This window comes from Dromaius novaehollandiae, chromosome 1 (assembly GCF_036370855.1).
Source record: "Dromaius novaehollandiae isolate bDroNov1 chromosome 1, bDroNov1.hap1, whole genome shotgun sequence".
Classification (NCBI taxonomy): Eukaryota; Metazoa; Chordata; class Aves; order Casuariiformes; family Dromaiidae; genus Dromaius; species Dromaius novaehollandiae.
In genome coordinates this window covers 75,274,147-75,331,915 of record NC_088098.1, presented here as the reverse complement: position 1 = coordinate 75,331,915, position 57,769 = coordinate 75,274,147, and the positions used below count along the sequence as shown (strand labels likewise).

General features: G+C 39.2%; 1 long non-coding RNA gene across 2 annotated transcripts; it reads right to left on the bottom strand.

Moving 5' to 3' along the window:
- Positions 1 to 31,376: 31,376 nt before the first annotated feature.
- LOC135329187 (uncharacterized) lies at positions 31,377 to 53,498 on the bottom strand. 2 transcript variants are annotated; one of them, XR_010390540.1, is made up of 8 exons: positions 52,710 to 53,498; positions 51,850 to 51,916; positions 47,705 to 47,909; positions 45,868 to 46,061; positions 44,939 to 45,049; positions 43,543 to 43,688; positions 35,263 to 35,394; positions 31,377 to 32,921 (listed from the first exon to the last, which is right to left on the bottom strand). It is a non-coding gene; the product is annotated as an uncharacterized LOC135329187 (long non-coding RNA). The 2 variants fall into 2 exon arrangements; XR_010390538.1 differs by having other exon boundaries at positions 45,897 to 46,061.
- Between the last annotated feature and the right edge of the window lie 4,271 nt (positions 53,499 to 57,769).

Here is a 57,769-nt window from a genome sequence, read left to right as displayed (position 1 = left end):
TCTCAACTAGAATATAGCATTAACAATCTATTTCATGTGACTGTGTCATATAATTGGCACTATGCGTTCTATGCTTACCGCATTTCAAAAGGTCAAAGGAGACGATGGATTTCCTTTAACCTCGTGTTTAAATAGCATCTTATTTTTATTAGAAGAGAGTTTTTTTTTTTTTTTTAAGATTGTCATGGCAGACAGCCCTATCCCAATACATCCTTACATAAACAGTGACTGAACAGCCAAAAAACAAATTGCAACTTAAATTCTACATGGAGAACCTCAGATGAGTTTTCTTCCCATATTTCAGAACAGAATACTTGAAAGACTGGTACATTTCAAAATGGATTGGGAGCAGTATTTTTGATTTTATTTAAATGGCATAAAATCAGTGGATTATTCAAAAATAATGAAGCACGGTTTGGTGAGACATTAACATTTTCAACATATTATTGCATTCTGGCAATGAAGGAGATGGTAAAAGTCCCTCTGTGTTATACAAAACGGCTTGACAGTTGCATACATACTTACCACAGGTGGGGGGTTCTTCTTAAATTGGTATCTATCATGTGATGCTTCATAAGCAAAGAATAGCAGGCCATGCTGCTTCATTCAATTGGGTTATGCTTTTACTCTTTCTTCCTGCATGTGAAAAGCATAACAGAGAACTAGCAGAGCAGAAGTAAGATGTGTTTTGTTAGTTGTCTGAAGCCCTGGGGCCCGGAACCGGATAAGTCCTGATATTATACCCTGGATTGAGCAGAATAAATCCATTTTGTTTCCTACAAACATTTAGCCATTAAAAAATATGAGATAAAAAAACAGACTTTGCTGTCTGCATGCCTTCTTGTAAAGCTTGTATTGTGGAAATGTCAGAATCATTAGCTCACTGGCATATATTTTGCAAGCTAATGCTTCTACTTTAATTCTCACTGGGGACTGCATGTCTGCTTTTCAAATAAAACCCAGACTGAAGAAGGTGAAGAGAGTTTAAAATGATGCTGTTAACACTCTATGACGGCTGATAACACTTCCAGATATGATTAATTATGAACTATCAGCCAAGGTTGATAAAACCATAGCTTTTTAAGTACCTACTCTAATATCAAGCCCCAGAAAAATAATTGGAAAGTGTTAAAATTGCCTCAAAAATATTTGTGGTTCCTTTTAAATGCACACAAAGAAGTGTGACTGAATACAGTTTTAAAATATATGTAGCCCAAGAAACAAATTTAAAATGTAAAATTTTGTACACGGTAAAAGAAGTGTGGATGATCATATTTCCAAGATAACAAGTGAATGAATTTACACCTGAAAGAGAGACAGAAGAAACGGTCACAGAAACGTAAGCCCCATACCAAAACATTTACTCCTCTCTCATATACATAAATTGCTGATTTTGCTGAATTGCTGAAATTGCTGAATTTGGCATGTGCTGAAGTAAGAGGTTAACAGTAACAGCGATCATAATATAAGTAGAAACATTCTCAACTCACAACTCTATAAATTAAAGTCTTGAACTTGCAGCAATTGAACACCTATTCCCCAGATCAGCTTTCCAGATCTCTCTCTTACAGAGACACACGTCCTTACTTCAGCGCTGAACAACAGTTGTTCTTCACTTCTATACTCCTATAAGAAAGATGGATTTCTTCACTCGTAATCAGGCCTTTGCAGAAGCTGACCTGTCACATCTATGAGGTTCCGGTAGCACTACCATAGGCTCCTCTTTAGGAAGAGGAATGGGGCAAGCCTGCCCCATTCCCCTGACTTCAGTTTTTAGTTTGGGGCTCTATTAAACTCAAAATATCCAGTCAAAACCCTGCCAAAACCACTGAGTGCTACCTGGTTTACTAGCATAGCCAGTTTATGAAACCGCAAGTTTAGTGTGATTTTGATACTGCTTTATAAATCAACCTGGGTTTATTTGAAAATGAATTTAGAGGCAGTAGACAAGTTAGTGAACTTGAGGCGAAACCTTAAGGCGAATGCAGTTTTTATTCTGAACTTCTAAACAAATCCTCAAGCTAAACAAATCTTGTGCCGTTTCTGTTTTCATTGTGGACATCCTGCACAGCTCTAACTATTTGCAGATTTCTGGGTCTGTTTTTACATTTCTGATCCATATTTCGTGGTTGCATGCTCCATAAGAATCCTACCGGATATATCCTGACTGACTTTCACCGGAACTTCATGTACTGTGACACACTGGCTTAAAGTTAAATAGCTCCAAAACATAGGGAAATCAACTGTGAACATTGAAAGGTGCCATTTCACCTGGCCTTCTTCAAGCTTTTATCTTCCAAGTACTTCTGAATTCTCTATAGGATTGGTAGCATTGGCAGCATGCTCACTAATCTTTTAATAAATCAAAACTTTTCTGTAAATTTCTTTAAAGACAAGATGGGAGACCCAAACAGATCACTAACAATGCATAAGAATAGTTCTGTAGCACCAGAGCTCAGATATATTTTAAAACCCAAACCATGTTCCCAACCAGAAAACTTCTTAAGGTTTTGCTGATCTCTTTCCTCAACTCTGTTCTCATTTCTATTTATTTTACTTAAAATCAGTCTCGCTCTACAATCTATGCTGTGTATTGCACACAAGAATATGTAAATTGTTTTGTGCCATTCTTCTGGAACTAGAGAAATGACAGCTGCATTTTCCCTCTGCCACTTCTGCTCTGCAAGTAGTAGCTGAGATTATCAGCAAATAACTCATTAGAAATGGAAAATTTAGTTTTATTTAATTCCATTTGTGAATTATCTTTGTTCTTGTTCAGCTAAAACTTGAGCAGTTCAAGGCTTACTAGGAAAAAGTGATTTCCCAAAAGCTTGAATACTAAAATAAAACAATTGTCAAAATGTATGCCTAAGGAATATTCCAGATATATGTTGTGCCATGTGAATAATCCTGTCAAAACAGCAGTTTATGACTAACAACAGAACATCAGTCTTAAGTATCAGTACTTCCAGTGAAATGTCTGTGGACTATTCAGAGAGGAATATGGTTCACCTAGAAAACCGTGAATAATCCAAATTAACTCGGTTTCTTTGAAATCCTGTGGAAGTTTGGAAATAGTTTCAAAAAACAAATACATATTTCATAGTTAGCTTTGCAAATTATCTCTGATTATTGGCTTAGTGGTATACCTATTTTTAAAGATTTTTAAAAAAAGTTTGCTAAGTACTAGCCTTCTGTATTTCCTTTCTAGCTCAAGCATGAGAGTAACTGAAACACGATTAAAAAGAAGAGCATATTATTGCTTCTGAGAGAAAGATGGTTTTTTGTGGACTAGAGCAAAAGATGACACGTGCTGGAAGAAAACTAGCCCTTTGAAAGAAATGAAACATTTGGATTTTATCCTGTTCTTAGAGTTGGTTGACTTAGCACAGGGTCCCCTCTGCCTCTGTTTCTCATAAATTCTTTCTTCTAATAGGTTATTAGTTTGCTTATTCTATGAAACAATTGCTATAGTTTGTAAGTTCCAGTGCAAACTTCTCACCACAGTGATGCTCAGTCATGAGCTTCACCTGTGCCATAAATTTGGACAGAAAAGCAATGGAGTGAAGATGGAGAAAAGCAAACCAGTTGTCATCCAAAATTACAGATACTACAGTGATACAGTTTTAGGAAGAATGAAGCTACTGGGATACAAGTTTCCTGTAAGAGCTAAAAAGATGGACAGACTTTTGAGGCATTTATAACAAGTTTTTGCACACTGAGTCAAACATGCTCATTTGAGGACTGTGAATCCTTAAATTTATAATCAGATTTTAATGTGGATCACAGACCCAAAACTGAAAAGAGGAAGACTGATTTGATTTTGACATAAAAAGGAGGCCCACAGAAGGTGGAAGCAGGGTCGGGCTACCCAGGAGGAATACAGAGATGCTGCTCGAGCACGCAGGGATGGAGTTAGGAAAGCCAAAACTCAGCTGGAGCTGGAACTAGCAAAGGATGCTAAAGACAACAAGAAAGGTTTCTACAAGTACATTGGCAGCAAAAGGAAGGCTAGGGAGAGTGAAGGCCCCATTGCTCAGTAGGGACCTAGTGGCAAGCGATAGGGAAAAGGCTGAGGTACTTGATGCCTTTTGTGCTAGGGTTTGCACTCAGGTCTCCCCAGTCCCTGAGCCTCCTAGCAGAGTCTGTGGGCCTGAAGCAGTACCCACAGTAGAGGAGGATGAAGTTAGGCATCACTTAACCCAGCTGGACATACACAACTCCATGAACCAGAGTGGATACATCCAAAGGGATGCTGAGGGAGCTGGCTGATGACATTGTGAGGCCACTCTCTATCATCTTCAAGAGGTCATGGCAGTTGGGGAGGTTCCTGATGACTGGAAAAAGACAAACGTCACACCCATCTTCAAAAAGGGCAACTAGGATCCAGGTCAGTCAGCTTCCCCTTGGTCCCTGGGAAGGCTGTGGAGCAAATCCTCCTGAAAGCCATTTCCAAGCACATGAAGGAAAAGAAGGTGATGGGGAGCAGCCAGCATGGATTTACTAAGGGCAAAGCACATCTGACCAACCTCCTTTCTTTCTGTGACAAGGTGACTTCTGTTATGGGCAAGGGGAAGGCCGTGGATGATGTGCACCTTGGCGTTAGTGAGGCCACTGACATGGTCAAACCAGAGAAGAAGCTGTAGCTAAAAAGAAACAAAGTAAACATACCCATAGGGTGAGGTAAAAGAGCAAAAAACTTTGTGAGGCTCTTAAAAAGACAGCTACAACCAGTAACTGAAATACCATGTTTTTTATAGGTTAGATTTTGGAGCACAAGTTACTCTCATACCCAGACACTGCATACAGGTTACCAGCTAGCTGAAGTTAAAATGAAGGATTTGAAGAGAAAACCTATTTATGATGAAAATAGGTTAACAAAAAGCTTTCTTTGATCACACTAGAGTGAAATCAAACCATGATGTGTGGATATGAACTCCACGTGAAATAGAACAAAATCTTGAAGAAATAATATTTATAATTGTTTTCTTATAAAACGCTTTCAGGAAAGGGAATACTTACTCAAGGGGTGAAAATGCTAGATATTAGGTTGTTAAGAAAGTGAATACAGTGGAAGGACAGAAGCCACTAAAAAGTAGAAAATATATTCTCAAATGTTTTTAATGGCATAGAAAAGCTATCAACAGAATATAAAATGCAGTTAACAGAACTCAATTTCCCGGTTAGACACGTGCCAACACATACCTAGAAGTGTACTTAGACAAAAACTTAAGGGACAAATTAGACATCTTACTCTGAATATAGCAGAGAATACTCAAGCACCTTTAGAAGGAGTCTCCTTTCTAGCAGCTCCGGAAGAGAAGGGAGAAACTCTTTTCCTACGCCTCCAGCCTAAATAGCAAAGCACATGCATATGTACACAATTCCACATACCTACTAGGGAAGATATTACTTAACAAAAGGTTTGTCCCAGATACCTGTCTGCCCCTCATCCCACACTAGGTATTTTACCTGGGTTGTAGAAAGTTTCTTTAAAAAGAGAGTTGATGTCTGTGATATTTTAACTTTCCCCCTGTGAATACACTGCTTTACTGTAAATGTATTTTACTATACATTTTAGGCTATGCTCTGCACCTGTATTATTTCGCAAAAAGATATCGAAGTATTTGAAGATACTGTAGGCAACAGAGTTTACAGATGATATTTTGCTATGAGTATAAACAATAGAGCAGTATCATCAGACACAGAGCTTATGGTGCAAGCTTGAAACTTGACAGCCAGAAATGTAAATTTAGGGGTAAATAATTAACCAAGCTCAGAAAAATATGGCTGATCTAGGGGCCCTACTAGACCTTGGTGGGTTATAGATAATTATCAATATTTCTCTACTTACACAGAAGGAAAGCATAAAAGAAGGAGAAACCTGGCTGAAAAATTTATATCCAATTCAGCTGCCAAAAGTATTGATTTAAAAACTTTAACCTGTAAAAATGGGTAGGCAAGATGCTAATCATAGCAGGTATCATTAAAACAGTTTATAAAGAAGGCATTGATTCTCTAATGGTAATTGTTATACCAAATTGTCAACCAATCCTTCTATGCAAGGCCTTGCAACAACACTTTTTTGCAAAGATGGGAACAACTGGAAACTGCAGTTAATGCTGCAGAAAATCTAATTTAAGCTGAATGCCAGCAAACATGAGCAGAAAAACAAAAAGGCTTCTGTGCTTACGCATGCATGAAAAATAAGGTTCCTCTATGGAATGACAGTACTAGCAGAAGCAGACTGCAAACCATTATGACAATGGGGGGAAAAACACAACTTAGATAGAAGAGGTTATTCTTTCAATTGCAGTTGGATGATTTATAGCTAGAATATAAACCTGGAAAAGACCTTATGTTAGCAGACACTCTGTCTGAGCCTTCAATAAAAGAAGGGTAGTACAAACACCAGAGTCTCATGTTGTCCATGTAAATATGTTCAGGAAAATTTTCTCAGTCTTAGACAGGATGCGGTCTGTCACTGCAAGAGACCATAATGCAAAATGAGACTTTGCCAAAGGTAGTAAGAGTGATTAAGGCTGGCTGGCCTTCAGAATATAAACCTACTCCTTTTAACAATTTTGGAGGAGAAATTTATTTTGTAGATGGTACTTAAAGGGTCTAGATTGGTTGTGTGAAAAATTTTAAAATAGGAAATAAAATATTGGATATATGAAAGATACCTGTGTATCAGGAGAATAGAAGACTGGTTAAAAACATATTATTTGCCCCCAGGTTTGTGCAGATGTAGGGAAAAAAACACCACCACAAATCTGAAAAATAGAAATGTTCAGAAATTGTGTGTGTGGGGAAAAACAATCTGTGACTGTAATTTTAAACAAGGTTAGACCTATAGTCCACATTTGGCATAGATATGTTTACATATGCAGTTGGAAAACTATCCATGTTTTGGTTTTGGATTATCACTCTTAATTTCCAGAACAGCACCATTACAGAATGGAAGCACTAAAGATGTAATATCATGTATAAAATTTGCCTTTGCATGAAACACATTACCCACCCTGGAGAACAAATGATGGTATGAATGCATTTCTGTCAATTTTTATAACTACATTGAAAAAAATTAAAGCAGGAAACATACTGTGATAGTACATCACATGCCTTAATGTTTCTAGTCACAAAATAGCGCACACAAAGTATTTGACAGCAAATACAGGTATAAACCCCACTTGTTTCCTGTAAAACAAGTTTCTTCATTTCTCTGAGATTACTAAGAAAGGCCATGCAAATAGTGGCCACCTTAAGCTTGCACAAAAGGAATAGGAAAGACAAATATCTTGAGGCTCCAAGCTCCAAAACAGAGCAGATCAGAAAGGAGATGACAAATTTGACAACACCAGTGGAAAGGATTGAACAAAACATACTGGAGAGCTACAAGGAAAGGAGCACCAGCTCAGAGCCTGACTGAGCACTATGGAGGATTTGCTGTATCATCACTTAATTTTTTCCCCCTCCTTTATGGAGAAACCAAAGGATAACAGGTCCTCAATGAGGTCTGACACCTTGGTCTGACTACTTAATTTACGGCTGTTAATGAGAGCAACCTGGCTTTGAACACAGGGATTCATCTCCCTTTCTTCCAAGCTCTCCCTTTCAGTTGTCATTAGCTTACATTGAAAACCATCTAATTTAGTGATCACCACCTAAAGACATAACACTAGCCTCACAGAATTTACAGTTCAAGTAGACAACCATGACGATGACAGATGGGAAAAGGGAATCAATGGAAGCTGCATATTAAGAGATTAGCACACGGCAAACAAACATACTGATTCCTCTGCTATGTTAGTAAGAGCTTGTCTCCCTTACCTAACCCCTCCAGTCTCTTCTTTCAGTTTAAAGAAACAGGCCATCTTCTGGGCAAAGTGAATTTTCGAAACGGAGGGTAAAGGACAGAGAAGATTCATAATACATATACTAATTTTTCCCATGCAATCCAGACTAAAGGGTGCAGTCATCCCAAAAGGTCCGCTACCTCTCAGTGGTATCACTCAGCCAGAATTGATCAATGGTAGTAGTCCAAGATCTCCAAAATGAATTTCTGGATTTGCAAGCAGAGACTTTCTAATTTATTACAGCCATTTGGCCTGTCCTGACTCCTCCCTGGATCTCTGCCCCGTTTTATGCATTTAGACCTCAATTGGGGAAAAGCACTTATGAATGTATTTAACTTTAAAGAGGTGATTGAAACCTACAGACATCAACTGCAGATAAGCACATAATTACTTATGTCTAGAATAAAGATGAGATTTGTATACTTTGAGTGCATTCCTAAAAGGATTTATTATGAGAGAATTCTTCATCCTGTTTTGCTCACCTGTAAAGAGACTAGTACAAAGATTCCTATAAATAAATAAAAGCAGAAACATTTCCTTGGGCAGGTGTATTTAAGAATGAACCTGTACATTTCGACTTACTTGGAACATTATACATTTTAACACATACGAATTTATTCAGGCATTTGTAGTATGTGTATGAAGGGTTTTTCTAAGACAGTGTAATCTACCTTTTGATTTTTCAAGTATAACAACTAGACTTCCACTTTTGAATCAGCCTCTAATGGTCATTCAGCCACAGTACATGAGAATGCTTCCTTCTCCTTTTTGTGAGTCCTGTTTGATGCTGTTTCTTAATCTTGGATTAGTTGTTGACTCATATCAAATGCAAATCAAGCTCTTTTACAGTGTGAATCATAGCTGCTCTCGGTCAAAGGGGTAAGAACAGATGAGAAAGGAAACATTACATTTCTGGACAATACTGATGACTGAGGGTTGGTATGACTCATACTTTAAGAGGGCTGATATGCACTTTCAAGTCAACTCATAAGATTAAGAAGTGACTTCAAACAGGGCTTTCAAAAGGAGAAGAAAATAGGGATTGAAATAAGCCAACAGAGAAACGCACAAGGCCACATCCTGGAGTCCTCACTGATGCAAGATTCCCATTGACATTAACTTTATGGTTTGTAAGCAGTAAGATGAGAATTCATGGCTTAAGAGTGACTGTTAGTTAGCTGTGAGTTTCAAATAGCCGAAAGTCCACTCAGTAGAGTTTTAAAGTAATTATTTCTTGGTCAGGTTTTGTAAAAAAAAAAACAGGAAGCCAGAGGGCTGTATGTTATTTTCCACAAAAAAAAAAAGTTTGCTTCTCACATATGGCATTGTTAGGAAAACAGTGGACATGTCTGTGGTTACAAGGAAGAGGATATGGAGGGAGGTATTTCTATTTGCTGAGATTTAGATTTGGAAGATAATTCAAAAAGAAGTATCCAAAACATTATTTTTGTGTCCCAGGTAATTTTACTTCATATGGGAAATTACTACAGAATTAGGAAAATGTACATGCATGAAGCAAAGCATTTCTCTGCTGATGAGAAAGACTGACAGAAACAATACATTAGAAAAATCAGCAAGCCAGAAACGCACCCACTTTTGCTATTTACCTTGGATAGGAATAGCCACTTCTTCACAAATATAAGTGAAAAATATTTTTTCTTTAGTTGCCTAAAAATCAAAAGAGAAACTTTTAGCTATTTCTTTGTAGACTGTTTTAGCTATTTCTTTAGAGACTGTTTTGGGGGCAGGGGTTGTTTGTTTTTTAATCAAAGCTTGCTCAGCGCATTACCATCATACCTACCACATACATTACTGCACATCTGTGCCTTTTGTATTTAGGTACACCAGATTTTATTGCAGAGCCTCTATTACTCTCTCCGAAGGACCAGGAATCAACATGTCTTTTGTGTACCAGCAAGATTCTGTCTTAATCCTATAATAATTTTCTAATTCCTTTCATATTCCTGTCACTAGAGCTTAAGACAAAAACTTGGCAAAAGGGCTTTAAAACAAAGTTGAGGTATTGCTCAACCGGTTAAAAAAAGAGCAAGAAAGAAGAGATTTACCTATTTTTAGAGTTGCAATGAAATAAATACTTCTTTTTACTTTTAAAGAGCTTCGATGGCTTACATTTAAGAACATTTTGGACTAAAGAACAAACGCAATTAGGATTACTTGGGAATTACACTGGGGTAATTCTGTACAGAGATGCCCTACTTCTATCACTTTTACCAGAAAGAGGGCATTGTATTGAGTACCAATGACCCAACAAGCATCTGCTATCAGCAGGCAGCCATCCATCAACCCTCGTCCTCCAAAATCTCCGCAGAAAGCCATCTCTGCCTGCCCCCTCCTGCCAAACATTCCAGCGGGTGGGTACTGACGGGGACTTGCTCTCCAGCTATGCGCTGGGCTCCCTAGGACCTGAATGGTGTATTGGCTCCATATTCTCTCCTTCCTGTTACTCTAGACCATACCGACCAGCTGTATTAAACCACAGTTTCTGATATGACAGATTAAACACCAAGAATGAGGAAATCAAACAGCAGCTGAAATCCGCATGGCAAGTTCACTGGACAAATATTTCCAATTAAGTCTGCAGTAGGGGCCAAGTTCACTCTGAAACTGGCTCTGTAATCAGAAACCTAGCAGTCAGCCAGACGGGTTTAATGTGGTTGTGCTGCACTGTGTTCAGTCTGGCACGGGAGAAGCTAGCACTGTGGAAAAGACGTGATGGGAGGATCATAAAACTGATACGCGTGCTTCAGTGCTGGCACTCATGTTATTGGTTGCCATCTGAGCAGTCAAGGGAATGGGATTCAGGTGCTGAGCAACCTTGGGCACCTCTGGAAAGCCAGGCCACACTCAAGTGCCACAATACAGAGATGTCTCAGTTATTTCCTACTCTAAGCAGATGTTCTTCCTTAGCCCAGCCCTTTCAGAAAAGCAAATTTGTGACAGGTTTATGTTCATTCAGCATGAACACAGAGGCATTAAACTATCTATCTATCTACTTCACTGATAATGTTAATAACCCTAAAACCTTTTGTCTGTCAGAACTGTTCCTAAATCTAAGTCAAGCACATGCAACATATTGCTTCCTTAAATGCCGTTAGATTTCTATCCTGCCAGAACTTCAGTAACTGCAGATTTAAAGTTTAGGCTAGTACTGAAACAGTTCCTGTAAAATACACCACACATAGCTTCTAATTTGAAAATATTAGCATCAATAACAATGTGTTTGATACGCCTTCAGCAAGTTATGTTCTTGGTTAAAAGATTAAAACAAATGTCTGATAGAGTCTGTCCACAGAAGGGACTAGTATGCATTTGTGGTGTCTATTTTTGTCTGTTGAAATTAAAAAAATAAAATTAGGTTGCCTAGGATTTCCATCTTTACTTAGCTTCCTAGTATCATCTGATGTTGCTAATTACACACAGGTGGTATAATATTCAAGTGATGAAAGTTTGAGGTTTGTGGCACAGAATACTTACAGTTTTGCATGGACTGTAACATTCACCAGTGAGCAATGCTCCACAGGATTTACAAAATAGAGCCATTAAAATTAAGACCCCGAATTCCTACTTGCAAAGAAACAGCATAAACAGAGACAACTCCGACTACCCAGCAGTATCTCTTATGCATCTCAGATGAGCCTCTAATGGAACTGATGTGTGCTCATCATTCATTTTGGCAAACATATGTATCAGGTTTTCTGTTTCAAATTCCTCTTTTTAAAACATTGGTTCAAATATCTTAACATGGACCCAGAAATGCTGGAGGAATTAAGTCCCTGGCAATAATTAGGCTTTGTTTTTTTTTTAAGTTTCATCATGCTTTACATATGAGTGCTTTCTAACTCCTCAGCCAAAATGAGACAAAAAATCTGCAATGCTCATAGTCCCACCTGCATGATTTCTACCTTTCTTTATATCACAACTGGAAATAGCTTTACCAAAGGCTACTAATGGCTTTCCTGTCTCCTTCCTGCCTCCGCTAGCACAGGCGACTACAGCGTACTGCTCTGGTCTCTGAACTGCAGCCTGGCCAGAGCAGAGCATTAGATCTGACTGGGTGCTAGGCTGCTGCAAGGCCTGACCTGTGCTCTGCAAGCAGGTCTGACACATCCGCGACGTGCGCACTCACTGATGGACCCCTGTACTTCCACTCTCACATTACATGGCCCCGGTCTGCAGATGCATATTGCCTCTCTTGAACGTTAAACAGGGCTGCACCCAGCCCTGCATACACCAATTTATTTAGGCCACCAAAGGTAACTGATTAACAGAAAACAACACTTAATATAAACATCCCCTGGTCAGGTAATTCCAGCCTAGATTTCAGATTCATTCACAGTAAACTCTCATTCTGTCCTGCATTTGGCTGCCAGAGATACTATTACTATTTGTTGAGACCAAGATCCCACCGTGTTAGGCCAAACGCACATGCACAGAAACAACAGCAAAAAGCAGTGCTCCAAAGAGCTTACAGTCTGAACAAGCGAAAAAAGAAAAGGTGGGAAGATAGACAGATAATAAAGACACAGAATAGTGTTCTGAATGGCTGTAGTGCCTGAGAAGCCAAAGCCTCACTTACTTTGAACAGTACTTTCGAAACTGCATCCAAAATGACTTCTCCAAGGTCATGTAGGAAGTCAGTAGTAAAGCCGAGGATATGAGTAGCAGTCCAGTACCCACAGGACCCCAGAACTTCTCCAAGAAGGCTGGATGCAAACTTCAAACACTACAGATAACCAAACTGTGAGATTAGATCTGAGTCAGGAAGAATTAAATAGTCCAGCAGTGCTGCTGAAAACAAGCAATATGGCACTGGCGCTAATGCTAGCCTCAGCATCCAAACCACTGAAACGAAAACCATGGCAGCAAGGCGCATAGAAGAAAAGGACTCAAAACCTCACGAGCAGTTATGAGAGAGGAGGAAAAAGGATCTGAAAACTCTGCAATCATCTATGCATCAAGAAGATGTACTGGTAGCAAGCTTCTCATAGTGTGATGAACAACCCCTGGCTTGTGATTTAGTGCAGGCTCAAGATGAGAGAACTATGACTGGAAAAGAAAATGAGGATAACTAGAAGAAATCAGAAAATAGAAGAACGGCTGAGGGGGAGGGAACAGACCCAAGTCCCTCATTTTCTCTCATGCAAGCAACAGAAACTTGCAAATTTAACGAACAACTTTGAACTCTATTTTTTTTAATCTAGCTATTTTTTTTTTAATTCTAATATGATGCCAGCAATAGCAAACCTTATACTATGAGAGTTGGCTGTCTAGGGAAGTAATGAACTGGTAAATGCTTGATAATAGTCCTTAATGCCTCAGACCCCTGCCCTGCCAAAGGCTCCAAAGTGCTGAAGGACAAACCAGCACTGGGGCTACTCAGTTCTAGCCTTCATCAATCAGTGAGTTAAGCACAGTCAAATGAAACTACTAGGATTTTTTTCAAGACTTTCCATAGATCCACTTAAAAAGAGCAAGTAAGAGAAACACACACACACACACACTGTGTTTGGAGGGGTGACCCAGGGCTGTTGGCAAGACCCAGTTTGCTGCTCAGACACATCGCACATCTACAAATTTGCAGCCCTATGCTTGTGCCCTCTGTGACAAACGGGACCCCATATACCTAAGTGAGCAAAGTGGCTCGATACGCTGCCACGTACAACTGGAAAGGCTATCCTGGAGGGAAGCGCACCAGAGCATATTACACTCCACACAACCAGCACAAAAACTTGTTTTTAACCTTTATCTCATCAACAAAGCCAATTACCTATTCATGTTCTGGGCCTAGTCTACCACAAAGGCTCTTTGTGCATGTCTCCAAGGCAGTTCCTTTTCACTCCAGAGGTGATCTCAGAGTTTGGTCTGCTCAACTCCTGGCAGCAGTCTCGCTGCAAGGAGCTCAGCGTGGGCTAATCTACCCTCCTGGAAAGCACTCCAGTGGAAACATAGATATCTTCAGGCTTTCAGAATCAGGCCTATGAGAGACTTACCATAAACAGACTTTACAGGAACTCTTTATACAAATGAACATATACAAATCAGCCCTTTTCACTTAATTTTTTTTTAAGCAGCTATTCTAGATGCCTTCTGTCTGTAAACTGAGGCTCTGTACTGGCTGTTACACTTTTCACTAATAAGACTTTGGTAATATCAGCTACACACAACGTCACAAGTTTTAAAATTCTAGTGATGCAAGAAACCTCAGAAGTGGAGTCAAATATCAAGGCATTAAACAGAGGAGCCTGACACTGAGATGGGTCTGCCCAGGCTCTTATCCTAAGCACCCTAAAAATGCTTAGAAGGCTTATAATCTCAAAGGCCACATTCATTTTCCCCTCATTTTTTAGAATAATGAAAATTCAAAGTGAGACAGAACAGAATACAAAGATTAAAAGCAATTATTTCCCTACCTGACTGCGATGTCATTGCAAGGTGCATCCTTTTGGGCTTGCTTGCTTTTCCTGGTAAAATTCTGCATGCAGCCTGGCAGGACCTACCTGGCCTGCAGCAGTCTCAGCACAACTCAGAGTCCCTAAGGACTGTCTTTCTGCCTCTCACCTCTGAAGACTTGCAACGTGTATCTGCCCCTTCCTCTTCCCAGAAGCTGATGGGCTCCCTGCCTCGTGCCTTGGCTGGCACTTGGGAGTTTGCCTGGGGAGCAGGCTCAGTGACTCCTGAGGTGGGTTCGATCCTCCTGTGGTTTCAGTAGGCTCCCTCTCAACCAGTGGGCGTCTGTTGGGACACTAGAAACAGAAGCCTCTTGCCTTGCCTTCCTCTGTGCAATACAATATTACTATGAACAGAGCAGCAAAACACAGGCCATCTCTCCTGGGGAGTTTGTGGGGAGGATACAAGAAGGAAAAAACCCTGCTATATTGTTGTAAAAGATGATTCACAACTCTTGGACATAATACAGTGCAGAATAATCGTTATGTAATGATCAATAATAATCAATCCTCATTAAAATTTAAAGGTGAATTAGCACCTTTTTAGGAATAAATAAAAAGTACAATGTAGCCATTTTCCTAATGGAATAAATACAAATAAATACATCCCCCCTTTACTCAGAATTTTATGGAGTGAAGTTCTCCCTGCATACCTCCATACGTAGCATGCATGTAAATGTATAGAGGGCGGGTATTAGAAAGGAAAAGTGAGTGGACAACAAAGATGTAAACATGGACATTGCCCTGCACAGACCTGAGCCAGAGCTCTTGGAAAACAGAATGCGCAGGAAGGGGAATGATGATGGTGGCACGGTTCTTCACCTGGGAAAAAGGGCTTCACACACAGTCTCTGCAAATAAACAGCCTTGCACTAGAGAATATTCCTGGCTTACATCACCAGTTTCTTCTCCTAGTATAAAATATTCAGATGATTACGCTAACTACTCCATTATGCTACAAATACACTCACAAGACTAGCATTCTTCTGTAAATTATCCTATTAAATAGATTCAAAGCTAGTAATTTTATTCATTACATTTCCAACTATGTTACAATCTGTTAGTCCTGCTCTCTCTTGTTCAGTCATCTACCTGATGGCAGGGTTCAATGGAAAAATTTCTTTTCTTTTAAATAATAGCAGGTATGTTCCTTTGAAAAACACAGTCCTGTAATTTGCTTTTCCTTCATGTGTACTGACTCTCAGGAACAGATTCTAGAGGACAACTCTTGAACCTTACTGTGGGAAATAGAGGTTGCTTTTTTTGAGAGATATCTAGAGCCTAAGGAAAGTGCATTTGCTGAGCATGTAGAAGCATGCAATCAGCAGGGAAAATCATTCAAAATGAGGGAGCATTTCAAAATCCCTTCTTTGCCTAACACTGGCAGTAAATGTCTCACTTGAAATATTGCAAGGAAATTCAGCTAGTCTGCTTAGGAGAACTGTGAAATTAAATCCAGTAATTAACAGAGAGATTTTCACTCTTAGAATGTAAAATACAGCACTGCGCATGACAATTTCTAATAATTTGTATTCGTTTGTGGATAAGAATGAGGGCAGAGTTTAAAATAATGCAAGGGACTTCAGTGAAAGGAAAAACTAATCATTCAACAGCACTTCTTCCTAGCAAGGATCCCCTGCCCCCCTTTGGAATGATGCTGGTCTCTCTATGGGCACTTCGGTCCACACTAGTAGATCATGTTTTGCAAAATGGGGGCCCAGTGAACGGGCTAAAAGAATTCAACCTTATTGCTTATGCAAAGAGCGATGTTAAGTAGATACAATAGAAGCACAGGGAAAGGAATACAGAACTTGCCTGATCGTTCAACCATAAGGGTGTGCTGAAAGATTTTATTCTGAGCCTACTCCAGCACAGCTCTACAGTGAAAGCTTGTGCATTGGGTCTACAGAAGTCTGATTACTGTGCACACCGTGCACTAGCTCTGCAATGAAGTCATTCAGTAGTCTGATTAAAATAACATCTTCTAATTCCCTTTTTGTTGTAATTTACAGTCTCTCTCCTTTGGCTGAACCTGCCAGCCATCCTGGAGGTGAACAAAGAGAATGTGCTAAAGTTGCCAATTCTGGGGCCTGGTGTGAGAGAAAGCTTTTGTTTCCAGAGGTTGTATTTACTCTGGAGACAGTTAATCAAAGCTCCGCAGAGCATTGTAATTCTGCTGTTACTTTCCTATGGGTATGAACTCTCAGTGTCTGATCCCCATGACTGTCTTTCAGATCCCTGTAATAAGCTAACCCAGTTGTAACTTACACTAGCACTGGTTAAGAAAGATTCTGGCTTTCTCAAAGTGGCTTTAGATAATTAAATTACATCACTAGGGTTGTTATATTTCATATTAGCACCATGGACACCAGCTAACTTTCCTACACAGCTGAAATGAGTATCAGGAGTACTCCAGCAGAAGGACATTTAACATTCATAGCCCAAAAGGGGAGTCGAGGGGAGCCAATTCCACAGAGCATCAAGGAAGCAAACGTTTGGGACAATATGATTGATTTATCAAATGTGTAGCAAAATTAAGAGACAATCCACCCAGAGGCACCCAAAATGAGCAGGTGATAAAGGTGTGTGAATTAGATTTTCTGACCTTCTCAATTTATTAAGCTTCCTCTTTCATACCAGATGGCCTCCAACCATAAATGAAAATTGCACACACTGAATCAGTCTGATGAATCATTTGTCTTTCAAAAAGCACACAGAAAACTTTCTCTAAAGTACTCCAGTGACTCCAATATACATTTTTTTCTTCTCCAGGTACAGCTGAACAAAATCATAAATTATTTCAAACTAACAGATTTCTCAAATTGTTCTATTACACAGTGTCTAAACTCTGAGTTTTAGTTAAAGAGTCTAAGACAAGGCAAAACTACACTGAAGCTAGCCATGTTACTGAAGCTCTAACAAATCTAGTTGAAAGCTTTGCTATGAAGCACTATACTCTATTTTCTTTAAAGAATTAAATATGGAGGGAGTTTGCTTCATAGAAAAATGGTGTGCTATTTTACATGCAAATATTTTAAGCCTCTTTTGAAATACAGATACTTGAATAAACAGATTTGTAAAGCTAGTAAAGGTGTTTGTTTTTTTTTTTTTAATAAACTAGCATGGACTCGGTTGCCAGTTATCCTAGATAAACATTAAATATGAAGATCATTCATTTATTTTTAAACTGTTATTTATTTTTTAAATGGTTCCATTACACAAATGCAAACAAAGTACACCAGAAACAGAACACTGCAAGAAGTCCCCTGGGCACTGCCTGTGTGCGTATGTCCAGCTCAGAATATGCCTTATGGGCATTGAACTCCAAATTATTTCAGCCTATCTCCTTGGAGAGGATGCTGCTGTATCTAGGATCAGTTCTGGGTGGTCTCCAAGTGCATTAGAGAGACTATTTTAATACAGATAATTTAACACTGTAAAGTATTTAGTGACTCTTTGGGGAGTGATAATAGTGAGAAAACTGCAGTATTTAATACAGCTCCTTCACCATGTCTATGAGATGAACCACACCAACACCTACCTACGTCACCTTCTGTTTGTTTGGACTAAACTTTAGCCAGCTCATTCCAGTTTTAGTTAGATGCTAAAACCGGGAAATGAGCACCCTATGCCAGCATATCAAGTTCTGGTGAATAGGGCTTTGGGCTGGGATTCAGAAGTTTGGATTTGCTCCCCGAGTTTACTGCTGACTTGTAGGCTTGGTTCACTTTGCTTCAATTTTAGCCTTTGTAATCCTCCAGCAAACTCCTGTAGAAATATCTGCAACTGTAAGCAAACCGGGATTTCTTGTGTGCTACAGCACCAAATCCAAATAGCCGCGGCAAAACTGATGAGACCATTCTGTGAACTACAAGTGGGAGGATGCGTACATCCTAAAGCCTGGAAACAGATCCGAACCCAGCTGCTCTCCTGCTCCCAACAGGAAAGCGCTGGGGTAGTGCAATTACACTCCACGTTCCCCATTGTGGTCTGCAGAGAACTGCCTCATCACATGGTATTTGCTCCTTCGTTTCTGAGCAGCGGAAACCATGAACCGATGATATACAATATCTCTTCTGCTTTCCCAGTATTGCATTTCAATTAAAACCATTGCAAGAGATACTACAGAAGCACAAATTATGCTTGGAAACAGCAGGGAAGGTGATCTGTGATACAAGCTCTGTATTAAAACGTAGTCTACCACAGGAATTAAAGCAAACCAAGTCTCTGAGAGACAGCAGAGGAGAGCAATTCGACCATACTCTAGAAGCCAGTGTATTCAAATGCATTAACAAAAGATTAGAGTCAATTGTAAAAGAATGCTTGAGCACAAAACCCTTTCATATCATCAGAAGATGACTGTGATCTAACAAGACTAGCTCAATATCCACCTGAAGCACTCGCGATTTAAGTTTATTCACTCTTGTGTACTGATGTTAAATCCAAGTCAACATCTGAGAGAAAGCTGCTTCTAACTAAACATGCCAGTGCTTATCCTGTGTGCTTAACTCCTCCTGTGCTAACCTACTCAATACTGATAAAGTAACAGAAGTGATTCTAAACCACAAACAGTTAAACAGTCAGTGGTTTATTTCCTTTTTGTAGTGCTGTTCTTTGAAATGGCAGCGTTTTGACTTATTCTTTGTTAGAAATTAAGATTGTGTCACTGAAAATCTATGGTGAGATCTGTCCCCTACTGAATGGCAAAACTCCCAGCAACTTTAGCAAGGCCAGGAACAGATTTCATCCCCTGTATCTATAGCAACTCAGAGGCATAAGTTGCATCCATGGGATCTTAAAGTCAGAAAGCAATGGGTGGCAATCATAATGAAGCTATTTTTCCCAGGATTCTTAGAAAACAAAAGACAAATAAATAGAAATCTAGAATATTTTAACATTTCATTTCCCCAGCTCCTCTTCACAAGCAGCTACAAGTCCTCAGAGTTTCCCATTGCCAGTGGTCAATGATATCATTCACAGTGATTTTTCTACACCCTTCATTTGCTGGCCTTTCTTAGGGCTGTTACGGTTTCCTGTGGGCTTTGGTTTGATTTGTGTTTGTCTTGGCTGCGAGCTGAGCTGAAAATATGAGGCTATTTCAGGCAAAAGTATTAGAAAACAAACAAACAAATAAACTGCTTTTTCAGCCCCTATGGCCGCACCCCTAAACTTTCTGTCATTCAACCCACTTAGCAGGTTTTTTTTAAGACTTGTTATTCACTTATTTGTTCAGTTAAAACTGTAGGAGTATGAGGCAGCCAGAAGATAATTACACTGACTGTAATTTGGCAATAAAATTCAAGTTCTTTCAAAAAGTGCCAGAGATACTTAAAGTAGCACAGGCCTTGACCAGCACCTTGATTTCTTTTATCCAAAATCAGCCTCCTCTTGCCACATGATGCCACTTCACATCATAGTGAGGCACTGGTTCAGGCCTGGAAAAGTAGCCTTTATCCTGATTACCAGTAGCATCTCCTGCACAGCCTGGGTGTTCTCTCTGGGCTTTATGTCCCGTTGCTTCCCCTACAAGCAGGGTCTGATGGGATTGCAGGATTAGGTGATACCACAACGAGTAGTAAATGCTATGGTTCTCTCTAGAACCTCCTTTTTCCTTCTCAGGAAACTTTCCAAGCTTGCCATAGTACAAATTGCCATAGTATTTTAACAGACTGTCTATATCTATGTGGACATCCAGAGGTATAATTGAAAGAATATTCTAATATTCAATTAGTGATATTTTTCAACTGGTATGAGTCTAACACTGTAATCATGACATTATGGGACACTTGCATATTTTGATGTGGTCTTTTTATAATAATATACAAGGCAATGGCATCATTCTGTCCAACTGAAAATCTACATGGTGGCATTGAATCTAAATTTTTCCAGTTGCTGAAATGAATCTCACCATTAAAAGAAAAGAGAAGAAAAAGTCCCCAAGTAAGTTGTATTTCTAATTTGTTGAAAGCTGTACTTAACCCCCCTCCCCCCAAAAACCCCAGCCTCCCACTCCTAAACCTAGAACTCTAGATTTACCCAGTCCCCCTCACATGTTATGGTGACACTCATGAAGCAACTTTAAATTATTATTATAGTATAAGATGACGGTTATTGCAATTGATATTACTTAGAACTGCATTCCTTCTTAGAGCAGAAAGGCACATAGTAAAGTGCAGACTAGTCTATGTATTGCAAAACTGCTTTGAAGTAACGATATAAAATGGTTCAATAAAATAGTTTCCTATTTTGCCTGTGGGATGTGGGAAGTACAGGGTGTGAGGTGATCTGAATTTTGCGCAGTCTTTTGATACATTTGCTGAGGAAGTCACTTATGCTCTGATCCAGCAAAGAAGGTAAGCATACAAACAACTCCTCTGATACAACAGGGCTTGTCTGAGTCACCACTACTTCGGGTAAAGGTTGGAGCTTTTGAGGGTACCCACAACCTGGCTGATTCCTGGAGAGTTTTAATGTGATTACTGCTTTGGAAACATCCAGTTTGTGTCTTTAACAATCTACTCAAGGTTATTCAACAACCAGGAAACTTGTGAAAAAGCCATTTGGACAAGGCCCTTTACTATCAAATAAGCAACGCAATGAGTATTTAGCAACCCCTCCGTCACACGCCCAATTGTCAGAGGTGCACAGCTGAATGATTCTTCTTGCTGTTGTTCTTGCTGACCTAGCCGCCAGATCAGACTGTCACTCAGCAGCAGAGGAACCAAACAGTTTGAACACTGAACCCTAAGTGTGTATCCAAGCCACCCCTTCACTAAAGAGCCCTTCGTTTAGTAAGGTCGGAAGAATTTCTAGTAAAACACAAGCCGTTACCCCTCAATCTCTGTAGCGCTAGAGTTGGTAACTTAGATATTGTCAAGGCAGTTCTTCCAGAAAAGTCTTTGAAGACATCAGGAGACTGAGGACACCTTGCTTCCTTTAGCGTTTTGTTGCAACACATAATTACTCTTCATTTAATCATTTGCTCCAGTTGCTCCAGTAACCTATTACAGAATCAGCCCAGTGACACCTACCCACCTGTACACAAGCTTAAAGTGCTTCAGAGAAAACTATGTAAACTATTTTATCTCTGCTTTTCATCTGCAGCTGACATCTCTGCAGCCTTGGTAAAGCTGCTTTGATCTCATTTTGGCCAGCTTCTATGCCATCTTTTACTTCATTTTGGGAAGATTCTGTTGTTTCATTTTTAGGGTTATTTTATGCCAAACTTCTTGTAATTACCCAAAGGGATGCCTACTTCTAAGTTCCTAAATCCTTGTTTGAACACCTCAGTAACTGCTTTTGGTTTTCTCAGATTTTCAGTATAAGGTATCTTCTGAGATATTAGGTGCAAGCCCAGCTTTATGGGAGACAGAAGTCTTGTTTTCATGTCCCTAAATAGGAAACTAGAATTATTGGTTTTCTTTCATGGGTTTAAAGATTTTGAGGAGAATGCCTATACACTGGATTATAATTCCCCATCACTAGGCAGCAATTGCTAAAGTTGTCCTAAACATTTTAAATCTCTACCAGTCAACAAGCTACTTGCTTGTTGAGAAGCAAGTAGCTGGGTAAAACCAATGCCCTTGATGGCACAGGATCAAAATCTTAAGAGATGTCTATATGGCACAAAGCAGGGTCTCATGGAAATACTTATGAGACCGCTAAACGGTACCAGAAGTGGGTGTGTGCCACATGTATACATTGTGGTGCTATAATTTCACCAACTTTCAAAGTATTTCTGGACTATAGCACATTACATTAGAAATAGATTTCAAACTTTTATCTAGTATATGTGTGTTCTACCATCATAATGATCTATTTTAGAATATTTCATATATTTAACCTTCACTCTATATGACAGGGAATATTATTACTTCCATTTAACAGACAGGAAACTGAACCGCCAAGCCTTTTAAAGTTAACCTGCATTATTACCTTCATTGATGAATGAAGACAACAGAGTAAACCTAGTTTCTTTTGTGAATTTTAGGCTGATGGTTCTCCAGCCTCTAAACAAAATGACATTCTTTTCAGATTGAGAGGTACTGACACCCGAATTGGCTTCATCACCTCGGATATTATTTAGACATTCATTTCAGTTACAACACTGGAAACGTGACGCATAGCTTTCTAATACCTTCCCAAATTTACCCATGAGAATGGAACAATTTATTCTACAGTTGTGTAGGAAAGAGCACCTCAGCCCAAAGGACCATAAAATACGGCCCAACACCCACACATCAGCGTAGGAAAAACGTAGGCAGAAGTTACGTTGCAGAAATGCTCCTACTGGGGCTGTGTTAATTTGGGAGCCATCCTGGGTTAACTTTGCTGTGATGACCACTGTAGTGTGCTAATGACCTCTGTGGTTACAGAAGAAATTTGTAATGAAGCTTACATTTGAACCCAGCTATTTCACTTCTTAACCAAGGTCCTGACTTCTGATCTATCCTTCCTCTCAAAACAATCACTACGCAATGTTACTTTCTATCATCAAAATGTGCACCTTCAGGACAAGTAAGCTATCAGGCAGAAAGTTTGAAGTGATGGTAACCAAGCTGCATTTCCAAGTAATATGAACAATTCAGAAACAGCAGGAGTTACTGGTAAGACTAGCAAAACTGGTCATACAACATAACATGCTGGGCACAAAGTAGGGCAGCCACAGGCCACAGTTTAAGACTACTGAGGACCTGCTAGAAGGTGAAACAGGAGAAAGGTTCCTCCTCTCAGGGACAAATCAGAGAAGCAGTTAGGCCCTGGCCCTGCACCTCTGATGAAAGGATTTTCTCTATGTATACATGCAGAGAATACACTGACTAGCTTCACTTGGCAGGAGTAACCATGACTCTCTTGGTTGGGCTCCAAACTCGACCTCCCCACTGTCTTGCTAGATACCTGTGGCGGGGAAACAAGGAGCATCTCCTCCAGGTCTGACAACCGCTGCACACGTAGCTGCCTCCAATCCTATGGACTGGCCTCACCAACCACTTAGCAGCAGTTTTCAGTCAAATCCGTTTGTAATTAGGTATTTTCACAGAATCACAGAATAGTTGAGGTTGGAAAGGACCTCTGAAGATCTTCTGGCCAATGCCCCTGTGCAGACAAGAACCTCCCTGCTCAAGCAGGAGGATACACTATCTAAAGTCATTACTCAGTGGCTGAAAAATGGCACCTGTGATGACATATGTTAGGGAGTGGGACTGTCAGAAGACATACTAATTCCTATGAACTGCTACCAGACTGTGCATGTAATGTTCTTGTCAATGGTTACCTTGATCAACTTGGAGGACTACAGTTGTGAGGCTGTGAGCTGGATAGGTCCTCCATGGCCTGCTTTCATCTTTGTGGTACACAGGTTTGCCCTTGAAACCGTGGGCACTGGAGGAGGCTGGAAAACCCTTTTCCACCTATGGAATTGGTGCCTGATCCACCCCTTGCCCCAAAGGGGCTGTGCTGCACTGGGACTGCCTGACTCACTGACCTCACCTGGCACAAACTGCACCTTGGCTGTGCTGTTACCATTGCGAGGCCTCTAGGACAGTGGACAAGATCAGGACATCAAAGTCACCACTACACAAACCAGGTTGTTCTCCACTGGCCTTAACACTGGTGTGCGCACAAGACACACTAGCAGCCAAAGCCTAACAAAAGGCCAGCTGATTCTTCTCTTGTTCTTTTTAAGCTGTTGTTGCTACTCAAACTTGGACTGGGTTGGATGCGCTAGTCATAACAACCTGACAGAGATTTCCCGTAAAAAGGGAAAACTTTGTAAACAACCTCAAAGATTTTCTCTTTGGAGTACACTTGTCATCATCTATGATGCAGGAAATAAGTTGTTAGAAAGCTGTATTAGGCTGATTAGATTTCCTTCATATCCCTACCTCTCCTGGTTACTCTAAGGGAGCCAACACACTAAGAAGTTGGAGGAAAACTTGATTTTGATCACTGCCTGCCAACAAAAACTTGGAGGCTGCATAAATTTAGAATACTTTCCATATGTCTGCCCCGATGGATGGCAAAAGATCTCCTAGGAGCTTATTCACTGTAGTTTTTAAATGAGGAAGGTGTGATTTCAAGCTTTGTTGCATTTCACCTCAAAAGCATTACTAAACATTTTCATCACAAAAAAGACACAAGCATATTTATTCATATATATTGCTCTAGAGATCTGATGAATAAGGCACTCTGATACTTGTTTTTACTCATGAAATAAGTCATCATTTTTCCACTGGCAACACCACAGATAGATAACTTGCACAGAAGTGATCATTTTTACTTTTATGTAAATTGGTTTTTTTGGCGGGGAGGGGAAGCTAGTCTCTTGCTCCCCCGTTCCCACTTGCAGTAGTCATATAGCACATTTCTGTGCCATGTGATGCTCTTCAAAAGCCGGCGACCTTTTTTGGTCACACAGCAATGCTGTGGTATAGTTAGACTTGGTAGATGTTGCCCTGCCAGGCACAGGTAGTGAGATAAGAGGAAATGTCAGAACTGAATTGCTTAGATGTGTTCTTTGAGAAGTAGCAAAAGGCAGCCTTCAAGATGGGATTAAAACCAGGTTAAAAAGAGACACTTTTAAAAGAGCCATTGCTCCTTGCAGCGCTAGATGTAAGTGAAGAGCTTGCTAGCATGACTTCTCCATGATATGGGATAATGTCTTCTCTGTGTGGCGACTCAAGTAATTTGACTTAATAAGCTAAGAACTGTACTTCAAGGGTTCCTCTTCCCTTCCTGAGTCTGAAAACAACTGTGGCATTAGAACAGGGAAAGCTGACATTACATTCTTAGGGACATAGTCTCAATGCCTTTGGTTCATTTCAGTCATGTCCTGTGTTAATCTAGGATAATGACATGCTACTCCGATTACTGGAAAACTTCACTGAAGTCAAGGAAAAAAAAATCAGTGTTATTTGAAAACAATCTTGAATCAATGTTATGCTAGAGCATCAAAATGTTCCAGATGGATTGCAATGACCAAAAGTGCAGCATGTCAGCTACATAGGAAACCTCTGCTGAGTTTCATTTGCTGATTTTTCTTCCTTTCCCTCCCCCATTTTGGTCTTCCTCACCCCCATCTTATTTTTATCATGTCCTTTTACCACTGTTCTCAAAGATCCCCATCTGAGTTTGGTTCCTTTGGAACAGAGCCCTGCACATAAAATCATCTAAAGCAATCTTCCTTTTATTCTAATACTGACATTCATAATCCTCTAAGGACTTAAAAGAAAAAGAAGGAATAATATCAATTATGGGAAAAAAGCTTTCATAAACTGAAAAAGGGGTTTGATCTGTTAAAATACAATTTTTAAAATTCAGGCATTTGTGTAACATTTCCCAGGCTAATCCCCAACATAATTCAAATGAGATGCTTTAGCATACAGAAAATAATAGAAATTCTTTCGATAGGACCAAAACAGAAGGTTTTGTTTATTTAAAATAATTGCAGCTGTGAGATAAAGAATTTCAGCTGCACCAAACAACCAGTCTTTGGTCAGATGTTAGAAAAATTGCTTCTATTTTCCTTTTCATTCTTTGTATAATAGAGAGGGGACTATAAAGAAAAAGGAAACCAGCAAGTCTGTTCAGTTTTTGACTGTTTCAGATCTTGAAAGGCACAGGGTCACCTGTACTCCCTTTGAGGGTACAGGAAGAGACAAAAAAAGATGCCTTGCACAAGTAAGAGGAGCACATCCTCCTTTTCCTCCTCTCCAGACAGGTGGTTTATGACCCTCCACAAGATATCTTCTGAAAACAGGTTTAGCTTGTGCTGATACCTATTTCTCCTACTTCGCAACTATCCAACTATGCCATTAGAATCAGGAAGATGCTGTATGCAAACAATCTGTGGTAGGTAAGATCCCGCCAACATATGAGACCTTTAATTAGAAATAAAGATTTGCTTTAAACCATCACTTGGAAACAGAAGCACTTTAGAAATAGATCTAAAACCTAAGAACCATGGTTCTTCCCCCTACTTTTATCTCTGCACTGACTTCAATGCATATCACCATAAAAACTTCAGCTTTGCAATTTCATTTAAAGGTTAGTATTTGGGAAGATTTAGCTTAACTCCATTTTTTAAACATACGTATTGTTCCATGTTCACTGAAATAGTTTTTCGAACAAACAAAATCTTCAAGCTTATTTCCCACTTCTCTGAAGAGCCAACTAGGAGAAATCATGAGGTCTGGTAGCCATATGTTTTTTAATAGCTGTGACAGCTCTAGGAATCATGAATCTAAATAATACTTTTATAACATGGCTTTCTTGTTCAAAGTGAAGAACAGAGACCTAATTCTTCCTCGAAGCACCTGCAGTTAAGAGTCAGAACTGAAACTAAGATTCACAATTCTCAACTCTTGGTCTTGCTGCTCCTCTAGATCAAGGCACAACTGTCTCACAGTTGAGTATTTGCTATCAGATCAGATACTTCCCAAATCTCATGGACCATGCAACCCTTTTTTTCTTCCCCAGCTCAAAGACCCTTCAGACCCAGCCTGAGAAACTTGTGTGATGCAAAGTGATCTGAATCAACCAAGTTTCTCTACATACATATGTGAGGAAGATATTGAAAAAGATAAAATGGACACAGCTGCCAGACTGTGTAAAGGACTCAGAATCATCTAAAACAAACTTACCAGCATCTCTCTTGCTGCCTCTGCTGTGTTAACTCAGAACAGTCATTTTATGAGGCTGGACATCTGAGATTCACTGGGAAAGACAAAATCCATAAGGTGTCCTCACAGGATCTATCACCTGAGCAGCCAAGATTTTTCCATTCCATGCCTCTAAGAAGACTGAACTCCTGAGAGATAAGAGAGATTCTGAGAGTCTAGATAGCATCCTTTCCTATAAAGTAAGCATCAATCCACCTTCAATGACAGTAAGACAGAATTTAGTTTGGAGGACTGCAAGTCTAATGTTCACTGTTAGCTGTGAGCCATACGTAGATTTCCAGGGTTAAGTGGGCTGGCTGAGAATGAATTGTCTTACAAAGCTCCAGATCTGCATGTTGAAAAAGGATGAGGAAACCTGACAAAAGCTACCCCAAGCAATTTTGTTCCCTTCACTGCTGGACACAACTTGCCCAGCTTTATTTACTCCGTCTCTCTGTAATTCCCAAAAGAATCTCCTGGTCTTCTGCCACATCTACTTCCAATTGAAAGTCAGAGTTTCCACAGCAGATGAAAATTGAAAAGTGTGGAAGTAATGTTAACATTAACTTTCCCAAAGAAAAGTTAATTCTAAGCTTCCACACTTCTTCCACAAGACAGCAGATGAGATGAAGATATAACTAATATACTCACTTTTCATTAACCAACTTAGAAACAGCTAGATTTTTAGAGGGTTATGTTACAGTAGCTGTTTAAATAATATAGAAATAACATGACTACCATATTAGCATACTCCAATAAGTCATTATAAAGTCCTTGTCGGTGTTCAGGTGAACATCAAATGCACCACTGACTATCAAACAAACAAAGTCTTTTGGCATTAATCTGTTTCTATTGAGTTGCATTGATATATCTCACAGTATTTGGAATTGATCAGTCTTACTTCAACTAGGAATTTAAACTTTTAACTTCTAAAGAAACCTGTGTTTCTAAACTGGAGGGCTGCAAAAAATAACTAGGAAGTATAACAACTGCTTGCTTTCAAGGTTCAACTGTCCCAATAATATATTTTGCATTCCAAATTTTAAATCCAAACATATTATTATTAGACTCTTGATTCGTGAATACTTATGATCCAATATACGACTAACAAAGCTATTTGTCTATGGAATTTCTTCTATATCTTTCTGCTACTCTGTTACCATGGAACAGCCAGAAATCTTTCTCCTTTGTGCTTCTGTATGCCACACACAATGCAGTAAGAGCCATAGGTGTAGTCAGTTTTTTCCCTTAGGTTTAGTAAATGCAACAGACTGAAAAGTGTAACTTTCAGGTCTTTATAGTGCACTGCTCTACCACTAGTTTCATCTGTGGATACTCTGCAGACAACTGGTTTCTCATCTCTTACAGAGAAAAAAAAGAAGTGATATAAACTCTTTGGACAATTTGAAATGCCTAACATTTCTATAAGATTCAGGAGTTCAACAGTTTAGGGAAAATAACCAAGAGGAATTGTCCCCATCAAAGGCAAACAGATGTTGCTCTAACCTTTTGAAAAAACCCTCTCTTGGAAGTGTTATAGTAAATATGTAAATATACTTTGAAATCTAATATCCTTCCTGAAGTGGAAGCCCTGGAGTACAAGAGCTCTTTGAGAGTATGTTTTGGTTTCATGGGATTGTACATATGTGATACTTAGCTGTGACCAGTAAAGCCAAGAGTCATCACTATCATGCCCTCTTGCAAGAAGGTTCCAGGAAGGAAAGCTGTCCCAGGGAATGGAGATACTCCATTTGCACTGTGTGTATTTGCAGTGTGACAGCAGCCAGAGGCCTCTGACCAGGAATTAAGAGTCCATTAGTCTGACAAACACCACGAGCAGATAGCTTCTGCTTTAAAAAATTTAAAATCATCTGAAATGTTTTCTTTATGCCTTCCCACCACCTTCATGCAGGGTTCCTTCATCTCACACAGCTTGTCACCTGTCCATTTAGTTTCTGCCTACAGCAATAAAGGGTCTTAAAACAGACATAAATCACATTAACAGCCTTATGGTCAGTAAAACTGTATTGCCCTACATCTGCTGAGCACCTGATATTTCTCCTTCCTTTGAAAATAACTCATCTCAGTCATCCCTTCTACCACAACAGTCCATACAGGCTAATGGCTCTGATGGGTTTCCCTGGAAGGGGGATCCTCAGATGAGTCCCAGAAAATGACTGCCTTTTCCAGTCAGAGTCTGACTTGATGCCAGGTTGCATAAAATGTCCTCCTCTAGCTGTAATGCCATCTTACAAATTAGATGCACTCTCTTCCTTTGGCTATGCTGAAAGAAAAATGAAATTCTTCTTGTTCTCCCTAGAAAGGTTTTGGCTACTGCTCCCCCAGACACTGAAGAGGATTGGGAAGTAGGGGCAGAAACTGATCTTGGTCCTCAGGAGACTATTTTTAACCGTGGAACATAGGTTGTTGTTGTTATACTGAGTAATAACATGTTTTCTGTTCTGTTTGGGTCAAAACCAGAAATGCCTTCAGGTTTCTACATTTTCTACTCATTATGTCATGGCTGTGGTGCAGGACAGGATATTTCTGGGCCAAAACAGCAGCAGAATGTTTCACAGGCTTGGGTGCCTGTGAAACCAGCAAGAGACTGTTGTGCTGGTTCCAGCAGAAGCTCTCCAAGGCGGAGACACAGGTTGCTTATAAGCTGTTTTCTGCCAGGTCAGTGCACTGAATAGTATTCTCAGAGGGTGCTATTTTGCTTTTGCAGTTAGCCAGCCTGACTAGTGGGTAGCTTAGGATCAGGTTGAATGTCTGAAACCAACCCATGTTACAAAGCATTTCATCTTCTGTTCACATTTCCCAAATTCAGGCCAGGGGATTCATAAGCTAGCCATTGCTTGTAAAGTATCTTCCACAAACGTTCCCTTGGAGCACCTGCAAGGAAAGGGCTCTCCCTTTTTCAGTTCTGTCTTTTAACTCCTTCAGAAACTTACAAATGGCATTTGAAGAGTTCTCAGGCAGAAATTTATTGTAATCTTTTGTTTTTCTGGAGTGCTTTACACCCCAAAATTTCAAACAGCTTTATCCCCTGCAGGGTCACCAAAACCCCTTCTCTTCCCAAATGGGATTCTGTGATAGTATAATGACATTTACATCAGTTCCTTTTAATATAATACTGGCTACGTTAAAGAAATTAAATATAGAGGGAGACACAGATAAATCAATGACATATCTGAAAGCTATTCTTGTCTTAAGGGCCTCAGTGAAGTGTATGCAAATTGTGTGCTTCATCCTCAAACGTCCTGCAGGTGTATCTGCACCAAGAGTACGCGTGAGCACTGGATATCTTGTGTATGAGCCTGAAAACACACCTCTTCTAGGGCCTGGCCTTGGTGCTTCCTCTGAGTGTGACTGATACACACAAGACATGAACATGTCAGGGAACCGCAAGAGTGGGCTACCCTGCAAGGCAAGGTGAGTCAAGAGCTGAGGATGACAGCAAGGCAGGTTGGGTCAGTGTCCCCACTGACAATGGAGGCAGACCCAAAGTACCTGAGCAAGATGAGCAGAGCAGGTCTGGTGATGTTAATCAGGGTCTGCCTCAGCTCCAGTGACTGCCAGACAAGTCTATGGTGATGAGGCTGGTCCAAGGTAAAGTCAATAGGTCAGGGTCTGAATCAGCGAGTTCATGGCTGGGTACCTGAACTCAGATGCACCTCCTGAGAAAGCAGGGAAGCTCATGATAAGGCTTCTCATCACAGCTTTTTTTCCTTTAAATAAAAGCACAGCAAGAAACACTAGATTTACTTAATCATTCTTCTAATTTTCATCAGGAAAAGACAGGGCATATTGACAGTGCTGGAAAATCTATTGGAGATAAAAATCACCAAACTTCAGCTTTGACCCTTATTTTTCCCTTTCTTGCAGTCATAAAGGGGCTGGAAGTTGAGCACGGGGGAGGGGCCTCATCTACACTGCACTGATTTGCAGTGTAGAGGCAGTCACCCAAAAATAATATTCTGGGTCGAGTTCCTGGAGAGGGACATTGGGGTTTTGTGGTGGGGAAAAACTGGCAACCTTGACTCTGATCTGTAAAAATCTTCCTTCACCCCTTACACATTTATTGGCTTGTTTTCACACCTTGCCCTCTTTGAGGGATTATGAACAGTAACATGATGCTGTCTGGAGCTTCAGATTTTTCAAAGGTGCATTCAAGCTTGAAGCAACCCCTTCCTCCCAAAAAATCAGAAAAAAAATTGGACCTGCCTTGCTTGCATTCCTAAATTTCTCCTGACATTTTGTTTTTGAAAGAACTGTGCCACTTATGTGTGTTCTAACATATCCTTCTTAACTCATGAAAAATGCTGTATCTGAAGCTTTAACTGCTATACATCCCATATAGACATATGAAGCATATTTCTCTTTTATTTATATTTTATTGGAAGTCTTACAAAGCATACAGAACAGATGCCAGTACATCAAATTCATCATGCCGAGCCTTGATTATACAGACCCCGAAGCCCCAACACTGCCATACAATCCTTCCTTTCAGGAAATAAAAGCCAAAGACCAGTTTTCCCTAGGGACCACTTGTGGGTATAAGTTGAAGCCCTTATTACTGGAGGTTCCTTGGATACGATTTAAAGTCTGAAAGTTCTTCATATAGCTGTTCACTCATCATAAGGTACCTCTCAAAGTCTAGGCATGCTGTTAAAAGCAAGAATAGTAGTCCAAAACCAGGGAAGCGCTCAGCCAAATGTCTGCTTCCAGCTTAGTAGCAGCCGCCTTTCCTCTGAGTGAGAATGCAGTGGATGAGGAGAGAGCTAAGTGTACAACTGTCATGACAGGGAATACAACATCCTAAATACGGATCCCATAAGCTGTTATTATGTGCATGGAAGCATATACTCACAGTGAAGCAGGGTTGTTACCTGAACCAAATCTACTTTGCAAGGAGAGAGAAAACAGCTGCCTGGGAGTTTGGTGTGCTTTGCCATGACAAAACAGTAATTAAAAATAAATAAATAAAGCTGACTCTCATTGGCCTGACATTTCCTCCTATAGTTTGTGGTGTAAATCAAAGCAGGCATGACATTCTCCAAAATTTTAGATTTATTTACACGTGTTTGGGCTGACCATGTTTACTCACTCGGGGTTTCACTCCACCACTTGTTAATGCATTTGGCATGCTCTCATGTAAATAAATCTAAGATTTCAAAGGAAGGTCATTCTCTATTCCCTTTCTATGCAGAGGGAACATGCCAGAACTATGCTGAGGATATGGAATGAGATCACTCAAGATCAGGGTCGCCATGGGTGGGTAATGATGAGGTTACCCCTATGGTGCATGTAGATGTATTCTAAACCCTTATTATAGTTACGATATGTTCATATGAACACAACAAACCCATCTTAAAAACTGCTCCTCGATTATACATCTATTTGCTGCTTTATGGGAGCCAATATTGCTGTGATTTCTTGCTGATGTAATGCTAAATGGCAGTAAACAGGGGAGGGAAAAAAGCTGGGGTAGGGGAAATAGTGGAATACAGAAAAGGGAATGCAAGGAAAGGACAGTGGAGGAAAATAAGAGGAAAAATAGTAAAATAGGGCTCCACCATGCATTTAAAGATGTCGCTTCAGAACAATTCTAAACCTCTATTTATAAATCACTACTAGGAGTCAGCTGTGCATGTAGATCATAGTATCTACATACCTAACCAGGTCAGTGGCTCTTCTCTAACCAGCTTTACTGCACACTGAATCAGATCCTGTGGAGTCCTGTTTTCCGCTTCTGTTATTTAGAGCCTTTCTGTCAGACAACAGCTTCTTGAAACTCAACCAACCTGGAATTTGCAAGAATTTTGGTTTTTTCACCAAAGAGAATTCCGTGTCACACAAGGCAGGAGATGCCTCTGCCAATTCACTTCCTCAGTGGGTCCAGGCCATTTTACTGGTTCTTGCAGAGATAGTATCCTGCAATACATAAACATCAGTTCTGATCCCATTTGACATTTTTTTTGTTCATATTTATTCTGTCTTGTTGTGGGAATAAAATCTATGCTGGTTTCTAGCTTTATTTTTTTTTAACATTATGGTAAAAAGTTTTGAATTTATTTTAGTTCTGATTCAATTTTCTTTCTTTTTAAATACATCTGGCTAGTTGGCATAAAAAGGTCACTATAGCTGGCTGAATCCCTAGAGCTTAAAGGAGTATTTCTAGTCACAGAGGATTTAACTCAAAATTTATTTCAGGATTACGCACACAGGGATTAAGGCAAAATAAAATCTATATAACACTTACTATTTTATATTTAAAATTTAGAAACTCTTTTGAAAAATGCAGCCAGTAATAATGTTTTTTAAAATTAGGTTAAAAAAATTAATCTGTGAAGTTTTACTGCTAAAGATATCTTTACTGCTAAAGATATCTTTGTAGGCATTGTACATATCTGTGAAATGCCTGTTTACATAAAATGAAAGGATTTGCTGAAGTCATACTTCAACTAGTTAACTTTTTTTTTTTTTTTTTTTTTTTTTTTTAAAGAAGATGTGGCACTGATATCTCTAATTCTTCATCTGTATTGAGGATGAGTTTTCTGAAAGCACTTCATAGTTCAATCCAAGTGCTGGCTTAATTGGGAGGAGAATTAGGTCATCACAGAACACTTCTGAAAATTCCCAAGTTGATCTGTATTAGTATCTCATTTGAGTCGTGATAGCTCATTTTTGCCCAGGCATAAGGAACTAACACTCTTAGGAACACAGATTTTCAGGATTCAAGAAGAATGCCAAGAGGGAACTTTGGCATTTGTGTTGATAAAAGCCCAGAAATACTGGGCTTTTATCCAGCAATTGCTCAGTTTTTGGCGTACCAGACTAGCAAGAGAAGTGACGCCCAGTATTCTACAACTCGTGTGACAGGTTGTGAGCTGGCATAAACAGCCTGACTCCACTGAGACTAATACTGTTTTTTTTCAGTGATGCTAAAACAGCTGAGCTTCTCGTGTCTAGCTTAGAACAACCACTCAGTATACTCCACAAATTTCATGTATCTTTCTATTAGCATGTGTATACACCCAATAGCAGATGGTACATTTTGCCAATCCCATGGTCCTCAGGAGGAACTCCATACAGAGCTCAACAGAAAACCCTTCACTGCCTTCAGTGATTCAAAGCGAACAGACTTTCCATGCCATTACAAAATAAAACTACTCATCTTCCCCATCTGTGTACAGCCAACTCTGTACAGCCAACTCTAAAGCCCAACCATCTTGTCTTCAATTAAAACATTATCATCTGTGCATATCAACAAGTCACAGCTTACACAGTAACTCAAAGTGAATGATCACAATGCCTTTTGCCTCACATGAACAAGGATACAATACTCAAATACAATATGAAAGTAAAATAGAAGGACAAAGGGCCAACACCATTAGTATCTACCTACAAGTAATAACCTTCCAATTTTCAGCAGTGCAATCTACCTATACACTAGTAAACTTGACCGCTTTTCTCCTATGAAACAAAAGGAGAATGTAGCCTGGTGATAACAACTAAACAGCATCAAAGATTTTGTTACTCTTTGCGAGAGGTTACTAATAACCAAAAAAACACATGTAAAAACAGCCTGTTTCCTAGTTTCTAGTGTAACACCATTTTCCCTCCACTGCATTCAGCCTCAGTCATTACCTGCCACTCTCCCTTCACCTAGCTCCTGCTAGTTCACTACAGCAAACCTAGCGCATCCCATGGCCTCACTGCAAAGTTGTTGCAAAGATTCAGTTGAATTCAGTTTTTGTATGAAACTACCCTGCTCAGATGAGAAGCATTTTAATGGTTCTTTAGAAACCAAAGAGCAGTGCTAGCAGGGATACAGCACTTTCAGCAATCAGCTGAGATAGGAGAAGCTCAGAGAAGTGCACCAGGCTCATGAACAGCACAAGGCTGACGAAACCTTATTTAAACAGCAAGCAGAGTACTGAGAAGTCGTCGTGGTGGCACATTCATCTCTTTACTTCCATTTTGGAAATGGCATTCTATGAATTATTTTTTCTTCTTCTTTAGTTAAAGTTTTATTGAAACTCATTTTAACCAAGCCCATTCACTCACCCATAGTTTCATATTTTTCTCTAGCTGTGTTTGAGATGCATGCGTGGTTTTGCACAGGGTTTGTGGATATATCCGCTGGGGGGAGGCAAAGTTATTTTTAGACATATCCTGATTCATCATGGTGTTTATGTAGAAAATTTAAAAACAGTTGGTCAGAGAAACTTTGACTTTTACCATGTTAGCACATGAGTGGGAGCTGACTCACATTTTTATTATCTGAGTGGGTCTCATCTACTGGAACCATCATTTCCAGTACTCGTATCTTGCATTTCTCACATCATCAGCTCTTCCTCTGCATCGCTCTCCCACATATAATTCAGCTTTCAAATATCTTGAACTGGGGAAGAGAGAACATTCTATTCATTCCAGAATGCAAAACAAACCATTATTTGGGGGTTAAAAACTGAAAAGTAGTTGCAGGGACATAGATGCCATAGCATTTTCCGACTTATTTGTGCAAAGGAAGGAATTTTTGCCTATGGAAAACACAAAGAGAAGCCCCAGCAAGCAGAAGTTGACACATTTTTAACCAAGAGGAAATCCTTTCAAAACTTTTTTAAAATTACGTAAATTACAAGCGACATTTAACAGAAACAATTTTTTTTTCCACAGAGGTATTTTCACTTGAACATTAATATACCTGAGACTTTTGCTGCAGGAGATAAATACTCACAGAATCATAAACTTGGAAGGCATCTCAAGACATCAGGTAATGCACACTCCCACCCTAGCACAAGATCAGCTGTAACTTTGTCAGTTCTTCAAAACGTTTGTCTAGCCTCTCACATTTTCAGTGATGGGAATTACAGTTTTCCTGTCGCAGTGACTGACTATTCTTACTTTAAAACTTCTTTTCTAATGTTCATTTAAAACCAGTCCTTCTTGCCCTAACCACCACTGGCATGAGGAAGAGAGTTTTCCTTCTAGCATTGCTGCTTAGTATTATGGATAATAAACATTTTTCAGTGAGAGGTGACCTGAATTTTTCTGCAAATAAATCCAGTATTTGAGATTTCAAAACATCAGTTATTTTTTACTTTGTTTTAATGCACTTCTCCACTTACTGGTTTTAGTCAAAAGTATAATGAAAAAAGCTGTCTTTATGGTGTCTCAAATCCAGTCCCAAGCTGGACTTGCAATAAATCAGACAAGGCAGACTGCTCTTACAAGATTACAAGGCTGATTCCTGGACCAGTATGGTTTTAGAAAAGTTAAGCTTTTGGATTCTTATCTAAACCAATCTATTTGAGGTTCACCCATCACTTGCTAGTAGTCTAGCTTTTTACCTCCTGAGACTTCAGTTTAAATCCTTGTTTAGGTCACAGTGAAAATGAGTTTGGTGGTTTGCATCCTAGTGGACTTCTGTCAACATTGAAAAACCACCATACAATCCAGCACAATTGAAAGTCTTTGCTTAAAAGAAAGCCTGGACTGGAATAACAGAGGTCACTACAAACTGAGACATAAAGGATAGCACTATAGCTACATGGAGAATTCTGAATAGCCCCTGACACTGAGAAGCCCAGTGCCAGACTATATAAAATAATTACTGGCTTAATGGGGACTTACTGTTTGTCCAAACTCATACATTTTGGAATCAGTAACTTGACATATCATTCAAAAAAATTTGATGAGAACCTAATAGTGAGCAATGATGACAAGAGAAACCAAACTCAGACACTGTATTTTAAATTAAATGGTTGGCAATGTGCTTTACTATCACCCCCACAGAACACAGCTGCTAGGAAAATGATTTGTTGCACAATAATATTTCCATATGAAGGCACATTAAAAAGACTGATACTGCTGACCTCAAGGGAAATACAGCAAATTAGGAAAGGCAGAGAAAATGGCATGTTTTAGATCAAAATATGGGTTTTAAATTTACCATATTAAAAAAACTCTAAAGTGAAACAAAATACTGCAATTAATGTCTTCCTTCTCTTTTGCCCTTGTCACCCTCCCTTTTCTTCTTCAATCACAAAAAAATCATCTTCAGCTTCTCTGTAGTACATAGACACAAAATGAAATAAAACCATTCTCTTATATAAACAAGTGTTTTCGCAGTTCAGGTGTTCTAATACTTTAGATGACAAAATACAAAGAAAGAGCTTTCCCATAACTCAAGTGACTAAATGGATCTTTCTCCAACTTTCCTAAAAGTTCACATGTGGTTTTAGACCAGATATGAAAAGATTTTTCCTCATACAAGAATTTGAGGAAAAACTATGGGAATGAAGAGAAGTTTACACTGGGAAAGTTGATGTTACTTCAGCTACAGGCAGAATGCTGGGAATTTGTTTATTTGTGGTTCTGGAATCAGCTGCATGATTCATCATTAGCTACAGAGTAACGTTCCAAACTCTCAGCTTTTATTAAATGAAAACAGAGCAGCCCCCTTCATATATTTTGCTATCATCATTGCAATGATAAGCTTGCACTTTGGAGGGCCACCAAAATTAATACAAAACTGTTTTCCTGAGTTTGCGGTTTGCCTGAAACAAGACTGGAGTTGTGCAGAATGCCACGCTCATCTCAGCAGAATGTTAGCCATGAAGAAAAAGGAAGAAGACAGTGTGATCCATGCCATCTTAAACACTGCTCCCCCCACTGAATTCTCAAATAGAATTTAATTCAAACAAAGAAACAAACATAGGAACTATGGCACTGATTTTATCATTTGTTTTCAAATGTAAGTTTAAAACATCTATTTCACTGATGCTATCACAGCTTTACCTATAGGTAGATTTCTGAAAAATTCAAGTTCAAGATACATGATGCCTTGATGACAGCTTTCCCAGATAGAAAAATCTATTGCATAATATAGTAACCTAATAAACATGTTCCTACAACGGCTTTTGTTGACTCAGTTCATTTCACAATATTAATATGTATGGCCTTTGGCAAAATGTCAGCTGTGGAGCTGGATCAGAATCCAGTTCTCCAGCCCCTTGTAAAAAGCCCAATACCTTTGATGGTGCAAAAATTAGGATTTACTCAAAGGTAAAATCACAGGGAACTGTAACAGAAGCAAAAGACAGTTAGCACCATCTCTTACCTTTTCTTAAAAGAAACTATTTTCTAAGGTAGAAATGAAGCAGTCCTAATCCCTCCTGCCATAAAAAAAGTATCTGAGAGAAAAGGGAAACCATTCAAAAGCTTACAAGCATTGCTAGAAAAATGCCTCATATTTTAGAGTTGTGGGAGAACTAGAACAGTAGGGAGCATAAGTTACAGTATGAAGGCAACTTTTCCAGAAGAGCTGGAAAATAAAAGGGTGCAAAGAAATCAGAAAAAAAGAAATACCCTCAAAGTGCCTACACTGAAAAAGGACATAGCAAAAGCATACCTGGCTTCTGTAGATGTTTGGAGGACAGCCAGAGGGACCACTGATGCACAGCTTTCTATGAATCTGTCTAGGAGCAGGGAGATCTCACAAACTGGCAAACATGTGCATGAGACTATTAAATAAAATAAAGAGGGATCCTTACAGATTACATTATTATGATTTAATAATTTGATCCAGAGTAGGACCAAGTATAGTCCTGACTTCTCTCTCCCACATCCAGCACTATTTGCTATCACCATTCATGAAACTTAGATAATAGGACTTTGTATTTTCCTTGAAAAGATCTAACAAATTATGGACTTAATTATCTTGGAGGAGAAGGCAATGGGAACATTTATGGAGACTGAAGAGTGCTTGGAAAACTGGAATTTAGACATGAGTTGATAGCATTGATTCAAGCCCTCGTGCCTTCTAAGGAGTAACAGGGCAGGAAAGCCCTGCCCAGATTTGCTTAGAGACTTCAGCCTTTTGTGAGAGGTCCCAATGAAATTTTTTCAGTCTACAAAATCAGTTAGTTTGATGTTGTGAATTGGAAACCAGACGGGCTGCTAGTTACTGCTAATCATTTGTATTTTAGGATTAGATCAATTTAGAAGGGAACAACAGTTGAGCCTGACTTATTTGTGATTAAGCCGTGGATGTATTTATCAGTAAGGGTTACAACATTGAATTTTGCTGAATTTTGCAACTAAGTATGAGTGGAGGATAGGCAAAACAGTTCAAATTCTCTGTAACAAAATGAAATTTAAATTTATGAAACAGCGAAATAAAAAGTAATGAATGTAAAAAAAAATTCTATTTTTAAATGGGAGCACAAGAAAGCAGAGAATGGTTGACAAGTAAAATCCTCTTAAAATAAGAGGCCTTTGAAAGTCTCTTTATTGCAATAATAGGTAACAACAAATTTACAGAATAAGCAATAGAAACAAACCATCTTAGAATTTTCATAACGCTCCCTCGTCACTGCAAAGAGAGCAAAGGATTTTTTATTTCATGACAGAATTTGTGATGTTCTATACTGCTTTACTTCCATGGTTGCTGCTGTCCATCTCAGAAGTATCAGGCAGCCAGCTTGATGCATTTGAAGGGGCCGATCACAATCCCATTAACTTCCATATTAAAAGTGTGTGGACAAAGTAAGAGTCTGACTCTAAGCAGGTCTCATGCAATAATGCTCTTTAGGACAGAGCTGACTCCCCTCACAAGCTCCTGCTCCTCGGTTTGTAACCCCATTGAATGGGCTTACTTCTGGATGAAAATTAATCAGACACCTTAATTTTTTTGGGACATTAAACTCCTCATAGTGCTTTTTTTGCAAGAATATAAGTTAGTGGATGGGATTTCTGAACCAAATTCCAATTCAGACAATGAAATTCTGATGATGATCTACACGCATTTCCAGTCCTTCCAGCATGTATTGCTGTGCTGTCATCTTCACCTTAGAAGCAGATGCATTTCGGTAATTGTAAAATATTCCTGAGCACGCTCAGGATCTTCAGCAATCTGTAGCATGTAGGTCTTAAATATGAAACTGAATCTGTATGGTAAACTTCTACTTCTCTTTGGAATCCCATTAAATTCCATCTTACTGGAAAAGCCTGTTTCCAAATACAGTACAAATGTATAACCATCGGAATTATCAGGTAGTAAGTTTAAAAACAGAGGAAGTACTTTTTCACAGAACAAATAATTAAACTGTACACCTCATTGACACAGGAAGCTTTGGGATTGAGATAAAAAGGACTTGAGATAAATCTATGGACAATACATTTGTCAGCAGCTATTAAAAACAGTAGTACAGATTGAGAAAGTACCTAGGCCCCTGACAGCTGGAACCTGGGAGGGTATTGCAGGAAAGGATTGTGCTACAACTGACATCCATTAATGCCCAAACAAGAGACAAAATAGAGGGCCAAGTGGACATTTAGTGTGACCCAGTATGGAAATCATCAATCCTGAAACGAGGATTCTCTAGTGAGTGATCCTCTCATATACAGTAAGAACAACCAATACCAGCTGTTTTTAATCTAAATAACCTTACAGAAGGAGCAAGATGAGTAAATATCAAGTATGCAATTTCAAGGAGATCTCTGTTCACAGGTCATGTGCTTTCTTCTCCTGTACCATTCAGGGGAGAAGCCAATAATCTTAAAGGAAGCAAGTAGCTTTATGGACAGAGATAGAGGCATAAAAGAGCAACCTCTCTCCATCTTCAGTCATTACGGAAGTGCTAAGTTTTACGCCTCCAGAATGAAGCTGCAACCTGAAGATGACCATTGCATTTGACAAGCTTTGTCTTCAAGCCAGGAAAAGTTATGGCAAAGTTTATAATCAGTCCCACCAGTACTGGCTGTACACTCCACAGCTACTCTACATGTTAGATGAGACAAAAAAAAAAAAAAAAAAAAAAAAAAAGCAAGTTGACTGGCTTTTCCTTATGTTTACTTACCAGCCATACGTCCAGCTACAGTCAGTAAGAAGAAATGGGACTGCAACTACCGATGCTTCCTTAAGTACTACTTCCTTTATAGCTCAGAAAGAGGAAGGAGGTAAATTCACAGGACATGGGACAGGATAGAGAGCAAGCTCACTGCTGATAATCAGTTTAGCTTCACAAAGAATCTCCTGGAGCATAAATTCAATAAAGTTGTATTCTAAGGTACATTAAGCTATGCCTCTCTCAGCAATTATAAGGGAGGACATGCCATGTCTGCATTGCTGGCAAACCACACACATCAGAGATTATGCTTAACAAAAGCACGTCGTTCACAAGTGCCATAAACATGGGCAAGTTATACGCTGCAGGTAGTATTTCCTGGTTATAAAGCAACTCTTTACTGCACACATTATTTTACCAATAGAATACTTCAGAAACAAAAGAAGACTGTATTTGCACATAAAAATCACGCAGATAAATAAGCCATCGTGTCTCTTGAAAAAAACTTTTCTTCTAAAGTGACTCCCTACGTCATTTCGTAATGGGATATCATGGCTCTTGCAGAATCTATGGCAAAAATACATAAAGATATATAAAATGTAACTCCACATAAATGATTTCAGTGCAGACTGGATGTTTAAAGTGTCGAATTAGAAAAAAAATAAGAATAGGTTTCACTTCCAATGAATGTACAGGATGGGCAGAAGTCGGAGTTATGATACTTGGGTTTGTCTTTCTGCAATTACAAAGATGAATTTAGATGAGACTGTTCTGCTGTCTGTGGCTTTAATGAGGACCACTTGCTTTGCCTAATCAAAAAAACAAAAAGTATATATTTAAAAACCAAAAATATCTTGGTTTAATGACGCACATACGCAAAAGTTTTTAAGTGGGTAAACTTTCTTGCTGCATAGCCTCAGTGCACCTGTGCAACAGCTGGATTTAATCTATTGAGGACTGTATTTTAGAAGCCATTGCCGGATTTTAGGCTGGAAACTAAATAGTGCCCCACCCAGTCATGTTCCAGTCCACAGACTACTTTTAACATTTCAGTAAGGTTAGAACAATCCTATGCTGTGGGCTAAAGAAATCCAGGAATGATTTATGCATTGTTGAGAGTTTAAAGAGAAGAAAACAAAACAGGGAAATTCAGCTGGCAAGAAAATAACCTAACCATCTAGTCTAGTGAAGCAAACAGAAAATCTAAACTTATCGATGAACGTGACTGCTTTTTGTACTAGATTCATTACAGACCAGACATATACAAACAGGATTCTGATCAATACCAGCTATGTCAATAATACTCATAATATCGTAAGAAGAGGTGTACTTCCTTCCTATCTTTCAACAGTCACACGTCTGTATTTTAACAGTCTACACCAGCAAACATAAGAGATCAGATACTTAAAGATCAGATACTCTGTCCAAAGACCCAACAGAAATAATTAGCAGCCAAATGACAGAACAGTAAGCTAGGCTCTGAAGTCTACAAGCTTTCCCGTCAGTGATTTAAGAAATCTATCTTTGGGCATTTTTTTTTTCCTCCCCCTCCAATCATGGGTAAAATCCTGATACCACTGATCTAAGTGGAGCCAGGTTTTTAACCATTAGCCTTACCATACAAATCCATCTGTTAAACAGATGGTATGAGATCATACCCTGATCTCATACCTTCTCAGGCACGATATCAAACCCATGTGATCACATCTGAAGTATCCAGAGAAAAGGATTTGAAAGTGACAGGACCATCTCAGCACCACTGCTTCATCATGGAGATGAGCAGAGTCCCCTTTCCAGACTTGCAGAAGTGAGGCTTTTCAAACAAGACTATAAAACTGTTGTCTTGCCTACTCAACACTGTCTGACACTTTGTGACACTATTCCTAAGACTAAGGGTTGGACACACTGATTGATAAACTGCCCCTTCTCTCTTCTTTTTGTGACACCACTATACTAGCACAACCCATTCAGGATCATTACACTGAAGAGTGAAACACACTATAATAAAGTTAATCAAAATTGCTAGTGAAAAAACGAGGAAAAGTTATCCCAAAAGCCCAGACATCCCAGTGGTTAAACATTCATCTATGGGTGGGCCCCTGGATTGCGTTCCTTGTTTTGGGGCCTAATTATGTATGACCTAAAGACCCATCCCAACCACAGAGATTAAGAATCCTCCAGAGTCCAGTGAGTAGGACACAGTTCTGGGAGAGACTCTGTTTCAGATCAAATAGGTCATTCAAGGCTTCATGAAATGTGAACACGCTTTTCATTTTGACAAGGGAGGGAAGCAGGGAGACAAGCTACAGTTGACCTGAAGCAAATGTTTTTTCTAACAGTTTTGCTGAACTGGAAAATCAACTTTTCATAAAGTCCCTAATCAACACAGGCTTTCATGTTAAATACTGATGGATAAAAGTAGTAAGTATTGTATATTATGTTTGTTTATTAGAACTAATATTATTTTATTTCTTTGACCTATTTTTCCCTTGGAGTTAGCTTTGCTTACACTAAAGCAAAGTTCGAGCTCAGACACTTAGAGGTGTAAGGTGTTCCTTGCATCTAATCCCACACAGCAGTCAATCTGTGGAAACGAGAAAACCTTCTCATTTTAGGAATTTACCAGTTTCCTTAATCAATCACAAAAAGAAGGATTTCAACCCGCATATAAATTAATGCTAAAATCAAAAGCAACTTACCAGAAATGCATATTTGAAAATATAAAATAAGCAAATCCCCAATATCTGTCTCAGTGAAATGGCAGTTCTTTAAGTGGCCAGTGCTTTGGGGTGAGAAGATGAAGTCAAATTCCCGCAGTGTGAGAATGTGCACATGCCAGTTACATCTGGAAACACACAAATTGTGGTATTATTTGGGGTCTGAAGGTTTTGCCACAATAGAATGTAAGAGAGTCTTTCTATCAGTGACAAGTCCTTTCACATGTCCTTGCACTGAAAAGAAAGGAATGCCAACACACCAAGTCACTTCTGCATCTCCTGTCACCATATTTTTCTTTCCCATGCTCATCTTAGCCAGCTGTTACATTGTTCCAGCTCATCTTTATTTGAACAGCTTTATGGTATTCTGGAGCAGCAAGGCGTCCTGTGAGGTAATTCACATTCCGATAGATTGCTCCTACTGTCTTGGATATATTTCATCACACAAATTTACAGGGACAGACAAATAGCTAATTTACAGACCGGCAATTGGTGGATGGTAAAGTTCTACAGTGCAGATTCTAAACGTCATTTGTGCTTTAAGCCTTTTCATGGGCTTCAAAGCAAAATTTAGCACATTTTATAACATTATTTCCCTAACTACAAGCTCTGCTCTTCTATCCCATTTTTCCCTTTGCAGAAATTCCCAGGAAGCAATTTCAAAGCAGTTGTCAGCTTTATACAAAGCTCATTTTTAAATGGCAAGTCTGATTCTTATACTCATCTGTACTTTCATAAAACAACTAGAGATTTTAGATGGATAAAATACTGGGTGATCACCATACTTCAACATGTGTGTGGCCTCTACTTTACCATTTTATTTGTTTGCTCCAATATGTAATATATTTATCTAACAATATCCCTGAGTGGCTAAAAAGTGTTATTAATTTTCCAACTGTAACACAGGAATGAGCCAAAGCGACACTAATGACCAGATACTCCCCTCCCTTCCCCTGGGCCTGCAATAAAACGCAGAGCCTTAACATAGGCATATAACATACTTGAGCTGCAATTTAGAATTTTAAAATCTAAGTGCATCTTTCACAAAAACACAGCTTAGACAAGACATTTGTCAGAAAAAAAATTTTCAAGTACCTAAAATTTTTCCACTATGCTTGCACAATACAGCAATCTTCTCATCGGAGAAGAGCATCTTTATTCTTAGTCTCACGCAAAAGTCTGTTTGGGAATTACGGACTAGGAGTTCCTGGGCTTAAAATCCCTTAAGGAGTCTGAGCAACCCAAAAACACACTTCCTGTATTGAGTTCAGTGCAAAACACAACATATTCAGCAGTTCTTCATGTTTAAAGAAAACATATTCATACTTGGTATATCCTATAAAATGAAACAACAGAAAAAGTAGCAAGTCCACATCACCTGAAGGAAGCATTAGATGTAATTCATCTTCAAAACAAATGACAGCAGAGATGGTATCTATGTGTGTCCAGATTCAGAGAAAATTACAGCATAAAAACAACAAAATCCAATCTGAAAGGTAATTCAGAGAGGAACAATGGTTACCTTCCCACAGAATGCTGCCAATGTATGAGAGTTCATCTGTATGCTCTGAGCTCACAACTATTTCTGTGGGAAACTCCCTGTGAATTTAGCAATAGAAAGTCTTAAAAATCACACCTCTGTCTTCTGCACACAGGCCATAAATTAAAAATATTCACTTGACATGCGTTAGGTTTCATCTATACCATTACCCATTAAGGCACTCGTATGCTCTGTACTGTCCTTGTCAAGTACAACAGAAATCTACTGCAAGAGCATTTCAATTTTGGCCTTACGTCGCAAAGTAGATAATGGCAAACAACTATAAAAGGAGAACTATAGCATTAAAAGACATGCTCACATACATTCTTGATGTTGGAGGCCCAACTGTTTCTACAGCATTATATTTAGCTCTGTTCTCCCATCCCACTGCACTTTGTATTGTCATGCAAAATTCTGCAAAGTAAGTTCAGAGAGGATGGTCAAATGTTTCCAGTTTTGTCCAGTAGCATATTACGAGAGTACAGAAAGCAACTGAAAGTGAAACACAAAGGGCGGAACAGATTTTCTTTCAGGCAAGTCTACTAGCAAAAACATACCACGTCATGCCACAGCTGCTATCAATTGGCTTTGCTTATGACTGCCTGTCCAGAGAAGGCAATATAAATGGACAGATTTCAAATCAGTGAAGCTATGCTGAGCTTCAATCTGCTCACAAAGGTTTTGTTTTACCTCTCTGAAGCCTCCTTTCCCCACAGCACTACCTTTTGTTGCCCCCTGTAGAAAAAGCAAAACGAAAAAACTAATACCTTCTACTGTGAAAGGCAATGCAACTTACTCCTGACACTGAGGAAAGCAACATTCAGTTTGTGAACCACTGGACTCTTTTCTTCTGTTAATTTACTCCAGGAGAACACTAGTCATAACAATTGTTTCAAAATAATTCATCTTTAGATTTCAGGAATGGCTTTCAAGTCTGACAGGCTGGGAAACCACAAAAATTCTGAAAAATATGTGAGATGTTTCATACCGTTAATTCTCATTTAAAATTCCAATGGGTTAACACAATAGACTTACTCATGTAGACAGAAGTTTAAGACCTCATTAAGACCTCAGCCCTATTTATATCTTCCAAATTGAGCTAAAGCTGCAAGACTTAAAAAAAAAAAAAAAAAGAAAAAGAAAAAAAAAGAAAAGGTGAGCTTCATTCTTGCTCCAAGTATTTTTACTTTTAAAAACAATGAATGTTACATCTTCCACAGTTTTATTTGAATGGGAGACACCAGTGCTGCTTGGGTAGTGAACAGCAATAGGGCAATGACTGCTCTGAGCTGCAACTTCAGACACAGAGAAATCCCTGTCCTGTGGAAGAATAAATGACTATTAGATGCTGCCAGCCTAAGACAACACAACCCTGTGTTATCCAGTGGATGCAAACACCGTAGAGATGAAGGCAAAAGAAATGCTGATTCTCTGGCCACAGGAAGGTGTAATAGCATGTGTTACTGAACCAATACACTTGCCACTGTGCTGTTACCTTCCCAAAACAAGAAACATAAGTCTTGTATAAAATTACTGTCAGTCTGCAGATTATACGCACCTACTCAGGCAATTGCATTCAATATTGCAAAATCTTCATTTGCATTAAGAAAAGCAGATCACTTCATCCGAATCCTCCCTCTTGCCAGAAATGACAGAGACCTCTCTCAGCTATAAGCCTTGCTCTCCACACTTGAGCCGTCCATCTCACTGTAGGTTCAGCTGACGGGTGTAACTTGTATTGGCAACCACCAGTCCGTATCATTGCGCTTCCTATGCAGCTGCTCATAACTCTAGGCCTCTCCACAGCACTGAGCCTTCAATCAAAACAAATTGTTTGTTTCTTTCTGACCACAAGAAGAAGTCTGGTTTCATTGTTTGCTTTGGCTATGTTGCCTGGGTAAAAACATACTATAATGCTAGGAACTCCACTCAGCCCTCTCTGGAGTTAAAGCCATAAGGTTGCAGTTTAAAGTTCTGACTGACAAAGCAGAATAATTCACAATGGCTTTTGAGGCTGTGGCACTCATCAAGTAACCCTTCTTTGTATGCTTTATTGGTACTGAACTCCTATACAAGTGTAAAGGTGAAGACATTCACTGAAGGGTTTCAAAGGATGGCATGAGAAAGGGTTTTAAAGGACAGCATGGCACACAACATAGGAATACTTGAGCTAGCTTGGGAATGGAAAGCAACCTAGCTGGCACATTGTGGAGCTCCAGAGGGACCAGCTTACTCTGCCTCCAGCACCCAGGCCTCCTCAGATAGCCCTAAGCTGCCCTGGAGGGTAGGCATACCCACAGGTAACTAACTATTTGTTCTTACTACTCTAGCTAAAGGTTCAGAACAGAAAGAGAAATAACATCTGGAAGACTTGTCCTCCAAGTTCTTACTCCTGCTGACTGCAGTGACTTAGCCCCTTCCTTCACACTCTATGCTCTAACGTCGTTCTCTTTGCCCACCACAGGCCTCAGCTCCCTGGTACGTCTCCTCATTTTAAAGCAATGCAGAAACATGTATACCTCAGTGTAGGTCCAATCCAACAGCTAATGGAGCCAAAGGAAAACTATATTGAAGAGACAAATCCATCAATTTAAATACTCTCACCTTTTGTATCGTCTAATGCTATGATAGGGCACTGTAACACAGTCTGAAAGAGGGTAACACAATGTGGTTTCCTCAGGGAGGTCTGGGAGGGACTGGAGCCAGTGACCCAGGAGGTGACATCTCTTCCCATGCTCTTCTTTTCTTTCCAAGCTTCTTTCTTGCTGCATTTATTGCTCTCCTCAGTTGCCACACATCTAAATTTAGGCTGTAAAATAATTTTAACTGTAAGCAACACAGGGCTGACTCTTTGAGTGTATAATACATTGCAGGAGCAGGATAACTAAAGCACAAATGCTTATTTAAATTCATCTTTGATTTTATAATCAATTCAGCTCACTAATTTGTTGCAGAAATTGGCTGAAGTAATGTGCCAAAATTTTTACTGCCTCTCTGCCATAAAACTGACAAGCGTAGGTTTTCTGTTTTTGTTTTTACTTCCTTTCAAATGCAATAACTTCCCTTTTCATAAAATGCCAACATATTCTTTTAAAATTGTCAGGCTGCCATCAACCTGGTCATGATCCAGTGCCAGGCCATAGCCAGACGAGATGAGTTACAAGGTAGTCCTTCCTCTGCCAAACAATACAAAGATATTGGCACCTTTCTCAGGGCTGCAAATCAGCTCAAAGGGCCACAGAATTCAGAAACTTAAGAATCATTTCTTCCTCTTTCTTGGTTTTTGCCTTGCAATAGAAGCGACATGCTGCATAGAATTGAATGTTTTCATTAATAGCAGCCTGGCTTCTTCACTTTCTCCAAGTCTTTTCCTCCGCAAAAGTCCTGGATATGATTTTAATGAAATTGAGGATACCCTCCCCCATCCAAGTTACACACTGGATTCCTGAAAACTGGTTTCAAGGAAATGCTACTCCAGAGATCAAATACAAAGCAGCTGCAGAACTCTGGCATGGGAGCCTGCACAAATGCCACCAAAAAGTGAATCACTGTCTCAGCCTAACTGGAAGTCTATCAATATTCCTATTCAGGAAAGAAGAGGCAGCAACGGAGACTATCTTTTACATCATGTAGAAAGAATAGTTCAAACACCACAGAACTTGGTATTAATCTCATTTTTTCATGCAGGAGGAACATTGCAGATTGAAGCTTTTCAAAGTCCACCACCAGGTAAATTAATACATCAGTGTAGTCACAGCTTTAAGAGCAGTCTTTAAAGCAGCAGTAGCTTCATGTGATTTTGACACTGCTCCTACGTTCTCTGCTGCTACAGTATCTCCAAAATCCTGCTGCTTCAAAGTAAATTATTTGAGATGTAAGTGAGCAGTACTGAACTTCCACCTCCTCCTTCCCTCCCCTGGGATTTTGGAGAAGAAAGCACCAGCCTCTTAATCTGATAGTTCTGAAATAGCAGCAAGAATTGTAATGAAACCAAGTGTCTTCACGCAATACATACTATTCCCCTTCTGCTTAAATGCAGAGCCTAGAGCCTTGCAGATAAAAAAGAATGTGTCAGAAGCACAAGACGACTCAGTACTGCTGGGGAAATTTTCATTTTTTCATCATTTTAATTGCATAACCATAAAATATACAGTCAGTACAGCAACTTTAGTGTATCAATCATTCTCATACCTATTTATTAAGCAAAATGGCATTTCTAGTTGCCAACCGGAGAAATGTTAGTCTGGAATTTAACTGAAGTCAAGGTCATTTTGATTTTGCTTATGTATCACCACCAGTAATAGAGATTCTTGGAGCCAAACTCTGCCCTCAACTAAATGTGGACAACTCCTCATTTCCAGTAAGGTAGCACAAGGGTAAACTCAAGGCAGAATTTGTGTCCGCAGTAGCAAAATAGTTAACAATGATATGGCTCATTTCAAAATGGAGACAGCTGCATGCTTTGGCAATACTCACAGGAATATAAAGTAGTAAATACTAAATTCTTTCACTGCAGCAAGAATATAGGGATATGTTATCAGGTATTTGCTGATAATGGTGTACAGACTAATGGTACAGAGTAATAATGTTATGGAGCAAAGGTGACATTTTTTCAGAGTAATTTCTCAAAGCAGAAATATCCTTTGGATGTTTCCAAAGCACTGAGTTAACTGAAACATTACTGATAATTAGTTATTATAAAAATATGTATGTGTATCCACACATAGTACTTGTAAATATACCCATACGATAAGTATACTATCCATCATGCAATATCTTTTTGACAGCTTGGATCATCACTGAAATTCAGTCAACTCTGGACTCAACATAAACTATTTAGTAATAGACAACAGCCATTTAACAAAGGCTTTGGCAAGGTATGCTCTTTGGAAAATCTGAATAAAAGTTTACAGCAGTTGGATACAATTCCTCAGACTGTTAATGGATGCGTAACTCTGATGTTCATAATCCTAATGTTCTCAACCCTTAAGCCAGCACAAGGCGTCATTAGAAAGGTAGTGTTTCCAGTCATGTTACAAATCACTGATCCTGAAGCTTCTATTATTATTAGAGGGATGGTAGCTAAATATCAAGAGAGTTTTATTTTATGCTATTGAAGTTTGAGAGAAGCACACAGAAGATGACAGTTAAAGTTTTGCAAAAGTGATTCCCAGTGCAATTATTCTGGGAGCATAGGAAGAATGATTAAAAGAAAACAAAAAAAAAAAAAAGAAAAAAAGAGAAAGGTCACACAGCTCACTGAAAGCATGAAGTGATTTTTGAATTTGTCTAGTTCTGCTCAGGAAGCCCAACCAAGAACTCACCAAGGGAAAATGATATTCAATAAGGAAAGGAAACCACATGAATACACAGCTTACACACCATCTAGATAAGAGATATTTACCTTCAGATAGCTTCAAATTCAACTACTGAAATCAAGTATTTCCGGTCTCCAAAACTCTTGTGACTTAGACCAACATCTTAATAGCTCCACTCAATGTAGTGGGGAAAAAAATAAAAATCAAACAGAGCTTGAGGTACCTTATGCTCCAACTCAATCTGTTAGAGAATACAGAGCAAGATAAGGTAGATTCAATAGGGAAGTCCTCAGGCAATCTTCTGGCTACATACTACTCCAAACATAGTCCTCTTTTTTTCCTGCTCAGTATATTTCATCTAAAGCACTTAACTAGAAAATGAGATTATATTAAAAAGGAATTTCCAGGGACGGTTGCACTTCGGCTGCACTCCAAAGCTCAGTGCAGAGTATTAGACACAAGTTATGATGATGGAGAAACCAAATTTCCACTCTTAAATTTATATAGTATAATTAGTAACAAATCTATGTGGAAAAATACTTTAAAAAGATTTCAGTGGTTAAGTAGCACCTTCCTTTCTGATGACATAATGCTATTCTTTAGTCCAAATCCAACCTCATTCAATAGTTGCTTCTGATATTAAAGTAGAGCCTAGTAGTATGAAAGAATATTAAAACTGATGTGAAATCTAATTTTACATGCTCTTTGAGGTATCTTCAAAAAGTGGTAAAGATTGTCTTCATGTAATTGGAACCTAGTTTCTTTGCTAATACATGAAAAGCAATTAAAGGCTTCATTCATCTAAGGAACAGCAACATACTGGCGTAATACTTGCCAGTGAATCACATGAACTCAATGAAAACATACTAGTGGATTTCAGAAGGTCAGCACCAGAATCATTCTCTTCTTGATCTCTCAGCTAGTCTCTCTGAAAAGGATTATTATAATCCTGAAGAACTAGCTGGACAAAACAACAACAAATCCCTTTTGCCTATACCACCTACAGCTCCAAGGCTTTATGTCAAAAACCATGCAAGAAAATGGGGCAGAGGTAAAGGGGAAAGCCCTCAGAATCTCTCCTTTCAATGAGATGAGCTTCTCTTCTTCTAGGTGAATGAAACCTTATGTAAAGGGACCACTGGTTTTGTGCCAAACCCGTAATAACATTGTTTACAAAAGACTAATCTAGCTGCCCTCTTAAGTAAAGAATTCATTCTTCTTAGGAAATACCACATGATGTTGGATATATGGATACTGAGTATTAATTACAAACAAAGCTCCAGGTACTGTATAAACACCGAACATAAATCTAGTTCCTACCTCAAAGAATGTCCAAAGTAGTAGTTGAGAAACAACAGGTAGATTCAGGCAGACAGGTAAAGGACAAATGATACACAGGGACAAAGTAGAAGAAAAGCATTGTGAACATACCTGCAACTCACTGTTGGTGAAACTTTTTTTGTAGGCATTCTAGTGGAGGAAAAGCTCAAGGAAAATTCTGAAGGAAAATAACATATGTGATTTTGTAGGATTAAAGAAGAATCTTCTGAAATATGAACAGCAGCAGTAGGAGGGAAGCCTGACAAATTTAGTATGTGGCAATACATAATTTTTTTAATAGTCTTCACTAAAACAGCTCATAAAATGTCATCAACATACCTTGATCATATGGTGGTATTTTTTTAATTTAATTTATTTGTTTTGACATTTCAGCCTTTACTACTTCCCCATTCATTAGCATCAATGTTGAATCAATCCTGCTTTCTTTTGGCAGGCAACCCTTTATTATCACTCTAAAGCTCAAAATTTGCTCAGAAATGTCATCACGCAATTTGGGTGACAGCCAGGCATAAAAAGCCACCTCTAACTGAAAGCTATTAAAAAATGGAATGGACTTTGGAATGGACATTAAGTAAGTTCAGCTACTTAAGTCTTACAAAAATATAGCAAACATAAAGAGGAGAAGGTGTGCCACAAGGAGAAGTCTTACACAGGTTGTTTGCCCTCTCAGCATTTCTCCTATTGATGCATTGTCACTCACAGCATACTGATGAGCAAAGCTGTGCCAAGTGCTTTGAGACTGTTATATTTGCACACCAATTTGAACTTTAAGTATTTAACATACATGTCTCAAAGAAGAAACATTCCCATGGAAATCTCAGAGTCTATCTCAAAACCCCCAGGCACCTTACAGCTAGGAAGTGATCACATGCCACAACATAAACGGGAGTGAGAAAAACCTAAATATGATTTGAAACAATTAGCTAGCAACTTTTAAAAATGTAATTTACCTTGAATATGCATTCCGTTTTTCCCCCATGCTCTAACAGCATGGCAGAGCTCACAGCAATATTGTGATGAGTCTCTCCACTTGGAACTCCAAGGTAGCTGCAAACCCTCACAACCATTTTTTGCTTTGAGATCCTTTGCTTCAATAAGGAAAAAAAAAAAAAGAAAAAACAGGGCACAGCAATAGCACTATCCTTTTCACCCCTGCAGCTGATCAAGAGTGAGGATTAGCTTCCTTTCAGAAATCCTCTAGTGCTTAGCTTCTACAGGCCCAAAGAGAAATAATGAAATTTTGCTTGTTCCTCTTCCTCGGGGTTTAAAACATTACTAGATTTTAAGAACTGAACCAACAGGAAAGGGAAAGTGTTCTCACAACTAAGTGCCTTCCTTACATTCTTTCCCAGCATTCATGGAACAGAAAAAAACAGAATAAAGTGCCTACCCTGCCACACCTGGTCATTATTAATTACATAGTTAATCAAACTGGAAAGGCCACACAAGCCAATTTAAGCAGAAACTTGGAGTGAAATCACACCCTCTTTTTTACTTTTGATTTTCCACTGCTTTGTATGTCTAGGGAACCAGAAGCTGTCATTTTCAGAATGCATGGACGGGCAAATGTCAGAACTGACATATTTAACTTGGGAGGAGGAAAGGTGAGACTTATGGTGAACAGCAGGAGCCAGTTAAAAACTAAACACTTGTCATATTAAATAGAAAGAATCCTGCTATCTATCTAAACTCTGCTGAGCAGAGTCTGACCCCACCTATGGAGAGCTTGAATTACAGGATATTTGCTATAACAAACAGAAAATTACTAGGAAACCCAAATCAGGTTGGGCAGCATGTTCTCTCTCTCCCCAAGGTGACAGTTTTTCTCCCAATACAAAGGACAACTCTGCTAGGGAAGATTTTTTTTACTTTTCATGGCCAACCTCCTTTTCCTCCCTTGGCCCTAAGGCTAGTACGGTGATTGCTGTTATGCTGTTCATGGAAACAATATCACAGGAAATGCTGCCTCCTCTTCATGTAAGGGAACTGAAGACAAACTGGTTGTATGAAGTGCTAAGATTCTTCAAAAAAGTTTTAGCCAGGGAAAAGGGTAAGCCTATCAATGGGAAGAAATACTCTGTAGTATATGTGAAGTCAGTGTATAGTGGTGGAGGAAACCAGAGACTGATTTTTTGCTCTTCTTCACTTGCAAGACGCAGAAATTACAATGATGCTGTCGTCATCTCTGCAAGAGGAAAAAGCATATCAGCCACAGAGACAAAGAGTCTTCTGTCTTTCTGCATGAAGTGTGTTACACTTGGCTCCGCCCAGTCTACACCTCTTACCTTCCTCAGTCTCTAAATAATCCCATCACGTATTTGGAGAACACTTCCAACATCGAGGTCATTACCTGAAGAACTCGGGGAACTTGAGACCCCATGTGTGCCCAGGACTGGTCTAACCCAGCAAGAAGCTGGATTGCCATGGGAGGGGCAATATGCCACAGGGCATACACTCTTTCAGTTCTTGGAATTCAGCCTATCACATGCCATATTTTGTGCAGATGAGCAGATTATGGCCACAATTCTCTTACAAAATGTAAATCAGAAACAAAACTAATAGCATCAGTGGTATTATAGCAGGACAAAGCCAGAGAAAAAGAGAACAAACTTGATCACTTGACACGAGATGGGTGAGAAAACAGGTCCAGTTTGGGAGACTACAAAATAAGAGCATGCTAGGTCAGACCAAACTGTGTAACCCAATATTCTGCCTCTGATGGTATCCAGCAGCAGATGCTTGGAGCAGGTGTATAAGAAATGGCAAGAACAGAATGATCCTCCTCAGGGTATTCATTCCCAGCTTCCAAGCAATCCATATTTCTGCTGATGTGCTCCATGAACCCATGCAAGTCACTTTACCTTTCTGTGCCTACCCTGGCCTGCCCTCCTCTCTCCATACCTTTTCTCCTCAGCTCTTTAGACTGAAGCACTCCTGGGCAAAGCCTGTCAAGTTGTACATATGAACTGCACCACTATGAATAGGCCCTCATATTGGATGGCCCTCAACAAGGTCTACAGAAGAAATTGCTGGTTCAAGCACATCTTCATCTAGGAAAGTCAAATTAAAAAATGGGCAAAACAAACTCACATTCTACTTCTACATGCAAAAATAGAGGGATGACAGGTAGAACCACTCACTGTACAACTCCTCCTCAATTTTTCTGCTGACAGAAAAACAAAGAAAGTGAAAGCAAGTTTTTTCCACCACTTCTCTTTCTTTCTTTCTTTTCACACAACATGAGTAGTATAGAACAAATTCAGCAACTAAGGTAAAATATGGGAGACATAATATAAAAGCTACTGTTGCTGCATTTGCAACAACTGAACAAGCTGATGAGCTCGGAGAGCTAACATAGCCTGAAAGCCAATCACTGCCTTCTAAATGCAAACTAAATACAGTATAATTATTTTTATCTTCTTACTTACAAATAAGACAAAGTTTTATCTGAAGGCATGGTTACTCTTAGGAAGTAATGATAAGTATAAGCCACAGCCTTAGTGTAAACTACTTGCTTTCAGATGCATTTGGATACCATTATCAAAAGTGCATACATGTTGCTGAAAGGCTGAGCAGCTATAATTGAGGGAAAAATTTGGCCTGGTCTCTAAGACAGTGATAGATCTAAAGTGATAGCTAAGAGCCATATGAAGCATAGCTTTTTTTTTTTTTTTTTTTTTTTTTTTTTTTTTTTGGGGGGGGGGAGTCATCAAAATCATTAGTTTCCTAGCTTAAACCTCTCACTGAAAATGCACTTTAAAATATGATACTACACAGCCCAGCCATAGTCCTGATACAAAATACAGTACTACAGATGACACACTGGGAAAAATAAAACAAAATTAACATACCAGTGTTTGTGGCTGGACCACTATACCATTACTGGCATTTTGCTTATGTAGTGATTCCATTGGTGTTTTGCATTACATGGCAAAACCATAGGTTCCCCTTCTAAGAAAAGAATTGCTTAATGTGCCAAATGGTACATCTGGAGAGAAGTACTGCCAGCCTGCAATGATAAAAAATGATGAATCTGATGCCTGCTGGCTAAGTTTCTAGATGATGATGCTCCTCACGATATTCCTATTGAGAAACATATTTCGGTAATTCATTGTCTAAAGCTTTTAGGCTGGAAAGCATCTTTAATCCATTATTCCATGTCTTTTTATTTTTTTGACAAATCCTTTAGCTGCAGGGTAGGCGACAGTGGTTTTGGTGAGATAACATTTATTATTCGTGCTTTGCTTTAGCTTTTTAATTAAAATATTCTGTTGCCTTCCACTGTCAGAGACACTATCAGGCCCAGTATTTGTTTGATCTTTGAATGCGTAATGTGAAATGAAGCCTTACTAGTGCAGATTTAGCATCATATGGTATTTAAGGTCCAGCATATGTATCGGAGAAAAAAGGTAGTAAGGACCTATGAAATCATTTGTGGCCCATTATAATACGGTTTTCTGATGAATATTATGCTACCACTGTATAGAGTCTAGGCAGCCATTCCAAGCAATGACTTCTGCTACTTCTTTGGAAGGTTTTTGCACAAGTCAAGCTGTTAACAGGCAATGAGAATGCTGCAGAGGGACCTCTGTGACCTTTCTCTACTATAACAAGGCTCTGTGCAGCTAAAGGCTCTGACTGTGCAACTTCAAGTGGAGACATGAGATATAATAGAGCTCCATCTGAAGGTTTTAGTTTAATTAGTTTCAAACTATGCTTGCTTTTCAAAGATGTTTGGTTCCTGACATTTTTGCAGAGGAAAAATCAAAACAACTCCCCCTGCCACAAGCATTTTAGACTCTAGAGGCTCAAGTTTGCATAGAACGATCTAAGCAGTGGTCAGAGCTGCTACACTTAAGACCAGTGATCTAAAACAACTTCTGTTAACAGAAGTAACATAAGAGAAGTTGGGAAAGACGCTAATGCAGAAAGGCACACAAGTAATTCATTGTAGGTTCAAGCCATAACCAGACACATCTACCCCAGCAGACAAGGAAGGGATACAAAGACTCCTTGGAACAATGCTCTGTGTTGCTAAAGCTGTGCCAAACCGTCTGACTACACAATTGTACAAATCTTCAGCAGTTTCAGAAGCTGAAGGAGCTCTCTGGTTTTGAGGTTTGTAACAGTCCCTACATTACAAAAGGCAGTCCAAAGAATACAGATAATGCTTTTTCACTAAAGGTGAATGATTTTTCCAACTGAATACTTTCCCTGATTTCATGGTTCTAGGCATGCTTTCTAGAGTTTTTGGCAAGAGACCAACATTATAGACCTTAAAGTTTCCAAACTATTGCTCTAAAGGCACTTGTAACCAGTCTGCAATAGTCTGTGGACTGTATTATATACCCAGCAGAGCAAAAAGGTGATAGTTTGCCCCAAAGAGTCATTTCACCCAACACAGTTCCAGAGAACAAGCTGAGACAGCTGAGCTCTGAGACAGGGTACTTTATACAGCAATATGAATGTTTTAGGGATGACCCACAAGTGCATGTGGCAGTGCAGGCACATCACAGATAAAAATATCTGAAATTCTGTAAAAAGCTAAGGGTGATTATTGATGGCTCAACGTTGCTAGGTATGGCCGGAAGGGGGAGGTAAAAAAAAGACATACCTTTCAGGATTACATGATTTGGAAGCCACTGTTACTCTCTGAAACGTCTCACTAGTTACAACTAAGACACTGAGAGACCCAGCTTGATTAAACTGCTTGTTTTATGTGTCATATAATGCCATACTTCGACTGCTTCCATACTACAGACATCCCTTCAGTTCTGCTGGGTAGATATACTAGTTCAGTCTTTTACTAGGTAATCATCACAGCATTAATGAATACTGAAAATAAGAATTAATCCAATACTGACCTTTGTAAGAACCTCCCTTCTCTTCTTCCCCATGTGGATGTGTTGACAGCCATCATGGGAAGCCTCTATGTCTAATAACGTGACTACTGTAGATTGCTTTGACATTTATCAGTGTCTCCTCACAAACAAATTATGCACATTAAAAG